This window comes from Metopolophium dirhodum, chromosome 1 (assembly GCF_019925205.1).
Source record: "Metopolophium dirhodum isolate CAU chromosome 1, ASM1992520v1, whole genome shotgun sequence".
NCBI classification, from domain to species: domain Eukaryota; kingdom Metazoa; phylum Arthropoda; class Insecta; order Hemiptera; family Aphididae; genus Metopolophium; species Metopolophium dirhodum.
Window position 1 is genome coordinate 65862245 of NC_083560.1, and position 68093 is coordinate 65930337.

Here is a 68093-nt window from a genome sequence, read left to right on the forward strand (position 1 = left end):
TGTGGTGAAATTGAAATAAATTATAATATTATCTTATTAAAAATTAAAATTATCTACATTAGAATAGATACCTACTGCAGTGTGGCTTACGACCTTCGCGATCAACGTTTATACGATGCACATAATAATGTACACATCGTTATAATAGAAATGTATGAGTATAGTAGTATACCTTAGTAATTACTAATTAGTATCATCACTTAAGGAGAACGCCCGGGTTTTGCAATATACTGTCTATCCTTTGCAAAGATTAATAATTTAAGCCCCTCCCATATAGGCAAAATCGATGACACCGTTTCTCTTTTTTTGTAACACATTAAATATTTCTTCAAGTTAGATATAGAGATTAAACAATTTTTAGTTGTTTGAATAAAAATTTTGTTAAATAAAAACATATATAAGATACATTTTTAATCTGTGATAAAATTTAAAAACCCATCCTTCCTTTACGACTAAATTATTTTGTTGTTAATTGTACCTAATAACGCGTACCTACCTTCATCTTAAATTTTTCGACGACCTAAGAAATTTTAAAGCACCAAAAAAATATGTAATTTAAAAGAAAAAATATTTTGTATTTTATAGGAAAGAAGTAGAAGGTTGCGATTGTTTGCAAGGATTCCAAATGACCCATTCGCTGGGAGGCGGTACTGGTGCCGGAATGGGCACCCTTATGATAGCAAAAATCCGTGAAGAGTATCCGGACCGCATGATTTCCACGTACAGCATTGTCCCATCGCCGAAGGTATAATGTTATGTTTAACAGTCGATGAGTTAATATAAAATACCTATAGAGACAACGCCACAACGACTATAATTAAACGTATGGGCACAACAATTTGAAACCTTTTGAACGTGAACTATCATAATATTATTATGCTTACTTACAATCGTATATCTATATTAGTACTCGAAAGTAATTTTTTAATTAAAACTACGATTATACCTATGACCCACCTATGTTATATTTGTTTGTTAATAATAACCAACACTTTTTTTTTGGGAAGGGGGGGATTTAAAATACGAAGACATGAATAAGCCCCAAAATCTCAATTCCTATTTCATATCTAAAAAATTATCCAACTTATATGCTTCAGCTCGGCTTTACGCTTCAATAATAAAATGTTATTATAAGGAAACAACGAAACATGCTACATCAAGCAAAATTTTATAGTAGGTCAAATTAAGTGGTAGGTCACATATTAGACTTGTCCCCACTTTTGTAATACCTATGATAAATTATGATGAAAGTAGGTACTTATATACAAATTACCAATATTTTACTCGTTCAACGAATATAATCATTACCTAATCAAGCTCACGTAATGTTTTCTGATTGCACTTTTTCATACTGTTCAGCACTTTTTTATCATCTGGTAGAATAGTTCATATATGATCGCGTCTTCCAGTTATCAAAACTAATATAATAATATATTATTATATAATCCATTTACCATTTTTTTACTATTAACCTAACCTACTTCTTATCATTAAGTGCTAAGACGTGTAGGTAACAGTTTTAGTATAATACTGCATGACTGTCACATACTAATATAATAAATCATGCAGGCCCCAATTTTCATTAGTGACCAAAACCTGGGCTAACAAAATGTATTTTTTTAAAACATTTTTGTTGTACTAACATTTTTAACGTTCACAATGAACAACACATTTAAAATTTCTAGAATAGTATAATTCGTTTTGGTTCACAACAAAGAAATCACCTAAATTGATTTTTTTTCAAAAGAATATTATACTTAAATATAATATGACGTAACACATAACTACACAAGCAATAAACTGCTGATTTCTCGTTCTACTTTGTTATATATTTTCGAAAACTAAAACTAAATAATTCGGATGCGGCGCAGCGATGAATCATAGGGATGTAAATATGTATATTAAACCAATTTATTAAATTAGTGTAATATATTATGTTAGGAACATATCCGGCCCCGAACATCACTGGTACCTAGAATAGTGTCCGCGTGCTTGCCCTGTCTGCCTGCCCGCCTGCCCGCCATGCTGCGTACCTACATGCAGCCTGTACGTACCTAACACGACGCGAAACGGTCGTCATACACTGCCCGCGTTCATATTTATTAACAATTAGGGCTCAGAATTTGTAGGAGTTGCATACTTTTTTTTATATATATTCTTGATTTATAGTAGACCTTTCTATAAATACAGCTTTGTATAATATACAATGATGTGTTTGAAAACTGAAAATAAAACAATGTTTTCCAAGGTATTTAATGTTTACAACAAAAATAAAAGTTTTTATTTTATTGTTAGGTACTTGCGTATTTAAGTATACGACTTAAATATTAACTACCTACAAATATTTAAAATACATTTTTTCGAATACCGATAATATTTTTTCAGTTCAATAACTGTAACATTGCTAACCGGAAACCATTTCTATACACATTAGATTTTTCATTTAGTTCATAAAACAATTTTTAATTTAGTATATACCTAACATAGTAAATATTAGTAGCAATACAACAATGTCAATATAATATTATAATAGTTTATAAATTTATAGATTTTTTATGGGAATTTCGATATTTTTTTTTCATATTTTACAATATATTTGTTTCCATATTTTGTCAATTTTAGCTTTTATAAATTCTGAGCCCTAATATGAAATAATATAACATAAATAACAAGAGATTTACAAGGCTATATTTTATCGGCACGTTGTATAGGTGTCCGACACCGTCGTGGAACCGTACAACACGACGCTGTCCGTGCACCAGCTGATGGAGAACACCGACCAAACGTACTGCATCGACAACGAGGCACTTTACGACATCTGCTTCCGGACACTGAAGCTGAACACACCCACGTACGGTGATCTGAACCACCTGGTGTCGGCGGTTATGTGTGGGGTGACCACGTGCTTCCGTTTCCCCGGGCAACTCAACACCGACCTCCGGAAGCTGTCCGTCAACATGGTACCGTTCCCGCGACTGCACTTCTTCATCACCGGGTTCGCGCCGCTCACAGCCCGCGGCGACCAGCAGTACCGGGCACTGTCCGTCTCGCAACTGGTGCAGCAAATGTTCGACTCCAAGAACATGATGGCCGCGTGTGACCCCCAGAACGGCCGGTACCTGACCGCCGCCAGCATATTCCGCGGCCGCATGTCCATGAAGGAGGTGGACGAGCAGATGCTCAACGTACAGACGAAAAATTCCAGCCACTTCGTCGAGTGGATACCGAACAACACCAAGACGGCTGTATGCGACATACCACCCAGGGGTCTCAAGATGTCGGCCACATTTATCGGCAACACGACCGCCATCCAGGAGATGTTCAAGCGGGTGTCCGTGCAGTTCACCACCATGTTCAAGCGCAAGGCATTCTTGCACTGGTACACGGGAGAGGGCATGGATGAGCTGGAGTTCAGCGAGGCCGAGTCCGACATGCACGATCTGGTGTCCGAGTACCAGATGTACCAGGAGGCCACCGTAGACGCTCCTGGAGACATAGACGAAGAATAAACGTGACGACATTGCCAGAATGTAACAAAATAAACCATGCTAAATTTTAACCATCGTTGTTCTTAATATTACCTATAAGTTATAACGTTAAATGACTGCTACCTCTCGTCAACTCTTACTGTACACTGACTAGGTGATGATAATTTGCACCAACAACAAATACATTTTTACACCCAAAGGTGGGCATTAACTAGTTAGTTAATTTTATGATTAACTTGGGAACATAGATATTTCAATTGACTGTTGAAATAACTTAGCTTTTTTAGTTGATTTGAAAATAATACATCAAATTAAAATATGAATGATATTTTTTAATTACAACAAAATAACTAGGTAGGTACCTAAAAAAGTAATTCTTCATTTATAAATATCTAATTACGTTCAAATTTTAACTTCAAAGTTCAAATGTCTATAAAAAGAATTGAGTTTATTATATTTTTCAGATTTTTTGGTAGGTATCTGTGAGAATCCTTGTATTCAATGTTCAATTCTTTTAGCTGTAAAAACTGAACATATACAAGTTTAATATACAAGGTTATTGCAATAGTACCCCCACTATGTCTTTTTATCACGTTAAGGAATTAAAATGGCAGCGTAAGGGGACGACATATACTGGCTATACTATGATATAGACCGTACCCTTACGCTGCCATTTTATTTTTGTTCGATAACAATATGGGCTAAGTGCTATAATCTTGTATATTTAAACCATGGTGTTTCCTAACTATTGAGAATTAAACTATCCCCCCTCCCCTAAGTATCAATTAGATTAACTACCAGAAAAGATGCTGTTGAAGAAAATCGAAGCATTTTTACTGTCAAAAAGTTGATACCTAATAGACGAAACACACACTATTGTAAAATCAATACATTCATCACTCTGAGCTCAGAATCTAAAATGATTTAGAAAATTATCTATAACCTATGAAAATGTTTAGCAAATTTTTTTCTTCAGATTCTGTGAGTAGGTAATATATATATATATCTAGAGGTGGTGAATTAATTTAAATAATTTATGAAATTCAAGTTTGAAATGGTTTAAATAAATAATATAATTAAGATAAAGTATACATTATACATCAACTCTAAAAACAAGATTACAAATAATTAATTCATATGTATTATACGAGTTATTTTGTATTTTGACTTATTTCTTAATCAAAAAAATTATATTCTGTCCATCAAAAAACTGTGAAACTGAATAAAATCTTCATTCAACCAATACACTTCATCGTTTATAAAAACCATTGCAGTTTCAGGTAAGTTAGTTAATATGTTGGGTTCGGACTCCACATTTTTTATTTCTCCATTGAGATTAATAGCGAATTCATCAAATAATTGGTCCGATTGCGCAAAAGTGGTAGAAAGTTCCTGCTGTACTTGTTGACTATAATTTCCAGATGTGATACCAACACTCAATTGAAGTTTGCTAGTCGCATGTTCAATATATTGCTTTTTTAATAATCGTTCTTTTGCTTTTGTTGTCCAGGATAAATACTCATATAGACAAACACCACTATAAATAGCACCAGCTGCTATCACCGAACTCCATCCAATTGTTTTAAATATCTAAAAAATAGAAAATTCCAAGAAAAATCCAATTCAATATCATTAATTTATAAGGTAATACTTACAAATCCTGCTAAAACTATTCCTCCTAAGACTGAACCTTGAGTTCCTGCATCCCTAGATGAAACACGAGATATCGAAGGTAAATTTGGTTCCACAGCCAAGGAATCAAAGCTACTGAATGAATAATCAGCAGCAGTGATTGGTGAATTTTGATTTGTTATATTTTCAAATTGTTCTTCAGTAACATTACATTTATCTTGAATTTCATTTATCTGACTCATGCTGAAATGTGTTTGTTCTTGAATTCTGATGTTAATTATATCCATAATTGTATTCATTTCTCTAGAAGTAATACAAGAATTTTAAGTACTGAAATAATAATACCTAGTTGATAAAAATCTTACGAAAGTAAATATTTCCCATGCATTGAATAGTTAAAAAACTTTAACAGTGCCGATCTTGAGATACAATCCTCTAATTGCCTTTCAAAATCTAGAAACTCCAAATATCTCTTACTAAATGGTTTGATAATTGGCTGTAGTCCTCTGCGTACTTTTACACGGAATTCTAAGACTTCCTTAGCTGAAATTAAAAACGTTTGAGAATATGGCTCATGAGGTGTATATTCTTTCAATTTCTTCTCCAGCAAATCTATATTTTTCTTCATTTTTTGTTTACGTTCCTAATAAAAACAATGTATACGTTAATTATATACATTTAAACATTTTAAAGAAACAACATAAAATAATTATTATCAAACTTTTAATTTAAAATTATAATATGCAAATTACATATCTTTATCTATTATCTTGTTCAAATAATGCACATTTTAATTTAATTTTTTAGAAACCTGGAAAATGTTGACTGAGACAAATTTATATTTACCTGTTATTCACTATTAAACTGGACAGAAAGATAGTAACATAAAATAGAATTTATTGGTATTTAATAGTAATAATAATAAAATATTATGATTATAAATTATACCTGGTCAAATAACTCGGATTCATCCGGGCAGTTAATCAATATAAATATATTTGTGTTTGGTAATTTTTTTGAAACTTTATGAAGAAAATTCATCTCCTGAAAATATAATTAAACTGAAATAATACAATTTTGGCATTAAAGGCAAATGACAGACTCTAATGTATTATTATTAGGTTTAGCGACTTAAAGGATAATACATCTAAAACCATCAAAATAACCGCTTAAAAGACACTTACAAACTTCATTATAAGCACTCAAAAGAGCAAAAACACCAATCTCAACAATTCACCACTCCCTCATAAAACTAACAAAAAAACAAGGCTCCCCTACAAATAAAATATATTATTTTACAATATAAAACACATGTAAGTCCTCCTAAATACCATATACATAACAAACAGCTTTATACTTGTGTGGGATTGAGGTCACATTGATGTTAGAAATCTTACTACCTCTAAAATTTCAATGGATTTCCGCCTATTACTGTTGTTTTCCTTATAGCCTGCTGATCTGTGCTAATTACTTATTTGTTACAACGATTCAACTTTATTGTGTTTTAATAATATACATAAGTACAGTATAAATATGTGAGATGTAAATAGTTGACAATAAAGTGCTACAAAATACTTTGTGTTACTATTCATAAAAGAAAAAACTAATAAGTAATGCACAGCAATTGGTGACGAGGAAAATAATAAAAAATGTTAAAAAAATTGATTTATTTTTCATTACCTAAATCATAGTCGCTATATTTTTAGAATTTTCATATACTTATAAACTACTTATTTTATTAATACAAATTTGATTATCATAGATCCATAATTCTTTGAGAGACTAAATAACTACATAAAATCCAATAGTTACTGAAAGTCCTTAATTGCACTTATTTCAATTGCTTATTATTTTTAATGCAACGTTATTTATTAAAATTTAACTTATTATTATTGTGAGTTAATTTTATTTTCAAAAGTTTTATTAATTCACAGTGAACATAAAAATATTTTGGTAAACAAATTTACAACCATTTTATAAATTTACCACCCCCTAATATTTGTCGACTGGAATAGTTGTACTCATTTCCCCTCCCCTTAAATACAACCCTAATTGTTACAAGGCCTACAATGTACGCAAAAATAAATATAAATTATGAAATAAATATATACAATATACTTACAGTATCCATTAATGTGGATTCAGCATTAACAACTAGCACAAAAGCATCAGCATTAATGCAATGACCATCAATCCACTCATCCAAACATGGTGTAGTATCTATTCCTGGAGAGTCAACTAATGCTACATCATCTTTTAATAATCTACAGTTTTCTTTTGGCCAATACACATGTACCAATTTTTTTTTATTTGGTTTAATAATGTTTTTCAATACGTGTGCCAAATAAGTAGCAGACTAAAAAAAATGTATTATTGATTATTTTAAAATTAAAACATTAGCTAAACATACAAATAATACAATTTACGATGACTTACTTCTACATTATATTGTATAGGTAATATACCTTCAGTACTTAAATATGCATAACCAGTAGGAGATCCTTCAACTTGCAGAAAACCATTAGTTGTATGACCAATACCACTTGGGAGGACATTTTCTCTCAACATTGCATTTACAACTGTACTCTTTCCACTGCTTGTTCTAAATATTGTATTAATTAATTAAATATCTTATTAAAAAAATTAATATTTAATATGTTAAGGTATCCTTATAAAGATTTTATACTCCATACAAATAAATTCAATGAAGTTCATTATGTCTGTGAATACAATTTAAGAAATATATTTAAAGGTAGATACATGATTCAACAGTTGAAATTTCAATACATAAAAAAAAATTATAAAAACACTAAAATAATTTTTTATTTTATGTAATTTTTTAGTTTTTCAAAAACCAATAGTAGATACCTATTATAGTTGTTAGTTTCACACTAAACACAAGCAAACCAAAAAAACAAAAAACAAACCTGCCAAAAACAGCAACTTTCATATGAGCATGTGTGAACACTTCATAAATTGCTTCGACTTGAGATTCATAATCCAATAAAAGGTTTAATTCATTTCCATCGATCACATACGGACATATCCTACTCAAACCTGAAAAATATATTCATAAGTAATTATAATTATAAGATTAATAAACAATAAAATATAGAATTCTATTAATATTAAGGATATTACACTGATAACATAAAACATTGGAAGAATGAAATACCTATAGTTTTACACTGTTTAAAACTTTAAAATGTGGTCAAATTGTATAATACATTATTTCATTATTTTGGTGATTTTTTTTTTTTAAATACTTCAATATAATTTATTTGAATGTTATTATAGTTAACCACCTTGAGTAGGTACTAATAACCAAATAACCACAGTCAAGAACAGTAAAAATAATAATGTTTAACAAAAATTGTACTGTTCATAATGATTCACAGGTGTGGACTGGCTGGGATGCCACAGAATCCTTTGTCCTAAAGTATATTTGCCCCTATGTGCTTTAATTAAAAACCTAAAATTGATGTGAATTTTGAAAACGAAAATTACAATTTTGTTAACGTTGTAGGTAGGTGTTTATAAAATACCTATAACTATTATAATAAAATATTTCAAGTAGCCAGAAAGTTAATAGATTAATTAGATTAATTAATTTATTATTAATTATTATTAATTTAAACACAATGTTTATGCTATAATTAATTCTGAGACCCACACAAATAGTTTTATAAACTGCTTAATAATGACCAAAATAATTTATCTCTGTAATTTAATAATTAAACAATTACTTTGCTACGTCCAATATGCTATAACTAAAATTAATATTACTGTTATTGTACTTAAGGTGAACATTAGTGAATATTTCGATTCATGTCGAGCTATTTATAAGCATATGATATTTTTGATCTTTATTAGTTTTTTTTTTCCACAAAATTGTTGTTTGGTCTAAAAACTTATAAATCAATTTAATCAATTTAATAAACCTTTTTAATACAAGGTTCCACATACATCAAAACCAATAATGATTAATACCTGTTAATACCAGACACTGATAGGATCAAATCAATAAAGGAATTAGGGAGATCACTAAATAAGAAAAAATTGCAATCTTCTCTGGGCATGATTTCTCTTAGAGCATTCATACCCAATTTATTAGAAATAATTACACCTCTCACGGAATTACTTAAAAATTATGTAATATGGAATTGGAGTAAATAATGTGAAACACTGCTTAATAACTTAGAAGAAATACCCTGCAAGATCTCAATTCTAAAAAAACTATGAGAGTAAGCAGGAATTATTAGAGATACAGTGTGGCCTATCAGAGAAGGTGTTGGGTTGTTGTATATTACAAAATAAATGTTCAATAAACAATGCAAAATATTTAAGTGATGTAGAAATATCATTCGCAAAAAAAAAAAATGAATGTTGGCAATTTCCTTTTCATGTTACAAATTGCACTCTTTAATTTATGGGAGGAAAATAAGGTATATAGTAAATTATCATTTTCCTGTCATTAAAAAAAAATTACATAAAATTCCTAATAATCGCCTAAACAGATTAAGATTTAAATCCATATTATATGGTATAGGTTGATCTTGAGTATTTACCAAGTAAGTAAATATTGTATATTGCTGATTTACTCAGTAGGAATTTCATAAAAAGAAGTGACAGACAAAAGATAATATGAGTAATGTTATACATATAATAGGTGAATTTCAGAACCTTTAAAAATGGCAGTTTTTTTTGAAAAAATTGAGTTTGCTGAAAAAACTAAAAGTGATGAAGTATTGACTAAGGTACTAACATTGCGTAAAGAAGAATGGCCTAAAGTATATAAAAATGACAGTGAATTAAAGTACTATTAGAATTTAAGTAACGAGATTGTGATTAATAATGGTTTACTATACTATGAGACAAGAATAATAGTCCCTAAATGTCTAAGGAAATATGAAATTAATAAACTGCATGAAACATATTTAATAATTATAAAAACAAGGACAAGAGCCAAACAATTATTTAATTTCTCTGGAATAAATAATCATATTGAAAATTATATACTGTCTTGTCCTATTTGCTTAAAATTTGCTCTACATTTTATAATCTTTTTTTCCATACTCTCTATAAATTAGTTTTACTTCAATAATAATGATGATATACAATAATAATAATTACCGTTTAGATGTTCAGCTGCTCTGGCCCCGTAGTTTAGTATACCAAGAAATATATCATTTAATTTTTGTTTAGCTAGGCCAAAGTCCTGGTAGGTTGACATTTTTTTCAAATTGCTTAGTACCTATAAAATATAAACAAAATGTATAAAATAAGTGTTTATCCCATTTTACAACAATACTAACAAGTGACAACAATATTCGATGACAATTTAGAACAGCAAAATTAATAAACTGCAATAATATGTCATCTCACACGTTAACTGAAATCACGAATAGAATATCGGAATATAGATAATGAAAAATGAGTCACTGAGAAAGAACTATGCATTAATAGAACTACAGAAGTGCAGCTGCAGCCATTTCACGATTATAAACTATAATATGAACGTGATTAAGATCGTGAGCCATGAGTAATCCACGATTAAATTAATTATAGACGTTATTCCAATATTGATATTATGATAACAGCGTTGATGAACACTTAATTACTGCGTCTACGGTGACGTTAAGACGTTCTTAAATCCATAGATACTCGCTTTCTTACTGATAGTTTGAGTTATTTTATCTAAGAGTAACAAATTTATTATCCGTTGATTTAAAACCGTTTTAACTTCGCCATGTAAACGTAGTACCTAATAGGCAGTATAAAAACATGGTGTAAGATTTAAAGTATATAAAACCACGGTTAAGACGCGTATAATATAATAACATACTACCATTATTGTTCTATGATACAACCATAGACTTATAGAAATAGACGGCACATTAGGTATGATAACGCGTGCAATGGTGGAGCTTGTTACGAGAATCGGGCGCTATTAATAAAGCTATGTATTGGCTGTCCTCGGAACAGTGCCATTTCTCTCACTCTTATGATAAAACTCATAATTTCTCTCTTAATCCGTTTGGCACGACCACGCCTCCCAGTTCTCGGGACAAATGTTCCGTCTATTTCTATAAGTCTTTGGATACAACGTACATAATACTCATTGACACGGCTGGACACAAATACAAAGGAGGAGGTAGATTTTTAGTTTAAAATTATAATATATTATCTATGGTGGTCAGTGGTACCAAGGCGGATTTGATCTTGTCAAAGAACCCTAACCAGAGGTACCCAGTTATTAGTTATTAGTTATTATTAGTTATTCTTTTCTATGGAGGTACCTACTATATAGTATCTATAGCCGTGGTTACAGCTTATCACTTCCAATCGCCAATAAACTAATGGACATTGCATTCCACTCTGCCCTGCCGAAAATGCTAGGCTATCATATTATAACCATATAACTGAGAGAGAAAGAACATAAAGTATTGAAGGAGCCCGCATAAATAACTGTATACATTTTACTACTTTGTTTCTTTTCTCGCTCACTCTATAGTCTATAGTACGATACCCCAAATTTCTCTCTCTAAGCGCTGTCCTTTAGTTTATAGGTCTATATGGTACCATCCCTAGATCTATGAACTTATAGACATCGCATTCCACTCCGCCCTGCCATCAATGCCAATTTGATCAGATAACCATATAACTGAGAGAGAAAGAACATAAAGTAGTGAAGGAGCCCGCCTAAATCCCACATAAAGAACTGTATAATATGTTACGCCAAATTTATGAAATCAGCAACGCTGTTGCCGACGACATGGAATCGACAACTTGAAGTTCAAAATACTGCCGATTGCGTGAAATCGGTAAGACCATTCTTAAAAAAATTATAATACATAATTTAATATAAATGAATGTATTATATTTATGATTTTACATAAAACACTGGAGATATAATAAAATCTAATTGTAATAAATAATAATAAACTATGTGTACAAAAAGTTAAAAAAATCGAAAGTTATGAAATTATATTATTTTTTTTTAGTTATATATTTATATTTATACCTACATTTTGGCAACTACGGCCGGGGTTACACATCGTGTCATTTTTCCTGCATGTGCACTTTTTTGATGTGCAATTCGTACGGCAGATACTAGCTACTATTTGTAATTATGTCATAATAATGTGTTATCAGACTCATGCATTCGGTAAAAAAAAATCTGCCAGTGCATGATTAGCAATCAAAATTTGCTGATTTGGTGAATCTGGTAGCCAAGTTGCCGATTTAACGTTGTCGGCAACAGCGTTGCTGATTTCATGAAATCGGCAATTTTTCTGCCAATTCATGTAATCGGCCATTTCATAAATTCGGCGTAACATATACATTTTACTACTTTGTTACTTTTCTATATCGTAACCCTGACTTCTCTTTTTATTATGTGAAATATAAATTTATTAAAATACTATTATAATGATTAATCTATGTTATGACTCACATTCACAAATTTGTATATTAACAGTAAGTAATTAAATGTATTATATTTAAACCTATTATATTTTATTTGTTACATTATGACTGTCCCTCCTGACAACAAGGTCAGACACCAATATTTTTTTATAAGCGTTTGAGTATATAATTTTTACGATATTGTATTTTTAGTATTAATTTATCGAATTCAACAAGACCTTAAACCACTAAACAGTCACCCACCTACTCACCAATCACCTCCAAAGTTATGACGTATTCACTCCAGTAGTGTTCGGCGCCACTGAGCTAGGCCCTAGGATAACGCACCGTCTCCGCTCAGAATCGTTTTTCGTATAATCGTATCCAATGATTTATCATTGAATTCAAACATAACACATCCATTACAATGACATACTCGACAACTACTGTACATCAGAGCAATACCCACTTGTTCACCTATTTATTATTACAAATTACATACAATTATAGAAATTATTTAATATAATAAAATGATAACATGATATTATACCAATATACCCTAATTATTTATAAAAATATATACATATTTTTTTTATTATTATTATATTATTTTATCTTATTAAAATTTTTTATCGTCTGACTGCTTACATCACACCAGTTGTCTGAAATTGAATTACTTGCAGGATATTATTTTTTTACTGATATTTATTGCCGTTGATTTTGGTTGGAGTAAATTGTTTTCAATTTTTTCTAAAATGTTATTGACTAATGTTGATTTATACTTAACCTTTACATTTTAAGTAACACCCATATCTAAAGACTGAACTAGTGACGTCGTATTAGGAGGTAAAAATTCAAGCTTAATGTTTTTCAAAGATGCATTAGTATGGGCAGTACAGTTGTCTAAGTCGAGGCATACAGCCATTGGTTTTTATTTTGTCCAACTCCCTATGCCAACGTTGCAACCATTCGATAAAAATGGCCGAAGTCATCCATGCATTTGGTGGCTTTAAATTCGTCGTTACCAAGTTTACTTACAAGGTCTTCGGATTTAGCTTTTAATATTGGACCTGACACTTGAACGCCCCGGTCAGTAGCCAGTGTAAACCATTGAGTCTGTGCCTCGTCTACATCTGAATCTTTACCCTCTCGTCTCCTTTTCCGGGTTGTCACTTGACTAAGAGCTTGTTAACGTAACAACTATTCTTGAAGTTGAATTCACGTGATTGTTGATTTCTGATTCGATGATCGTGATTGTTGATGTGGTACTGGATAACTATCTCCAAGCGCCATCAGCCTTTTCCACTAAATGTAAAGTGCTTGACCATGAACTGCTTGATGTTCGACAAATTCCTAGCTCTACCATAATTTTGAACTCACTTTTAGGTATTGCCAATTAATCAGGTGGTATACGTCGTTGTTTTGAATTACAAGATGTTCTAGTTGTTGTGATGTAGTGAACAACATCATGTTTAATAGGCAATAGCTATTGACTTGGAAAATTGTTTAGTGATTGATGGAAATTCTGATAATATAGGTAGTTATATATGGATGAACTGCTTGCACCGTTTTAATTGTAATATTTTAGCATTCAATTGTTGAACATTGTCTTACTAATTTTGTTAAATTTTCAATAATAGTGTCTTATTGTTTAAATCTACAAGTAAACCAACATTTTTCAATAAGTCTGCTCCTATAATTTGCCTTACTACACCTGCGATGAAAAATGACCAGCTGCAGTATGGCCGACGTAAACCAAAGTTTAATGATAAAGTTTGTGTACCATAAATATTAATGGTTGTACCATTTGCTGCGTACTGTTTTAAGATATTAGGTTTTTATTCCTTATCTGTGTGTAGCAAGCCTGCTTACTACGTAGTAGCTAATAGAACTAATATTAATAATAATAGTAATTATCATGAAGGTTGGCCTTGGATCCACATTACAAACAAAGTATGCATATAATATAAAATATCAACTGAACAGGTTAAGAGATCAGGTTAAGGACCTCGAAACAGACGAGTAGTGAATAAACAGGCTTACAAATAAGTATTAGTTAGATTAATACAATTTATAAAAAAGAGGCGAAGTACAGCTACAAACACTCAAACCGTCATGTTTTATTAAACACAACGCAGTATATTAAAAACTACTCACATTTTTTATACATTTTAACCTATCGATAAAACTGCATCATATATTATATAATCACATAATTATATGTATTATATATATATATGACACATAATTCAAAGGCAGTATATGACCTTATATATGTGTTAAATAAAATAATTGAGTTATGAATAGATTTTTGTATAGGCAAAGAATAAGTCCTTACGTGTTGATTAAATAAATGTTGTAAGAGAATTTATGAAAATAAAAATAAACCAGACAGGTTGCACTTCGGGAGTGCCGGCTGAAGTGAAAACTTGAATATTTACGTCATGCATTTTTGATATTTTGGAATGGTTAGGGAATAATTTTGCACGAATTGTTTTGTAGGAAATAGATTTTCGATATTTTGTAAAGTTTTTATAGTACAGTTGCAAATTAATTTACTTAATTTCTCAAAATTAATTTGTACTTTAAAGGTTCAACGAGTTAAAAAAATGAAAAAGTTTTTCCTACAAAACATAGAAAAGGATAAAACAATTATAATGAGAAAAATTTTAAATTTAAAAATTAATTTGAATTTATTGATAGAATAGTAGTATAAGTTTAAATAAGTAAAAGTAATAAAGGTGTTGAATATTGTTATATATAATTTTAAGAGATTTTTAAATATTCAATCGCGTAATAATTGATACAGCCTCCGCTGTCAACGAGGTACTTTAGCTTGTTTTTGATATCAGTTACAAATAAGTGGCTAGTTGTGTCTGCATAACTATTCCCGCTTCGACCTGTTTGCTTTTTAGTTTTCCGCATTGCGGTGGCTCGAGTGCATTTTGCTCCAAGAGCCTTTACATATCCTTGAATTTGGCATGAAAATAAGTAATAACATAGTCCATCTCTCATTTCGTTTCTGTCATTATAGACTTGCACTTTGTTTTTTTATTATTTGGTATTACTTATGTCTTAGCTACGACCACGGTGACTTCAATTAATTTGATTGGTGAAATAGTTTTTAGTTCATATGCTGAATGAGAATTATTGTTTTGGCAGTTGTGTTGCTTCTCGGTGGTTACCAGCCATCTTCGACAAATTATATAAAGAATCTGTGCTGATCGTTTATACTTGTAGGCACTGCAACCATAAATTCTTTAACAAATCATCTCTTAGATGGTCATCTGCCATTGCTGTATGTCACGGAGTAAATATGATGGTTTAATATTGCCCAGTTCTAAATTCCACACAAAAAATGGACGTGGTCAAATTGAACCAAAACGTACTATTTCCTTTGTTAAAATCAATATGAAACTCATAAATAACACAAACCGCACTATTTCCAAATGCAAAGTTTGTCTAAATGCACTATTTCCAAAATTATTTCATATCGTAGTATTTCCGATGTTAAATAGTTTGTTCATTTGACAAATGGACGCAAAACGTACCAATTCCTCAAACTGTACAAAACGTATTATTTCCAAAGTAGGCCATATTGTACTATTTCCCATAGTATGAAGATAGGGAATATAATTGAATTAAATACATAACGTACTATTTCCACTGGTAATAGAAAATAAAAAATCGTGATTTCTCAAAAAAGAGTAAAATGGAAATAGTACGTTTTGAAATGTCATCCCTCAATTGTGACGGTAATAATAAGGGAACTCTTGGATTTTCATATCATTGATGGCAGTATTTGGGCCTAGCGAAAAACTTTTGAAAGTAGTGGAAAAGAAAGAGGCAAATAAATCGACAACTTGCGATAACGATCTTGTACGATCATTAAAGAAAACTTTGTTTGGAATGGAGGGGGTAGTACGTTTTCTGTTTATGAAAGACCAGAATTCACGTGGCTTGGTATAGTAGTTCGAGCTTGAGAATGGGTTGTATGTGCTTAAAGGCACATTTTTATCTTCATTTTTCATTGAGAACGTAAACAAGAAAAAACATTATAATCTTGAATAGAGCATGTTATTTTATATTTTTTATGAGCATTTTTTTCTTATACTGTAGATATTTAATCTTCAGTGAGACCCAAACGGGAAAGGAAAGTCTGTGGAAGGTTTTAGACGACACGATAAATAGTGATGTTAAGAACGTTCTGTAGGAGATAGCAGAATTTTCAGCTAATTGATAGTTAAAAGTGGATATCCAGTCTTTATTAGACAATGATAAAGCTAACGAATTATAATCTGCATTCATGAAATCGCGAAAGTGTTGTTTGTCTTCAATCATTGTAATAAGAGCAAAAAACTTAACGAACCAGCTTTTCTAAGTGATTTTTTCCGTGATTCGGCCAAGTTTGAATAATTTGGGTTCTGATGGCGTAGACAGTGATAGAAGATGTAAGGTAGCATCAAGAAGTTTTATGTCATCAACAATCCTATCAGTTGCCTAAGTGGCGGCAGATTCGGGGGTCCTTGAGTGATCGCAATTAAAGATTACCTATCTCGTTAAAATAATTATTGTAAAAGCCACGGAATTTAGTTGGAATGAGGAGACGGAGTTCAGTTATGATTTCTTTCAAGGGAAAGAACTCGTTCCTTTAAAGCAGCGATTTCCTGACGTAAGGTAGTTGGGATAATAATGTATCTAAGCTACATTTCAGATCTTTACATTAAAATTCTTTAGAAAGACGCATTCCTTACATGCTCCAATGTTTTCTCTTGAGTCTTTTATATGTTCGAGATTGTGCCGAAAATTCCTCAGCCGAGAGAGGAGAAGCTACGATTGATAACTTTGCAGTTATTCCCGATGCAGAAGTCCCAGATCTGGTTGTAATTTATTAGCTGGTAGGCATTAGGAGAAAACGGTACTAAAAAATGAAAAAAAAAATTTGATCCATAGTATTAATTCTAATCAGCCAAATGCTGAAAGTCATAGTTCATTGTAAATATTTGTAATTTTAAGAACATTTTTTCAACTATAATATTATGTATCTAAACATCATTTGAATTTTAATTTAAATAACTTATAATTTGACTTGATCTTCATCAGTAAATGTTTTTTGTAAGCATTTTTTTCTTTCATATTTTTGTACGGAGAAGTAATTAAAAATAATTAAATAAGTAAGATTGACATGTGATTCGATCAAGTGTTCCAAATGTGTAACAAATTATATGTTCTTAAGTATTTTATATTGTATTTACTAATTAATAATAAACTATTTATTTCATAGGTGTCTTAATTCTTAAGTCTAAATTACATTAATAAAATTAATTAATTTAACAGTTACAAAAAAACATATAACTTGAAAACATTGAATATTGATAATTTTATAATGTTATCACAAACATAGTACATATACAAACATAGTCAATGAGAGCTCTCAATTTCCCATGGGTCTCTAGCAATGTATGGTATGCTTATATGCGCACTGCTCTACACCCCTATATTTAGTTGATATATTTGCAAATGGCTTGTAATAACCATAAATTGAAATCAATAATTATATTATATTATATTATAATATTTATCCAGTATGATTCACCCATTCTGCTTAGACCAATTTTTTTTTTTTTAATAATGTATTAATTCTGATTATTTGATTTTTTAAATATACTTAAGAACCATATTTTAAATTATTATTTAGAATAATAAGTAAAAAATCAGCTTAATTTATAGTAAAAAGATTGGTTCTCATTAAAAAAAGACACTCCTTAAGATAAGGTAATCTATGTATTTGTTAAATTTGAGAAACAGTCTTGCAGTTCTTAGCCAATAGTGAAGAATACATTTTTCGTGACTTATTATCCAAATCAAATTTATATATTGTTGAGTGGGAGGAGGGGGGGGGGGTCAAGTTCCTTTATCATTCACCTAGTTTCACATATTGTTGTAATAAGTACTGACAACTTACCTACTGGCTCAACATAACCGTATATTGAATATTGATCTCTCACCACAACCATAATTAAGAACTTTCCTTCATATAAAGAATATTATATTTATACACACATATGTCTATACAGTATTATAGTCTGTTATATTTTACAATGAGTTATAGAGTTTTACTGCTAAATATAATAATAGTTTTTGTAATTCCAGAATTAATATTATTCACGAAATCGCAGTCACAAGATTAAAAATAAACTTTCATAAAACAGTCACAAGTCATAAAGTTAAAATTAATTTCATAAATTTTCCATTCATAAGGATCACAATAAGTTAATATTTCAATAAATTATACAATAAATTACAAAATTATTAAAAAAAAATCTTTTAATTGGGTCTCAACATTGTCTTCTATTGCAAAAATTGTCTACAAAATATGTTCTAAGTCTATAGTATAATTGTGAAAATTGTCACGGGGTGTTAATAATTAACCAAGTTAGTTGAGTTGTAAGAATAAGAATAAGATTTAAAGAAAGATAATAAAAAAGACTGATCTAATGGTTTTAGATATTTGGCATAATTGATACAAATTTCACAAACCCGTTTCTCCAAATTTATTAAATATTAATAATAATAATGCTTATTAAATATCCACATACGTATGTGAAACAGTGAAAGCATTTTTTCTAGTATATTTAAATGCCTATAATCTACTGTACAACAATTTAATACAATTTAAAAAGATTTTGGTGATGACGACTTATTACATTAAAAATATTAATAGAGGTTAGTCAATCATTTTACATAAAGTTTGATCAAGGTCTCTAAACAATTTGCTCCAATGTTGAAAATAATCTAGGTAAAATAATTATTGAGTTTTTACATTAAGACCAATATTTCAAACAAAACAATTAATAAAGAAAACTATTAAATTTTTAACTTCTGAAAATAATGTTCAATGCTGGCCTACCTCCGCTACTATAATTTTATCAATTTCTATAAATAATAGAAACTCTATTACGCTTAATTAAATAATTTTTTTTTTACTCATATTACTTATGTTAATAATATTATTATAACTAATTTTTTGATGACCCTATGGTTGAGAACAGTTGTATCTACTGAACTTCTCTTCACCAATATTGTTTTTCAAACTTCTTTATTTGAGCTGAGAGTATTGGCAAGGTTTTTTTTTCCAATTAACGATTCTGTGGAGATATCTGGCAGATAAAGAATTTGAAGTTTGAGCATCTGAAGAAACGGTTTCAATTGACACTTCACGACTCTGAATAAATAATTCTAAAAGAAGTAAGGAAATTTTAACAATAGGTAAGTCATAATAATTACATAATTGAATTAATTATTCAATAATTTTACTTACCAAGTGTTGAATATTGAGAATTAGACAAATGCGCCAAATTCTCAGTTTAAATAGAAAATTATTTTGAAACAATGTCAGAATTGCATTTGGCAAGTCTATTTTGTTTTGGATTTTTTGTAATCCATTTTGTGAAATGTTTAGAACATGATTTATTGCTTTTAATCAGAGTTTCTTTATCTGATGTCATCCAATGTTCAGAATTACTTCCAAATATCACATCTAAAATGTAAGTTAATTATTAATATTATGTAAAATAGTACTTAAAATGCAGTTAAATGTTTCTTACTATGCAGAATCTTTTGGAAAACTGAAAAAACTTGGTTTATCAACATTCATAGAAGAACAACTAGAGCAGTATAGTAAGCAACATCTAATGCCTCCTGTTGATTCATAGATATAATAATAAATTAATAATTGTACAAGTAAAAATGTGCCAAAGGGCGAGTTTTAAAGCAATTCAAATTGTTGTTACATATTATTTATTTATTATCAGAATTATTTTCCACAAATTGTATAAAATATAAAGTCGTAAACTTAACACATTTTTCTCATTATACAAAATGTACATAATACAAACATTCAAATTTCAAAATTTGTATTATATACTATATAGCAGTGTTCCTCAACCTGGGGGTTGCCAACTTATTATTTAGGGTCGTGTACTAGTGTATGAATTAAAACTTAACGTTTAATACATTTTTTTAATTAAAAATAATAATAATATTATATGTATTTTATGTTGCAATGTACAGTACTTTTACTATTGATTATTAATACAAATCTATATTCTATGCGAGTATATACAAAATTTATGTTGAGGAGGTTGCTAAAAAATTTAAATTCAAAAAGGGGGTCACAACAGAGGCCAAAGTGGCCTAGAGGCCAGTGTGTAATGCACACTCAGTAGTTTTGGCTCTGAACAAAAGACAAGGACCAACTAAAAAGGTTAGATATGAATAGTGTCATCTGTTAACATATTATAAAGTAGCATACAAGCTACAAAGTATATAGTAGGCATACCTATAAGAAATGAAATTCAGATTTCCAAAATATTGTTGTTCTAATATTTACCTAGATAATAGATATTATAATCATTATAACTTGCAATATACCATAATATTGCATTATGAGCTACAGGCTACTCACAATTGTCTGTATAATACAATACAAGGACGTCTCTCCGATTTCGTACGATATAATATATTCTATAGGTACTATAATATAATGAGTAGAGACAAATCTTCAAACATAAAGACCAGAGTGATGTAAAATAATCGTACGGTTTCTTTTTTGTTTATAGTATATTATTTATTTTTAAGCGTCACACTTACAACAGCTATAAAAGATGAGTACATAGTATTATTCGACATTATTTTTTTACGTAACGCGGACTTTGGTTGATGAAAAGTCCTACTTTTCTATGGTTGCAATACTGCAGTCGCACCGTAGTTGTAGTCGCACCGGTTATTATCAATGTTATATTAATCTATGCTACGATAATTGCCGGTACGTTCGAGACGATGCCGTTTCATTGGACGAGCCTCTTATCAACAACACCACAACGTGTGATACCAGTATCGGTCATGTGCAAGTTACTTACAACATTTCAAATGGTTACAGTATAAGTCGATTTCGTATAACATTTTCATTCGGCCTTTTCGAATTTTTTGAACCATTTATTATTGCCTCAAACGCCCGTTGATCACGTCTTCGACGTACACGAAGTCAACGTCTGCGACCATACTTGGTCAACGTATTTATTTTTCTTTGTATTAATTTCTATTTCACTACTATGTCCGAATCAGCTCTCTCGGTGGATACAATATCCACTGTCATTTGATATTAACCGTAAGAGATGGATCAAAAAAATCCACGACCAAGCTGTTGTATCTCTTCTGCGTTTCCTACACCGACGGCAGTCACCTGTCAAGTACAAACAACTCAAATGGCGTCTACAATAATTTCCCCACCGACCAATAGCTATGTGCTGACGTCCAGTAACCTGAGACCTGTTACCAACTATACCCTCGTTGCTAGTTCACAGGTACCCGTCACCCAACAGTATGTAGTCCAGTCAAATACTCGAACAACTATACCTCAGTATGTGAACACGAACAACGTTAAGCATATTGTGTCGCCCAGCACTCAACAGTCAAATGTTACTTACATGTTGCCATCTGGTGCTCATATTGTCAGGATGAACAATGTTGTAACCACCACTGTAGCCGGAGAACAAAAACCTAATACACAATACATTTTAACATCAAGTACTCAAAAAACCAATTCTAATATTAAATCGCCTTTAGGAACACAATCTTCTATAACAGGCGTTTCAATTGACACCAAAAACAATTGTGAGTAAAAATATTTCATAAAATCAAGAAGATTTTGTGCACAGAATATGCTTGGTTTTATCTAACATTGCAACTTTAATAAACTTTTCATATCTACTAACTTAATTCATTGCAATATTCACTATCGTTAATAGTGTATAGTGTTTATAGTTAAAGTACTTACCTAATACCTACAGATATTTTTTTTAAATTGTTAGCTATAATATATTTATGTATTAATTTAGCTGGGTCAAGTGTTACGATGACTAGAGCAGTTAGTGTAACCACAAGTACATCTCCAGTATTTCAAAGGACTGGTATAAATTTTCCTAGATTGAATGCTACATACTACAGCCCAATAAAAGGAAATGACACGACAAAGATTTCTTTTCGACCTAGTAAGTATCTAAATACAATTAATAAGTCAACTAATCAATTAATTTGTGTAATAATAATTTTAGAGCTGAATGAACAAAAACCCGGCACAAGTTATATACTAACATCAAATGATTGGTCCCGCACTAAAAATGTCCCCATATCAAGTTTACAAAAAATTAATACAAATTATATGCAAATACCATTAATTCAAAAGCCTGGGACTGTATTATCTACTAACACTTTAAGATCTAATGTTGATACTCAGCAACAAAAATCTCAGCATCAATCAATTCGTTCAGTAATTTTGCCATCAAATTACCGAACAACTGTTTCTCCACAGCAAGGCTCTGATTGTAAATTAGTTCTAAACTCAATTAATGCAACCCAAGTAAGACAAAGTTATAGAAGCATATAAAATAATTAATTAATTTTGTAAATAAAATTGTTTGAGGATTTTTATTCATGCAGAATATTTTATTATTAGTCTAATAACACTTATTTACTTTTACAGTAAAAAGTATTATAAGCAATTTATATAAATCCTGTTTTAGTTGTATAAAACACTTAATGATTATAAAAGTAATAATTTGTTTTTAATATTTAAATGCAGAATAAAATATTTAAACACTTGAAATAATTTGATAATGTATTATTTCATTAAAACAATTAATTATTTGGTTTTTAAATACTTATAATAGATTTTACATAGAAAGTTGTCTTTTTTAATTTAATTAATATCATTAATAATTAGAATTAATTATTAATATTTTTGGATACCTAATTAAAATTTTTTTTGAAAACAAAATTATACTATTTTTTTAGACTTATTATTATTATTAGGTAGGTATTCCTATTTATTAAATAAAGCTCTATGCATGCCATATTAATTATGTTTTCACAACTTGAACAAACAATTTACAAAAAGTACAGTCTTACTATATGTATGCAACATAATATATATTACGTTTTAAATATAATTTAGTGTATTTTAATAGAGGTACATGAATAATTTATTTATTATGTGTTGTGTATAATAATGTTCTGTCAAAACATGGTATTATTTAATTATTGTTTAAGGATACAATTTTCATGATAATATTTTTTTTTTTTTTTAATTTAATTTTTTTTTGTTTTTAAGGGAATTAATTCAACTGATAGTAAACCTAGCACATCAAGTACTCCAGTTTCAAATATTCAACAGCACAATACAAATTATATGCAAATTCCAATATCTCAAAAACCTGGAACTATACTTACTCGTAATAATTCGCAACCGAATATTGAGAATAATATACGAATTGGACAACATCAAACTATTCGATCAGTTATTTTACCATCAAACTATCGAGCAGCTATGGTATCATCCCCTCAAAGAGGTGTTGATTATAGATTAATATTAAAACCTGTAAATATTCAATCACAAGTAAGTTAGAGATGATTAAATTTAAAATATGTATTATTATTGATTGATTAATTTATTTTATGTTCACAGGTAATAAGAAATGTGCCACCTCCTCGACTTCCAGGCCCACGAAATAATTCACCACGAAATGCTTCCCCACGACAAACTACACAACGACAAACATCACCACGACAAAGTTCCCCACGGCAAAGTTCCCCGCGACAAAGTTTACCAAGACAAACTTTACCTCGACAAACACCACCTCCTGTACGTCCAACTTCATTCCCGACCCGTATTCCTTTTACTCGTCCATCTGTATCTAGAATTCAAAGTGAAATAATTGCCAATTCAAAAATTTTTCCAATTCCACTAAGTAAAAGAAATAGCCATTTAGTTATTACAGAAAGATCCATACAAATTTGTATGGATGAAATCAATAGTAAATATAATAAAGATAATCCAAATCCAGACTTAACTGATGAAGCAATGATAACTGTGCAAGCTGAAGTTACTTATAGGTTATTTTATTTGTTAAGGGTAAGAAAAATATGATTTTTAGTGATACTTTTTGTTTAAATTAACTTAATCTATAATATAGTTTGAGAATTGCTATTAGTTGTTTTGTACAAATTCATGTAATTTGTTGGCTTAGCATGAAAAGTCACTAATGGTAAAAAGTTCAAATGTTGTGGATTAAGATTTTTTTATTCTCAACTTCCTACTGATTTAATAATTGACATATTTTTTAATTATCTGTTTTTTTTTTTTTATTAATAATTAGTAATAATTGTGTAATGACACTGATAAAAATAATATTAAGTAATTATTTAATCATAATCAATAATGGGCATGATGTCTTGAAGATACCCATAAGTTAGTTTTCCCAGTTGTTGTATGTATTTAGATTGATTGATTTTAATTTTTAGTAAAACTTTCTAATGGAACTTTTTAAAAATAGTGAATTATTAATTATTTTTACATCTCTATCTTGAATTGAACAATTGTAATATTGTATCAATATTAACATTTAACTAAAATACATTATACATACACATTTATTTATATCATCTAGTGTACAATATTTTCAAACTTATTTACATATCTCTTTTTATAATTATAAGTATCAGTACTTTTTTCTAATTAAATTTCCTACAAATTAAAAGTAATAATTATAGGTTAAAAATAAAATTTAATTACTTTGAACAAAATCAGTTTTATTAGTTTTCTTTATCATTATCTCTTTACAGATAATAAAAATACTTATGTTTTAATTTGTATAAGATAAACTAGTTCAAGTTTTAATGTAACACATTCTGTTATTTTTTTAACACAGAAATGTATTAGATCTCTTGCTGTTTTAAAATCGGTTAACCAATAATATACAGTAAATTATGGGACATAAGGCTCTGCTTTTTCTGTGCTTTGAATCCATTTCCATCATGGATTGACAACTCTATGAATTTATATTCAATTTTAATTATTTTTGTTACATTTTAGTTTAAAAAATCTTTTATTTTATAATTTGTTATCATTACTGATAATTACCTACTTACTACAGTGTATTGATTTTGTTGAACTAATGATAATTTTTTTTCCTACTTTAAGTCTCTGTGTGAAATCCATCAGAAAAAATACTGACACTTATAAGTATTATAAAAAATATTACTGTACACTATAATACGGATTAAATTAATCAATCTTTTTTAGTTAAATATTAATATTGTTATAAAATTATAATTATTTGGTTCAAAAAAGAGATGTTCTTATAAATAATAAATTACTATCTTCAAACATGTCACTAGTGACATTTACTTATATCAATCTATCAGCCTAAATATGTTCCAAAACTGTTATTGGAAGAACTAGTTAATGGTAATTTTTGTGACTATCGTACATTTACATCTATTATTTTTATAAATAATAAATTTCCTATTAATATTATTTTTAAGTTCTATTAGCTCAATACTCAAAAAATAAATTATTAAACCAAAAGGAAGATAGGAAAGATAATTTTATTAAATGAACAACCTTAAATATTTTTTCCCAACAATTAACTTTTTGTCATTAGTGACTTTTTGTTCTTATCCGACCAGAGTCTTTTGTATACTATATTAAATGTTCTATATTTTGTACAATTTATTATTGTAGGTATTCATTAGTATTATACTAAAATAAGTGTTGTTACTTGTTCATATATTAATTTTGTGGGTACGTTTTATTATTGTATAGGTTTCAAACAACTGATTCATAAATCATTAGATATATTGATAATTCAAGAATAAATTAATACTTTTTTTGTAGTTGCACATTATATTGAAAAATATTTTATTTAAATATATTTTAATAAGTAAATATGTGTTGCAGGAATGTAAAAAATTTCTTATAAGAAGTCGTTCAAATGTTTTAACTGAAGAAGCTGTAAGACAAGTATGTGCTGAATATTTCGGTACATTTTTTGGTAACAAATTATGGCCATTATTCTGTTTAAAACGGACTGAAGATGGTTTATATTCTGATAATGAAGAAAATAGAGTTTGGATGAGAAAACATAATAATGTTAATCTTATTGGATGGTTAAAACATCCAAAATTTCGTAATCCAAGTTACGTTCAAAAACGTAAGACCATTTATTTATTATTATTATTATTTATTTATTTTTCGTGTATACAATAGAAACTGGTTTATAGTGGCATCTTTAGCCTCAACATAAATCAAGTACCAACAATGACATGTCAACATTTGTGCACATTTTACAATTATTTAAATTTTGCATAAACTATGATAGGGATTAGGCAGTAATAAGAGTTATAAAATTAGATTATTGAAAAACAAAATTATGTTTCTATGATCAGTGAGGCCTGAACACTATTGGAAGTACAAGAGCAGGTTTTTCAATCAGATTTTTATTACTGTACAGCCATTTAACTACTTGGAAAAAACTACCTTTTTTTTATTGATCCTTCGATGATGTTATAAACATTAAATGGTTTCTTATGTTTATAAATTGTATTTCTTGATAAAAATATGTTCACTTATATTATGTTCTATTATGCGCTATACAATATGAATGATATTAATTTATATAAGATATTTAAAATGTTATTGAGGTAATCATTCAAAACAGTTTTAAGATATTATTTGTGTAAGAATATTTTATCTATAATTTTGATTTAAATATAAATTTGTTTTGTAGTTATTAAACTATCACGTGATATACTATTTTGTAAAATGTAAACATACGCATTAAAATATTTATATTATGTTTACAGGTCCTTTTGTGAATTTGGAAAGCACAAATCCGTTATTACCTAAAGTAGAAAATATTTCTGAATATCTATTTGAACATGGGTTACATAATCAAACAAATCAAGAATCTACACCTCGGACATTTTTTCGATCTTCATCTAAAGGTCAAATAACAATAAACAAAATAATTTCAAAAACACATGAAGATGCATTTAGCCCATCATCGCATAAGTTTATGGACATTCCAATAGAAAATCAATTGCTTTCTACAAGTAAACAAATATCATCAACAATATTTCATTCGCGACAAACAGAGTAATACAGAATATAATTGTGTATCAAAATGTTTTAATTTTAATACATATAAAAAATTAACTATTGTAATTTTAGACTCTGATTTATGATAAATAGGTTTAAGTATATGTGTTTTGACATTTGAGTCATTACTAGTGAGTTCTACAACTATTAAGAAGCGTATATTATTTGATTGTATCAATAAAAACCTAATTAATTATTACATACAGACAGATATCATAAATGTTTTAAGTCTAATAATCATTTAAATGTTTAAAATATCTACCTAGTTAAATAGAACACAAATATCCAATATTATTGATATCTAAAAATATTTTCACACAAACTTACTTCATTAATGTAAACAATAATAATTTTGGTCTAGGTATGATGTTAGAAATTGTTGATCATTGTATTGTATTGTTCAAAACTTCAAAGAATAATCGCTTCTATCTTTTAGTTAAACCCTAGATTTAAATAGCTTATAAATACATTATTTCATATAAACAATAATATAAATTAACAAAAACCTATTTTTATATATTCAAACAAATACTTTTTTTTATCAGTTAACTTAAACTAGATTTTTTAATGTCTAATGAAATTAGAGTTTATACAATGCAATTTCATAATATTGAATATTCTATTGCAATACTTAAGTGAAAAAAAAAATTGTTGAATTATTTGAAAAAATATATATAATATATTCTGTGATTTATTTTGTGTGGAAATAATATCTAAAAATCAATGGTGTGCATATCATATGTTATTGATTTAAGATAAAATAACTTAAACATATGTGTAGAGTAAGTATTGGAATTCGTGTTTTATTAACTTATTTTTAAAATATTAACTAGCTGAAGATTAATTCAAATAATGTTCTTTGATTCTTTATATAGATATACAATTTTACTTTTACATTCTGTTGACAATCAATATGATGTTCCATTAAGAAATATAGGCAATATTATTTGTATTATTTATTTATATAATATTTATTATTAATATTCAAAAATAAGTCTCAACTTATAACTTATAAATAATTGAAGGATATAATTTGAAAAATTAACAGTATATTTCTATTTTAATTATTGATTACTTTGACTATGGATTAAATTTCTTATTAAACATTTATTTTATTGTTTTATGAAAAAATTAATTTTTTTTTTATTGAATATCTAATTGTCTATGTTAATAGTTCATTTATGAATTAATTAGTTCCATAAATTTGTTTTATGTGATAAAGTTATGTTTAGTGTAACAACATTACATTTAACTACTTAAAACATAATAATGGTATCACTGTTTTCACTACTTAACATTAATAATATTTTGTCATTTGTTTTTTACTCTTGTCATTCACAAAAATACAATTAATATTTTGATTGATAATGTACAATGCGAAAAGTCATTGCCTTAAATTAATTTATAGTACAATAATTGTGACTCATTATTATTAATTAATATTTATTGAATTGTTGTTATTATTTTTTTATATAAAACTTACAATATCAGTCGCAATAGATGTTAATACATTTTTATGTTTAAGATTTATTGTAATTTAAGTATTTAAGAATTTCATGATCTCCTTGTTCGTTCATGTAATATCATAATCATTGCCAATTTATTTTATTTACTTGGTTGTTGTAATTATTTTTTATTTTTTTTAACTGTGTGATAATATTATTATAGTGTACCTACTACAATTTAATGATAATTTATAAATGTATTTGTTTAAAATTGTGATTACTGATTTATGTATGATTAAGAATGTTAATTATTAATAATAAACTATTGTGATTACTGATTTATAAATTATAATTTGTATGAATTTAATGTGTACTTTTTATATAAATTTTATGAGCCTAGACAATTACATACAGTGGCATAACTAGGATTTGAGGAGCCCATGGCATAACATTTCCTAAGGCGCCTATTTTATTTTGAATAAACAAAAGATAATTCTATACTATTTTATGTTGAAATAATATACAATAATTATAATGTAAAATAAATGAATTTAAGTTGAAAAAATTAAGTATCAAAATGTGTCAAGAAGCATTAACATAATATTTATAAAAAAAAAAGTATAACAATAATAAAGTATTAAGTAATTTGAAAATGAATATGGGGATGATAAAATTAAATCGAAATCCACCTACAAAATTAAAATATTTGAAATAGATTAAATTGTGCAAGCAGATCAATTAATTCATCAAACTTTATTTTTTTACAACCATCTTTTTCAATCGATATTAAAGCTATAAGCCTCGAAGACGGTCTTGGTATTTGTTCAAGAGATCTTAATTATATTCAATTTGGAAAACAATTTGATTGAAAATTTATTCATTTTATTTTTTAGAGTTGTTAGTTTTTTTTTTGTCTAACTCAAAAACTAATAACCGTAAAAACTTGAAATGTTCACCAAATATTTATAATATTAGAATTTTCCATACACCGTAATATTTTCGAAATATTGACTCTTTTTGAGCTATTTATAGCTTTGAGAAGTTTTTGGAATCTAGTATTTACACCACTGATTACATACCTATATAGATTATTATTAAATCTTAAATGTGATGGATATTCCAAACAGAAGCAAAGATAGGTACCAAATACAAAATAAAAACTGTCAAATAAATTAGTGGATAAACTACTTAATTTATCAATATGGCAGGTTACTGCCTGTACGCCAGAAAAACTATACATCCTTCCGTAAATGTATAAAAAAAAAAGGTGGACAAGTGTCCTCCGCTGTACAGTAGGTTACAAGTGGAAAACTGTAATGGATGGTGTTAAATATGAATTCAATGATATAATATCATTGTATACTCTATTTCGATAAGTATGGAAAAAATCCCGACGGAAATGTGTCGTTGTTTGCGCATTTGCAGTCTCATTGGCTGCGATCGGCATGGCCGACTACTGCAACCAATCACAGCGGTTCTAACGTTCAGAGGCTGCGCGGTTTTTCCAAACTTATTAGGAATAGTTTCTATATAAAAAAAAAAACGATTCTGAGTGAAGACGGTTAGTCAGCCTATGGTATTAATAAGAATATTTGATGATATTATTGTGATTAGAGTAATTTATATAATATATAAATATATATATATATAGGTATATTATAACCTATTTACGTGGAACATTGTTTTAAGTTTCAATCCTTAGCTATTAAAATTGAACATTTTATATATTTTTAACTACAAAATAATTATTAAATATTAAATTTGATAAATCTTGTCAAAATTTGAACTTAAAATGCTTTTTAAAAAAATTTCGCCTATGTATTTTTAATATTTTTCAACTGCTATTGTAACAATATATCAGGAGTCTTGAATTAATTTTTCACGCTTTTTGGCCCAACAAATACAATTATATTGATATTTAAAGAAAAAAATTTAAAAAATTTAAAATTGAAATTGTCCCTATACAGCTCAAAACGAGTCAATTTATTTTCAAAATGTTATGGTGTATAGAAAATGAGAATATAAACTTGATATAAATCTCAAGATTCTAATACGGTTATTCGTTTTTGAATTACAATTACAATTAAAATCGCTACATGCGAGAAATCCAGTAAATATCCAATGTTATAAAAATTTGAATTTCAAACGCTTATAAAAATTTAATTTGACTTTCCAATAGACATTTTTTTTTTTTGATAAAGATAGACACACTTATGTGGAATATTTTATTACATTTCAAAATCTTAGATTTAAAAAGAAAAATTTTTATGAATTTCTAACTCAAAATAATTTGCACATTTTCGTGATTGTAAAAATCACGCGGATAAGCCTTTTGTCAAAATTAGAACTTTAAATGCTTATAAAAAAAAATTATGACTATGTATTTTTAATATTTTTCAACAGTCGTTGTAACAATATATTAAGAGCCTTTTATTAAACTTTCAAGCTTTTTTACCCAACACATAAAAAATTGTAAACTGAAAATGTCCGTTAACCGTTCAAAACAAATCAAAATATTTTTAAATTTTTATCGTGTATAGAAAATGCTAATATAAACAACCAGTGAAATTGCCATGTATCTACGGTCTATTGTTTCAGTGTTTTACCAAAAACCAAAATTTTATCTAAAACCAATTTAGCGTAAAAATTTCCGCTATTCCTTAATTTTTTTTTGTTTTTCTTGGTGCTTTTTAAAAATACTGGGAATTTTAAATTTTGACTTCCTGAATGCATCAACTAGGTTCACTTTACCATCGAACAAGATACTGATGAAGAAAATCAAAGCAGTTTTACTGCTCCAAACAATGGTGACAGACACAAAAATAAAAATAAAAAAACACACATCATTGTAAAATCAATGCATTCATCGCTCCGCTCTGAATCTAAAAACAGAAGTCGTTCTTTATAAGTGTTTTTTATTTTTTGTATATGTATATATAATAATATTTTAATAAAAAAAAAAACAATTTTGGTCGGGTAATTTGGTTAATTTTAGCCGTCGGTAGATACCTATCTACGCGAAAAGACGTGATTGGCCATCGTCCAGGAGTCGTTAACTGCTATTTCATCGTAGCACATAATTATTACTGGCGACGATCTATTTCGATATCGATAGTCCTGGTGACACTCACGGCTTTATATACAGCGCACAAAACTGACACTTTGCCATTTCGCGTGACGATTTATTACTCGGGACGAATCGACAAGTAATTTCAGTACATTTTCATACCGCTAATAGGTACTACCTATATCTACATACCTATACCTGCTACGAGAATTCAGAGTGTGATCACGTTTTACATATAAATAGTAATATAATATTATAATATTATAATAAATCAAAATAATATAATGTATATTGTTATTTAAGTGTAGGTGCCAACCTTCTAATTGAATACAGCTGCAGTGGAGATTTTTATTTTTATACACTTGATGAAGTCCGTTTGATACTAAAAAAATCGTGCGGTGACACAAGACGCCATCGTAATCTGACGACCCAGAAAATAGGTAGGTACGAGTTTTTTTTCAGAAGGTAGGTATATATTATCATCCATATTAAAGGTGGGCATTATGAACTACCTAGTCAAAAAGTTAATTTCTAGTTCTAATTTCATAGAGAACTATTTGAATTGAATGTTCAAATAACTTAGTTTTTGAAATTGTCAGTTTTAATATTGTTTTATACACATAATAATTATTACAGTACACGTGGTTTTAAATAAAAAATAATTTAATACTATAAAATTCATTATGTTTCTCGATAAAAAAATAAATAAATAACTAATATAATATTATAAATAGGCCCAAAATACTTTTTGTGTGAATGTGTGATACCTACCTACTAATTAAAAAAGTAGGTAGATTATTATTTTTAAGCTGAATTAATACCTATGTCTTTCCGTATTAACGTTAAGCTAAGCAAGTTAAATGTATTGTATATTATATGCTAACTGCGAAATCCTACTTTCTAGATCATGAGTTCACTTAACTTAAGTTCAGTAAATTATGTTCATTAATTTGTCCACATTTTCCTATGGAAGAAATCCTACTGGATATCGTAATAGACTGTAACTTGTAAGGCACTGATCAGTCTACCGGAACGCATAATATAATTTGCGCCGAACACGAAAGTGGATCGAATAAGTACAATGTACAGTCGGTAGGTACTCAGCCAATCGGAATCTTTAAGTAAATTTATGCGTCATGATAATGATATAAATTAAATTGCATCAATGGCAAATGTGTGCATTAACAAATTAAACTTAATAAAACCAAGTTAAAAAGTCTGTTTTTTTCATTTTCAAACTAAGCTAGTTAGTTAGTTTTGAATTTTTAAATTAAAATAAACAATTACATAATTCTTGAAAAAGCTATTTTAAACTAAATGTGCTACTAACCTGTGATTTCTTTAACCATGGTACCATAACTAGTGTCTAGTGTGCAATTAGAAAGAATGGAAGTATTTATTTTTTATAAAATATATTAGGTATTTAAAAAATTGAAAGTTGCACAGCAATCACTATTTATATATGATATTAATAGAAATAAAAAAATAATCAACCCCTTTGAACTATAAGTTAAGTCAATATTGCTCACCTTTGATTAGGTTATTTGACTATTTAATAACAATTTTTTTTTTTAGATTTGTAAAATACGAACACGATTATTCTAATAATTCTATTCCACTTGGACGGTATAATAGATAATAATATTATGGAAATGAACGCTATCAACGATTGCGTGAAGAACTACTTGTCTCACGGCGGTGGTGGCATCAAAGGCTATGGTGGGTGGACGATCAGCACTGGGTCTGAAACAGTGGCCGGTCGTGGCGTCGTGGCCACCCGAGACTACAACGTGGGTGATGTGATATTCATGGACGTCCCACTGATCGTTTCGCCGAGAGCGATGGGCACGGACGGAACCGGAAGCCAGCCGGTGTGTGCAGTGTGCTACGCTGTAATGACGACGCCAACCGGATGTCCGGGTGGTTGTCGGTTGCCGGTGTGTGGACGCCAGTGTGCCGATCGTCCCGAACACCGGGAAGAGTGTCGGTACGTCCGGCAGTTACGCCCGAAAACCAAAAGCGATGGCCAGACGTGGTCGGTGGGCATTTACAATGCGATCACGGCCGTCCGGGGCCTATCAATCAGGGATGGCAAGTACAGGTACTTCCTCGACGTGTTGCAAAAGAAATCGACGGACAAACTCATGTTTGAGGTATTTCTTTTTGTTATACCTACTATATTTACTAAAAATATATGTGATAAAAGAAAGTAAAAAAATTAAAAATGCCCACAAGCCGGGTTCTTATATATGTATATATTATATTATTATGGCTGGGTAGTGTGGTGTGTTAAAAAAATATTGTCCTGTTACCTACTTGCATACGTGATGATGGATAAATGTAGTTATTGTCTTAAACACAATACGTTGTGTGAGTACGACAAGGGCTAGAAGTTAGCTTTTTCAGTCTGTTGGAACGTTTGTGACTTCAAGGAAAGGCTGCCTTCCCGCAAAACCCTACGTACCTTTTATTTTTTGTCACGCCTCTGCTGCCTCTGAAAACGCATGTATCAATATTACGGTGTTTTATAATTAACTGTTCTCACTTCTCATTGATCTCAGAGCCAAATTTAGGGTTTTCATATAGAGCCACTATAATATTTAATATATTAGACAAAAATTATTGATACGTGCATGTTTACTAATCTTTCTGAACTTTTTGCCAGCGGAAAAAAAGTATTTACAGTCCGCTGGTTCGAAAATAGTCACTTATTAACCAACATTGAAAATTAAAATTTAGTTGCAGACCAGACAAAAAATATATTATTCATATCATATAAACGTAGACATTAGACTTTCATGGCTGGAGGATGGAGGCCTAAATATTACTAGAGAAGTGAAAACACGCCTGGCTTCTCTTTCACCTATAGAACAACTTTTTTTTATTTTAGATTTTATTGATTGTACGTACCTACTTATGACAATCAAAAAACTTATAAACAGATTATTGCCCTGCAAGGTTCTATCACCTATGATTGAAGTAATTATAAAAATATTTGAATAATTAAACCAAATACCAATACTACTCCCATCTTATAGTCTGACATGATATTTGATTTTCTTAAATATAAACTACTCACTGGCACGACAATTAAAACTAATAGTATAGAGGTAAATTTTTATAGTTTATAAATATACACTTTTTGTCAGGAATTTTTTTTAAACAAAAAGATTAAATTATTAAACTCACAAACTATAAATATAGGTACATACGTGTAGATATTGCGTGTAGAACATTTTTGTGTGTGAGGCCCAATGCATTTTTATTTTTACTGCTACCACCACCACTACTTTTATAAGTACAAACTGTACAATTTACAAGTCCCCTATCTTTCCAAAGGTTTGTTTTTTTTTAACATTTAATTCTCTATTATGATAAGTCAATCCCATATTATTTTCATGACCTCACATCAGCACAACCCACCACCCGCCCATTTATGTTGAGGCACAATTATTATCTTCACCACGCCACTGAGTACATAAATACCATATTACCTAATAGCAATCAGCAACAAAAAATCTTAAGGGGCAACATTTAGGCAATTTCTAATCTAGCCATAGCCGCCCGGGATCTATGTGTTAGTTGTAAATGATTAGTGTGAGAGAAATTAAATGCTCGTACACGCATTCACATGTCAATAACTCGATAACCATATAAATTTGACTACACGAATTTTACAAAAACATACATTTGTTTTGACAAAATTGAAGTTAGTTAACGTTGTCTGATTTTGATTCTGAAAAAATATTTGAATTCAGCAGAAAAATGTCTATAGATCATAAGAAACATTTTCAGTTTTTAATATTAGTTTGAATTTGAATTATGATTCGAAAAAGTTCATATTTTCAAGTTTTCAATTAGGTATAGTTCACAGTAATATAAAATTTAGTTTTTACAAAGTGCTTCGTAGGATCTATAGACAATTTTTCAGAAATCAAAATCGGACAACGTTAACTAACTTTAATTTTGTCAATAATTTAGGTCTTTTTAGCTAAAATTGACGGCAGTAGCGAGGCCCCTTAACTTGTATCACGACAAATAATAAAAGTTTATACTACGGTCAGATTCTTGTTCAATTGGAGTATAGGACATAAGTACTTATTGCCATTAAATATTAATCCATCTTGACAATTTGGTTTCATAGTTTCTGAGTTTATGAATTTTGTCGGAACCGGGGATCCGAAACCATCCGTTTTTCAGGAGTTCATTATAGGCAATTTTCTAAGCATGTACGTAAAGACTGCGTTAGGTTGCGTATAAAAGACGCGTACATAGTAAGACCACGTAATCATTTTAGTTTGTATGATTGTGTTATGAAATAGTTGTGCATGCACGTCCATGATGTCAATAATAACTAATAGGTAAGTAATAACGCGCTAAACGAATTTTAATTTTTTAGTTTTTTTCAATCTTTTGCAAATTATATTGACAAACTTATGTATTCGATTAAATTTCTGAAAACATATTTGGATTTTTCATGAAGTTTACTTGCAATCAACTTTCTTATATTTCAAAATTTATTTATTTTAGTTCAATATTTTAAGCATTTAAAAATTATTAATAGGTATTCAAAAGTTAAAAATTTAATTTTAATGTTAAAAACCCCAAAAGGTAATTTTTAAGAGTTCGATTTCAAAGAAGAGGAATTGTCGTTTTCAAGTGACCTTTATCACAAATTAAAATATGTTTTAAAAAGTTATAAGATTGTCAGTATCTATAATAAATTGGCATAAGATAGGTATATGTTCTATTTTGGTAGAAAACACAATCGGATTTGAATCTATTTTATTTTAAGAATGTCCTTTCATACGAGCAACTTGCAACTGGAATGGTATTAGAAACATATATTTTTAAAGCTTTATATTTATGTTAGTATATACCTCTTTGCTAGAATTGGTTACTATATTATGGCGTATAATGTAAACTGTATACACTAAAGTACTAAACTGACTAAACCGTACGTCTGTTAATAAATGTGTGATATATCCTACCGATTTTATGTATCCTACTCTTACCATCCCTTTCACCAATAAACATGCCTATTATGCATATTATAGTTTTCCCTAAATATGTTAAATCATACGAACAAAAATAAAATTTGTCCGTATAAATGCATACAATATTAGCAAATCATCAAGATTCAATTCTATAATTTTTTTTATGTAAACACAAATGTTCTGAAAGCATTTAAATCAAAGTTTTTTTCTAGTTTTTTCTATACATGTTGATAAAAAATTGTTGATTCAAAAAGCTTGAAAATGTAATAGAAGTTTCCTTTTAAATAGTTTATTCTGAAACTAAAATATAAAAATATATATATTATGCACAATTTTTTCATAGACATTTTAAAATTTGAACAAAATTAGATATTTACTATAATTTATTCACATATAATGACATCAAATGTAATGTTTACGGCAACAATTATTTCAATCTACTGTATATTAGGTACTATTTACTACCTCTAAAAGTAGAATAAATGACTTTCATAGCAATATAAATATATCATAATAATATATCCTTGGTCAGTGTTGAATCCAGGTATACTCCAGAGGGGGCGAATCCTCTCCCTGGAATTTAATTTACCACTCTCACCATATGACGAATCAACTCTCAATAAAATATATTTATTAAATATTTAAATGTATCATAGGTACTCGTTACGATTGTATTATTTGTATTGTTATATTATTATATCAATTAATAACATTTACCTATACCTAACGTTCACACATTTTACATCGAAATACCTACCTAGAACTTTTTTAATCGCGTTCAATAAAATATAAATATAATTTCTACCAACTTTTCAATTACGTATACCTAACTATAGGTAGATATATAGGTATAGTTTTATATTTAATATTTAATATTATAAATAGGTAGAAGAACTAAAAAGAAACATAAGTATGGAATTAGACACGAACGATGAACAAATAATGGTAACTACTTGTAAAATAATGGATGCTAATTGTTTTGAAACAATAGTAAATCGTTCCAATAAATTAATAAGTTTGAAAGGTCTGTACCCTGTAGCAGCATTTATGAATCATTGTTGTGTTCCAAACACAATGCATAACTTTAATGAAAAACTTCAAATGATCGCAAAAGCTTCCTTACCGATATATAAAGGACAGGAAATTACTACTAGTTACACGTATTCAATTTGGCCTACTTCACTACGACAGAATCACTTGTTGACGTCAAAACAATTTATTTGCACCTGTAGTAGATGTTGTGACACAGAAGTTAGTAATCATAATATTATGATTATATTTACAGTTTTTACGTTATAACTATATCCTAATTTTAATTAATTTTATTTTTACGATAGGAATTTGGAACTAAATTAGCAGCACTAAATTGTATAGTTAAAAATTGCGACGGTCGAATTTTACCAATCAATCCATTAGATAAGAAGTCGATTTGGCAATGCAAAATGTGCACAAAATTAGTATCGAGTACAGAAATGATATGTTTCTATAAAGATGTCGAGACTTTAATGAAAAGCATAAGTGTATTCTGTCCAAAAAGCTTTGAAGCAATTTTAAAGTCATTTAATATTCATAAAGACAGCCCATTTGTAATTGATTTAAGATTGAAATTTATTTGGAAGTCGAAAAACCACAGTAACGTTGGATTTTAAGAAGTGTAACATAGTTACTTAATAAATTTAATCAAATAAAATTTGTTTTAATATAGGTTTGAATCTTGAGCAATTGCTTTATAAAGAAAAATTGTGTATGGAAATGTTGGATTTAGTACAAAAACTAAGATTAGGTCAATGTCGATTAGTAGGTAAATATAAAATTGCATATTATAATAATAATACCTTATGTATTTATGTACGAATGTCGAATACAATCACAATAGTTTATCATCTAATTAAAAAAAATACAGATATTAACCAACTTCTTATTAGTATAAATCAGTTTTAATTTTGATTTCTTGTACGTCTTAATAATAAATATTAATATTTTTCCTGTTTTTTTTTTTTTTTTTTATCAGCATTAGTGTTAAATACAATTATAAATACTAACCTTTTTTTATTTAATATCAATTAAATTATTATTACATATTAATTATTATTATACCTATACGATTATATTTTAAAAGGTTTAATATCTCTAGAACTTCTGAAGGTGATCAGAGAAAAAGCTTATCGTTTCCGGCAGAATTGGAACACAAAAACATTGAATGTACGTACACAATATTTTTATGGTTTTATTAGGTGAATTTATTTTATTTATGCATTTAAATTGAAGATTTTACACCCACAAGGCCGGTATCCAGGTTCCATCTTAAAAACACGTACCTACAACATTGAAAATTTTTAGTTTGACAAGACCAAATTTGCGTTATTACATATTAGCTTATATTATAAGAATGAAATGAACTATTATAGAACATGTAAATTTAAAACAATACAGGGTCGGGTTTCATCACACAATTGTGTGGGGGGAGGGGGGGAATTCTTCCTTTAATTTTTTGAAGACGATTCGGCATCGACATTTTATTTATATTTTGACCTAACAGGTTCCAGTGACTGTCCTTAATGTTCCCTTTTACCCACCTCTATTAATCTGTTTATTCGTTGATTTCTACAATATTAGTTAGTTTTATACTAAACATAAATAAAATGTTTATGTATAATATATATACGCTGAATGAAAGGGGCAGAGAAGGGACATCTACCCCCAGGCTTAAGTTTTTAAAAACGCGTAGAATTTTACAGTTTATACTTAAATATGTTTACCTAATACCTATGTAAATAAATTATCATTTATATTTTAAATTCCTGTCACGGTGTCACAACATGTCTGAATCTGGCCTTGATTATAAGAAATTAATTTTTTTAGGTCTTCGAAGGACAAATAAGTAAACTGAAACAAATATATACTAGTGTTTTGGACGAAGATGCAAACTTGGACAACAATAATATTCAATAATTTTACTATTTGAATATAGTTATTGGCAATATTGAATCTAAAACGTCTTGAGTAGATTTTTATGTTATAATAATAATACATACATTGTTATACATCTTTAATTAATAATTAACATTGTTTTAAATTTGTAATACAGTTTCCTTAGGTAGGTACCTCTATCTATATTTTGTTTAAACTTTCATCTGTCAAGTGTCAGCCATAAAATATAATATTTTGCAGCCTGCAGGCCTCATCCATAATATATGATACATTTATAATTTATGTACCAACCTATACCTAGGTACACTAGGTACAGTCTTGTAAAAGATACTTTTAAAATTGTATTTGAAATACAGATACAAATACATCCATTCAGAAAGTATTTCAAATACATTTCAAATACTTTTAAGAAAAAGTATTTAAGAACAAAATATAAATACTTGCCATGTATTTAAATACTTTTCAAATAATTTTTTTATTTACTTTTCCACTAGTTAGTTTGCTAAATTAATTTTGTAATTACTAATTTAAAATTGTCATGATACATTCATCTAGGTATTACTAGAACTTTTTGTACCACTTTAAATTGTATACTGAAAAATGAAAATAAACAAAACTTGTTATATTATAAAAATTTTTTAATAATAGGTACCTAATTAAACAGTTCTTAATGAAATATAAATGATGTGGATATACAGAGCTAGGGGACAGGAGTTCTCAACAATTATGAAAGAAAAATATTTTTATAATTTATAAATAAAATAGTATAATAATTTTCAAAAAAAAAAAAAAAGTGACGACCGACGAATAATTTCTTCGAATTTTCAAAAGTATTTGATTTTCAAATACAAATACGTCTAAGACAGTATTTAAAATACTTTCCAAATACTTAAACCAAAAAGTATTTAAAAAGTATTCTAAATAATATAAAAGTATTTAAATACATGTACTCAAATACTTTTACTCAAATACTTTACAAGACTGCCTAGGTATTATGCTAGCCATAATGCTATGCAGGTTAACATAATATACTGTTAAAGGTAAGTAGGTAACTACCTACCAATGTATTATTTATAGTCATATGACATATGCATGTACGATATACAGCCAAACAGATTACTTACCGCAATTTCCGGGTGGCGGGCAGGGTGACGCCTTGCTTAAAGGACACTATGAGATTAATTTTGGGCAGTGTTTGGAAGGAACGGATTCCTGGAACGAATTTATTTTTAAAAAACGGAACGTTGAACAAATTCTTTTTTATACAAATGAACGAGTTCTTTTTTTCAAGTAAAAATAACAATATATTTTCCGTTCCTTTCTAGTTCCAATAATTTACATAGATATCAGATATGTAAATAATTGAAATTAAGATCTATATTTTTCAATGTGTATAATGTATATTTCCAATTAGTGATCGTTATCGAGTATCGACGTTAATCGTTACTCATTAGTCATTAATCACTTTATTAATATTTCTCATATGTTATAATTCATATAGAAATGAGTAGGTACCCATATAAAATATAATTATTTTTAACAATAAACGATAAGACAGTCGACATACGTCAGCCAACAATTTAATTTTGAAGAAAATCTCAAAATAGAATTATAAGATATATATACTTACTTGTAGGTATATTTTATAATTAAAAATTAAAGAACTATATGCATATGAAAAAAAAACATTAATGATTAAATACGAATTTTTATTTTATTTGGAACTAAAAAAGGAACTCGTTCGTTTACCAAAGGAACGAAGTCTTTTTTTTTAATGAAAATGAATGGAACGAATTCCTTTTTTCAGGAACTTGCCAAACACTAATTTTGGGGCACAATTTCTAGCACTTTAAATGAAGTAAAATAGTCCTAAAAATCTAAAAAAAAACCACAACAATTATTGTATACTAGACGCATATTAATTTTGTTTTATTACTTATTATTTAATATATGAGAATATAAATATACGTATAACATGTTACAGTCAGTTTAATAAACCATAGAAATATTAATATAATATATGATCTAAATTCTAATTAAATAAAAAAATTTAATATAAATAAAACATATTTATGAAAAAAATGTGATATCAATTTAAAAAGGTGGGTAAGTGGATGTAGCTCTGCTGTACAATAGTTTATAAGTGGGTCACTGTAATGGATGGTGTTAAATTTGAATTCAATGATATAATATCATTGTATAAGAAAAACGATTCTGAGCGAAAACGGTCAGTCAGCCTATGATATTACTGATATGTTTGATGATATTATTGTGAATAAAGTAATTTATATGTATATAATATATATATATAACGTAGAATTTACGTGGAACCTTGTTTTAAATTTTAAATTTGATACATTTTGTCAAAATTTGAACTTTAAATCCTTATAAAAAAAATTGTGACTATGTATTTTTAATATTTTTCAACTGCTATTGTAAAAATATATCAGGAACCTGGCATTAAATTTTCACGCTTTTTTACCCAACAAATACAATTAGAAAAAAACTAAAAAAATTGAAAATAGACAATGTCCATAAGCAGCTCAAAAAAAGTCAAAATATTTTTATAATTTTATGGTGTATAGCAAATGCTAATATAAACATTCAGTAAAATTTTCATGTATCTATAGTTATTCGTTTTTGAATAACAATAAAATAACAAAACCACTACATGAGAAATCGAGTGAATATCCAATATTGTAAAAATATGAACTTCAAACTCTCGTAAAAATTTAATTTGTCTTTCTTATAGAAATTTTTTTTTGATAAAGGTAGATAATCTTATAAGGAATCTTGTATTACATTTTAAAATCTTAGATTTAAAAAGAAAATTTTTATGAATATTCTTAACTCAAAATAATTTGATTATTTTCATGATTTTTCCATATTTTGTCAATTTTTAAACTTAAAATGCTTATCAAAAAAAAAAACTGTGACTAAGGATTTTTAATATTTTTTCCAATGTCATTGTAACAATATAGTAAGAGCCTTGTATTAAATTTTCGAACTTTTTTACCCAACAAATAAATTTTTATTGACATCCTTAGAAAAAAAGACTAATAAAATTGGAAACTGAAAATGTTCCTAATTAGTTCAAAACAAATCAAAATATTTTGAAAATTTTATCGTGTATAGAAAATACTAATATAAATCAATGAAAATTTCATGTGTATACGTTCATTTGTTTTAGAGTTACACCAAAAACCAAAATCGATTTTGTAGAAAACCTATTTTGCGTAAAAATTCCATTTTTTCCTTAATTTTTATGTTGTTTTTCCCGGTGCTTTTGAAAACTATTGGAAATTTTAAATTTTGACCTCCCCAATGCACCAACGATATTGACTTCCCCATCAAACAAGATACTGAAGTTGAAAATCCAATCATTATTTCGACTACTTATCGTGTACACAGACACAAAAAAAAAACACACATAATTGTAAAATCAATACATTCATTGTTCCACTCAGAATCTAAAATTCGATGATAACTGCTAGTTGACGACTTACGAATTTAATATTAATCTAATAGGCTAAAAGATACAATATTTATACTTTATATTGTTGTATTATTATATTTATATATTATATGAGTTAAAATCAACCTCATTCTTCAGATGCTCAAACATCCACCACAGGACGACCAATAAAAGAAGGGTGGCCGGTGGTTTCGGCGCCACTGATTCTGTGACAATACTTCCAATTTCCATACAAAATATATATATCTATAGTCCATACATTCATATTTCATACCACAATAAATAATCCATCTAGTCATGTAGGTTATGACTTATGTTTAAATAATGTGAAATAAAAACATTTATGTAACCTACCACCTACGCCAGTATGACTATATTCTGAGTAACAACTAACAAAGGAATTTAGAAGGTCCGATCTTGGAAGTCGAAGTGCACTTCAAATTTTAATGCTCAATAGGAATCCTTAATTTAATAATGAATACTACAAAGTAAAAATTTTAAACCCGAGAAGTCCTTAGTTAAAACAAAATACAGTGTTCAAATGTGATTATTAAGATGTTCTACCAAAATCATTACCTAATTGACTAGATATTATAATTTATAGGGCTTTATAAAAAATATTTGTTTAAAAACCCATTTAAAAAAAAATGTGTTTTAAACATGTGAAAAAAACCATCTTTAAAAAACTTTTAAGACGTTTGTTTTGTTTTTTTCCAACCCTGGTTTCGAGTTAACATGTCAAATTCTGTCTCTTAACAAAATAACAAAAATACAAATTGCGGCCTATTCGTGATTTAGCACTATTTATTTTTGAAAATAATTTGTTCTGTGGATATTCAGAAGTTTTATAATTTTGTATTATTATTTTGACTTAGCCAGTCACAGTCCACAATTATTGCTACTGCCGAGTGCCTATAGATCATTCTCTAAACTGAAAATAATTAAAACTTATTTAAGGAACTCAATGGGAGAGAATCGACTATCAAATATTGCAGTTTTAAACATTGAACAACATCGTATTAAAGAGTTATCTTTAGATAAAATTATAACGGACTTTTAAAATTTAAAGGCAAAGAGGATGAAGTTTTAAAGTAAAGATTTATACTTTGGTTGTTGAAAAGAATACTGTTAATAGTTACGTTTTATATTTCTTTTTGTTTACTGAACACTGTCGTAAACAAATTTAAGAAATTATTCTACGGTACATCACGATTAGAGTATAATTTATTGTGATAGGTACGGTTAAAAGCAATTTATTACAGGAGTGAGGTAATATTATGATGTATGGACAATTGGGGCATAAAAACACTTAGTTGCGGCACTGTATGCGGCTATTAATTATAAGACGCCTACGTCTATACCTACTTGTAAGTTGTTCCTAGGTATAAGCATAATTTGTTATTGTACTATTAATAGCAACTGTAATAATTAATGATATTATATAATACGTGTAAGGTTAGGTAAACATCTAAAAGCTTATTGGGCGAAACGGTTAGATATTGTATAAAAAAAAAATATATTATATGTTAATATTATAGGACGAAACGAAGTGTATTTTTTTTATCTTATTTGCAGGAAATTATTACAGTTGTTATACATTTTATAGGAAGGGCGTACACATATAATCTATATTATCTGCCTATATTTACTGTTTTACACAACCAAAACTGTAAACTCGTTGAAATTAAAACTGGCCAATTTATGAATTATAACAACAGAAAATACGAAACTGTAATTATTAATAGATTGAGAATTATAAATTGTGCTACTTACTAATGAAATGTATGATGGCATAAATTAAAAGTGAACCTCACTATGGTTCTATAGGTACGATGCACCTATTGACTATTGAGTTATGTCTACGAGTCTACCCGTATAACAGAGTAACAGACTATCAGATATTGCACACATCACTTACCATAGTAGAATAGGTACTACATAAATCCGTCCCTTTGAAAAAAGTTCACTTTCTACAGCCTTAACAGTTAACACAGGGACGTACCTAAACATTAAGAACAACGAGAAGAGCAAGAAAACAATATATTTTATTGCACTACATCTATAAAATATAAATATTAATTTTGGTAATCTGTGCCGTGCCAGTATGACAGAAAACGAAATGTCGTAATGGCATAGGTATTATGATGATGTAATCTGCGCAACACCTTCAATGTCAACTATAGGAATTTACCTGATAAATTAACCGAGCTTACATCAGTTATAACTGTAGGGCCCGGATTTTTATGCAAATGCATATTCTTCTACAATTTTACTAGAATAATTTCGATTAAAAATTTAGTTTGTCGACGTTTCATAATGCATAATCTATATACAATTTTTTAATTTGCATATTTTTGCACATTTAAGTGCAAATTTATAAGTAAAAATGACAATAAATTACATATTTCTTTATCTTTGCATAAAAGTTGCAATATTTTATAAAAAGTAAATCAGACATTTTTTTTTAAAGCTATTTTGAGCATTAATTCTGGAAGTTTTTTAAATAGTTTTTAACCTAACCTTCTCATTTTGAAAATCTTAAATTACATTTTGTAGTTTCGTGTCGGTTTTCGTTCTAAAGCTATATATTGCGTTTTCTGTCGTTAATATTACATGTATAATGTATATAGTTATATCAAATATATAATAATTAAAGGTAAATAGGTAATAGTCTGTTGGTATTTTAATTGTATTTTTTATTTCCATAATTAATTTTTAATCATTATACATTTTATAATCGTTAATATGTTTGGTGTTTTTTAATGAGCAATAAAGAGTTTTATTTTACATATTTTTGAATTTTTATGTGCATATTTAACAATATTTGTTGCATACAAATCCAGGCCCTAGTTATAACTTACCTACATATAACACATAAAACGTGAATAAATATAACATGGACTATTAACAACACGAACAATAATTGGACAATGAATTATAATATTCATGGTTTTGATTTTAATCATATTTTATTATTAATAATAATAGCATATACTTATATTTTTTATTTTACTTCATGGTTTATGTATAGGTACATTTTAATATTTTTCTTGAAATGTACCTATCTATTAAAATCAACTCAAATCAAATAATATGAATATGAATAAGTTTAAATACAAATTATTACTAACTATAAGGCAGGTGTACTTATTTAAAAGTTTCATAAAGTATAATTTGCGTAGGTACAAGATTGCGCAGATTAGATAATTCTCTATATTATCTATTTTTAAGTGGCGTAAATTACAACCTCAAAGTGTATTTTGCTAAACAATGAACCGATAAAGTGTGTTGCATTGTGGCTCTAGTCTATCAACATTTTTTGAGTCGATAAAAAATTGCAGTGCAACACCCCTTAGGTATATAGCCGTTTATTCATCTTTTTGTGCTGTACTGTTTTTATGCAACTTATGATGAACCGTGATTTATATTTTTTAGCTTTTTGATTTAAAATAATTGTATCAACCTTCATCAAAGTATCAAACAAAAAACCTAAAAAAAGTCTACGATTTCAAACATCAATAAATATTTTGAAAAGTAACTATAGGTACCTACATGTTTTGAAAATGATATCATATTGTGTAGAAAATACTTAAATACCAACCAACATGAATATTATGGTATCGGTAGGTATGTAAAATATTGAAGACTTTCTATACGGTTATTCATTTTTTAAACGAAATAGATTTTGTCAAAAACTTGTTTTGCGTGAATATTCCTATTTTACGTATTTCTTCTAAGTTCTTACTTCTTTCCGATTATTTTTAAAATTAAGTATTTACTTACTTGGAATTTATTACCTTCGAGTTTCGACTACTCAAGGTCCAAACTAGAACCAATTTTCTACACCAGAAATTAAAGCATTTTTTCATCATTGTAAAATTATCATACATCATTCACTGTTCCGCTATCAAAAACTAAAACGGATTTGAATGAATTAATCTGGACATTTAGGACCAGGTATTTTGAAAAAAAAAAACTCATTTAGGTACCTTACGCAGCTGTAGGTACCTATTCATAATTTATGACTGATATATACTAACTAATAAAGTAACAGCCAATAGATAACTAATATATGCGTAATAACTAATGATTTCTGTAATTGAAACTAAACCGTTCCGTATGATAAAATTATATTTGCCGCGCCGCCCAATAGGTTGGACAGTATTATCTATTGTACCTCCATATATCTAACGATACCTATCTGTAACCTCTTTGGCTATTTAACAGCAGCCATGTTCTGCCGTAAAGAGAAACAACGAATAATATTGGTCTGATAAAAATGTATGTTTCAGGATTCTGTGGCGATAAGATAGATGAATACTAATAATATGGCAGATGGAAGCGGTGAATCGTAAACTTGGCCAATTTACCTACTTACCGTCAACTGAATAATTTATGTCCGTTTAATTCAATTACGTGTACTATATTCGTATTCGCCGTCGAAGTTTCCAGTCTTGTAAAAGGTTTTAAATTTCACTTGTCGTTGCCTTTCAGTTACCTACCGCCCATAAATAGGTAATTTTTGTGAAATGTTAAAGGATGTACACCATTATTATACTTACCTACCCATTGTTTAGGCACCTACCTAAAGATGGAAGTCTGCACCAGTGAGAATGGAAACTGTGCGGTTGCAAGTGAAGATTTGTCGTGGGCATTGCAAATTGGCGATCTTGACACGGTCAAAGAACAGTTGCAGAGACTCGCTAAAGAAAACGGGGTAATTGTTTTCAGATCTTGGTTTAATATTTCCTGACAAACATTAATCTAATGATTTTGTATTCATGTATAAACAGTAGGTACATCATAATTGAAGATATTCCTGTAGCACATTAAAGACATACCTAATAGGTAGGCTAGGTTTTTTAACTCTTATAATTCGAGAGCTATTTACATTTTGTTTAAAGCTTTTACTAAGTGGGGACATTGTTTCTACAACTTCAATTAGGAATATATTATTATATTTTCTATAAATATCGTCTTAACTCCAAAGTGAATAAATTGATTGATGCAATAAAACAAATTATATTATATTAGTACCTATATTTGTTTTTATTTTATATATTATGTGAATTCAATTATACTATTATATTTACTGAATAAAGTAAATATGAATTGATCTGAACCTATGTTGAATGTCATCAATAGGTAATAGTTAACATTTTAGAATAATATGGAAAACATACCTTAAATGCAAACTGTAATGTTCTTACTAGAAATTAACATACTTTAATAATTTTCATAAAATAATATTTTCAATCCAACGATCACTATAGTAAAAACATTTTTAAAAATTAAAAACCATTATATTATAATACAATTCAAATCTGTTAGTGTTTTATCCTGATTCATTATTTAATTTAGTATTCTGATATATTTTGTCACAAAATATTACAAATTTAAAAGTAATTAATTATTTCTTAAAATCTATTATTCAAATAAAATATTTATTAATGTAGATTATAGATACAAAATATCTGTATGAAATATTTATTAGACGACATAATTATATATTTGCAGTGCTCAACTTAGCAAAATTAAAGTAGGAGGGCTCTGTTTATTTTTAAAAAAAATAGGGTCCCCATCACTTGTTCCTAGTATTCCTACATGTAGTATCTCCACAACCCCTACTATCCCTTTTTAAATAATATAAAATATATTTATAATTAATTAATTTAAAAAATAACAAAATACAAGTTAATATAATATTACATAGTTATTTTAATTCATAGTTCTGTGGTTATGAAATAATCCATTAGACAAATTATAATTGTATAACGCTCATTTTAATAAAAATGCAGAATCAATAAGCTTCCCTTAAAGTACATTCCCCAGTTCCCTTAAAAATAATAGTACTGGTATGCTAAAATTTCTGTGCGCTAAAAATTAGTTGGTATACTCTTTCCCCCTGCCTCCCTCTCAAGTCGAGCACTGTATGTTTGAATAGATAAATAAATAATTAATTATACAGTTAAATCATGTTTTTAAAACATTCTTAATTTTAAATTTTAAATTTTATTTTATAATAATATAAATGTAATCAGAATATGTACCAAGTCAGAGATCTTCATCTTTTTTTACAGCAGGCAAAATATGTTTGAGAATTATTTTGCCATGGTAGGCAAATGTTTTACGTATTTCATTTTTGAAAAAGTCTGCTTCTGTATATCGGTAAATCGATATATTATTGAAATAATCCCATGGGTAAGTTTGTTCTTAATTTGGAATAGACTCCTCGTGTTACAGGGTGTAAAATTGTTGTAGTCTGGTCTCCGTGAAACAATCTGACCTGGTTATTTAATGTAAAATTGATAACTTTAAGGTGAAGCTCTACTAGTAATATTTTTTTTTATGGAACATTTTCAAAGATTCTAATGTGTTACAAGGTTTTTGGGCATTGTGCGATTGAATTCCTGACAATACTTACAATTCCTTGTATACTTATTTATTTTATTAATTACGCCCAAGATGAGCAAAAGTCACAGAATATATTTTCTATTTACATTAATTAGTTGTTAAAGAATAAAATAAACATGGTAAATCATAATAATAATCAAAATTTGTAAAGTTATTACAATAAGGGTGAGTAAAAAAATTTCTTTGGAACAAATCTCTTAAACAGTCTTCAAAATACATTCCTTAATAATTTAACCGTCAGTAAAAGTTTCTCCAGCTACGGTCAGAGTTTAAAACTTCAAATATATCAGATCATAGATTACCAGTCAGCCAGTTATATATAAACGCATGCTTAGTTCCAAAATGTCTATGAATTCATTCAAAAATGCAACCTATTCAATCTTTCATTACAGATAATGTGCGGAATCATGATTCCACATTTCATTAAAAATACGGCACTCTTTAGTCATTAATCACTTTAAATTTTTCATATTTTATTTAAGTTAATATTTAAACATTGAAAAAAACACTTGATGAAAAATAATATTGAGGTGAAATTTTTTTTTCTTGACTATGATAGTGACGCTGCGTGCCAATCTTTAAGATTACAATAATATTTATTACTGATGTTGTAACACATGTAAACGTTATTAATGACTAAAGACTCAAATTAAGTTTAAAAATCTACATAATTATATGGGTACTGGATTATTATATACCCGCCCGTGCGTATGAAAACCTTATAGCCCCGCCACTCAGATTTTTTTATCTCTCCGTCATCAATCATAATAAATATATTTGAAATAACGTACCAAACAAATAATAACAAATAGTATATATTTCATAATAATTATCAGTCAGCACTTATGTTGGTGGGCCTGTTCCAAAAGCTTAGTTGTAGGTTAAAGACCACTATGTTTCAGACCCTTACACTTGATTAACATATCTATTACAAATATGAATTATTATATAATTTTAATTACACAATTTAACAATATTTTTTATTTGGATTTGTGTACTTTAGGATTGGGATATAAACAATGTTTCAAATGGAAGAACTATGTTACATAAGGCTTGTGATTATGGTCATTTGGATATTGTCGAATATTTAATTAAAAATGGTGCTGATATAAATGTAAGTAGTTGTTAATTTTGAGAAATCTGACCATAATGTTACTATTTTTAATATAAAACCTATGATTTTTCACCCATTTTATTAAAAAGTAAAAATGTTATGTACATAACTCTTAACTATATAATTTATTTGTCAGTATTATTATTGATTTTATAATATATTATCAAATGTGAAATTTGAAATGAAAGGTAATATTGCTTATATAATAATGTAGTCTTTATTTGTCACAATATTTAAAGATTGTATACATCGAATGTGAAATGATAAATGATTATATCTAAATGTATAAAACAATTTGTCCTGACTGACTGATTCATCATCGCCTGATTGGAATCTCCCCAAACTATGAGTATTAAATTTAGTCACTAGATTTGTTTTATGATGTAGAGACCCACAAAGAAAGGATTTTCCAAAATTCTCATTTTAAAGAAGTCTTTAAACAAGGATTTTGAAATACTAAAAAACTCATAAGGTACTCATCCTAAATTCGATTTTTATTCTTCAAAATCCTTTAAAAAATATTCTGCTTTAGAATAGGAAATTAAAACTATATGTTGTCAATCAAAAAAAATAAAAATAAATTTAAAAATCTTGAGAGTAAAAATATTAAAAAATGTATTTATTTTAAAATGTTGTTTTTTAACGACTGAAAACCATGTAAAAGTTTTCAAAAACATTTATACTTTTTGAAGTAACGGGTATTCAATTATTAAGGAATTACCCAGTATATAATAAATATCTAATATATATATATGATAAAATGAATTAACAACAATGGTTGATTTATCCTCTTAAGTACTTTAAGTAGGTGTTGAAAAAAAGTTTTAAACACACTCCAAGTCTCAAGGAATCTATTGATATAACTTTTATTGAAACTGGTCCAGTATGTTATGCGTATATTAATTACAGACAGACCAACATCCATATATATATATAAATGAGCATTTAAAGATACCATTGATTATAAATACTGATCAATATTTAAATGAAAATCTGACAAATATAAAATGTATTACATACATTAAACACGTTATAAATTGTATTTATTTTTTAGAAGAAGGACAATTTTGGTATTACTCCATTGCTGTGTGCTCTGTGGGAAAATCATTTCAAGGTTGCCAAGTATTTAATTGATAAAGTAAGTTAATATAATAAATTGTTTGAATAGTTTAATTTTTTATGATTAAAATTTTTTTTAGGGAGCAGTTACAAATTTATTAACACCACAAGGATTGAAGTACTATGAATGCATTGAAGATTCTGAGATGATAAACTTATTAAAGCGACTAGAAACTCAATAGTTAATTGGATCCCCTTAATTCAATAACTGAATAATCCATCAAAGTCTATATGTACCTCTAATGTTATTTACATGTTATTTGGGATAATTACACAATATAATAAGTAATAACTAATTACATTCAAAAATTCCTTATATTTAAAATAACATTTTTAAAGGATAGTTATCATTGTTATTATTTATTAGTTATATGATATAACATTTCACATTTATTTATCAACTCATTTTAAAATATTCTAGATTCATGAAAGAAACAATTATAAAATAATGACTGGAATTATAATATTTATAAACACTTGTTCCTATAGTAAATTGTTGGTGGGATAATTTGACAATAAGTGATTAAGTTTTCATTGTTATTATTATAATTATTAATGTGTATCAATAAAGTAATGAATGATCAATTAAAATAAACACAATAAATGTGAAATTTGAGACACTTTTATAAGTAAATTTATATTAAAATTCAATTTTTAGCATGCTTAGACATGTTTACATACTCTTTTATATTAACAACTATGTTAATCATTTTAAAGTAATAAAATATTATAATCAAATTATTATTGTTATAATTAATTACTATTTATTTTATTTATGTTTAAATATAAATCAAATGCTACTTTTTTCCAGCAGTTTGTTTGTTTTGATATAGGTAATTTATATTTGATTATCTATATAAGATATTATGCTTGTTTACAGAAATTATTTATTCTTTGCATGTTTAAGTTTTGATGATATATTAATACATTTATAAATACAAACAGAAAAGTTATAAACATAATTTTAAATACATATACCTTTAATATGAATATGATTTGTGATTGATACTTGATAGTTAACGAATTAAAAATTATTGTTGGAATTGTATATTTCTGTATTATTAATTATTATAAACATTATTATTATTATTATTATTATTATTATTATTACAATCCAGATGAATATTGTTTAATATTAGTCTTTAGAAGCACTTATATAATACATTTATCCTACTGTATTTTTTTTTATTATTATTATCATTACTTCATATTACACTATTTAATTTTTTTAATATATCTTTATCTATTTATTTTTTGAGTTTTTATATTTGCTTTAATGTCTGAGCGTATGTTATTATTTTTGCTGTTACACATTTGTTTAAATTATTGCTTATATTCATTTAATCATACTGTAGCAATATAGCTCATTTTCAATAACTGATTTTGAGTTAATTGTTTTGAATCATCGGAGTATAAAAGCATTTCTATAGTATTTTAATTCACGCAATACTATTACAAATGCACTTAGCCGCTAGCATATTTTCAATATAACTATTCAAAAAATATGTATTTTCAGAAATTCACTTAATTTATATAACTGGATTTTTAATTATATTAATATGGTAACATTCACATGAATATTTGAAAAATTAATCAGTAAAAATAAAATAACATCTTAGAAGTAAGCATCTTTGTATCATTGTAAATTATGTTTTTGGATTTCCTGATATTCTCTGCGTTTACCTCTGGAGTACATATTTATTATTGTTATTTAATTATTTTATAATTCCTACTTTTTAATTGTTTTGAACAAAAAAAAACATTACGAACACGGACATCTATCTTACCAGTTAGAAAATTAAGCCATGTTAGTGCGTCTGCAATTAACCACCGTGCTCTCGGCCATGTGGACCTACTCCTGAGAAATAATAGTTAAGCTTATTGTTATTAAAGAATCTACTATTCTAAGTATAATCTAAATGTTTTATTAATCATTAGCATTGAGCATAGTGCGCATTATTTTAATGTAGAAATGTATATAGGAATGATAGACTAAATGTATAAACAGTAAATAATTTATATCTTAATATAAATTAAGTACCTAGGTTTTATTATTTTGAAAGTAATAATTAAATATCTTAAAATATTTCATCGTTTAATTCGGCAACTTTTCAATGTTACCCACACCCACAGAGCACAACATTTTAAGAAAACAATTTTAATAGGTACTTATTTGGATAATTAATTATTATGCTTCGTTAAATTGGACATTTACATTTTCCATCAAAGGTTACGAATGATTTTTTTAATAGGTTGTTTGTGCGGAAGCGCACAATTATTGTTAACTATGAAAGAAATTCAGAAATAACTAAGTCATTATATTTTACATTCACGACATTCATAACTATAACCAGATGACTATAACTATTTTGTTCTGTGCTATAAGTTATAACCATGAAGATTAGAATCATAGAGTAACTAATTCTATGACTAGAATAAGGAGACCAAACTACGCTTCTGATAACGTCCCGAAATGAGTCGCACGATTAAACATTAAACAGCCACAAGCTGCGATGCATACTCTAGGGTTGCTACTTTAGCCCGCATAGTATAGGGATTATTCATGTTTTTTGGAAAATATATGTATCATTTTGAACCATGTACCTCTTTAGATTTTATAGCTCGTACGATTATGCATTTATACATGTGCATAAGTGATAAGTGTTTATTTCACAAACATGTTATTCTTTTATTCACAAACAAATTTGAGCGTAACAATACATATATCGGTATACAATGATTGTTAAAGAAAACACATTTGTGTGGGGTATCGAATAGTATCGGGCTCAGACTTGCAGTGAACAAAGAAGTATAAAAGAGGTATAAAATAGTGTTAGGTATAGAATATATGGTTTTAATGGATTGAATATTTTAATTTATACACAAAAATAAAAATAAAATTTATGAAATAAACACATATTATTTGGACATGTTTAATGTGTAGGTATAATCGCACAAGCTATAACATCGAAAGAGGGTCATGGTTCAAATAATGCATATATTTTCCAAAAAACATGAATAATTCCAGTCTTGTAAAGTACTTGAATAAAAGTATTTGAGTAAAACTTATTAGGAAATACAATAATATATTCTACATTTCTATGTATAGATTATACCAACGATAATACCTCTAAATGTACTAGTTTAAATTAGAAAAAAAATGTTAATCGTCTTTTGATTGTAGCGAAAACCTTTTCGAGCACAAGCGCATAAAAATCAAAAAATGTATCAAAATAATAACGTACAATTTCCCCTCACGATAATTATAAAAAAATACGATTTGTTGTGAATTTGTGGAGATCGAACTGACAAAAAAATGTGGAACGCTTCACGATTTTGCGTGTCATCCTTGCGCAGGGGCCATGCTAATCTTCTCTGTATCGTTCCAATTTTAGTATATGTACAGCCGAAGCTAGTACATTGGAAACTGTGTCAAACGTTCCTTATATATAAAGCAATGTTGCTTGTAATGTCACAAAGGAGAATCGGTACCTTTTACTCGAAACATAACGATTGAACCGGTGACCAAAACTAAAACGCCAATAGATGGAGCTAGCTCTGTAGCCACTCGTTCGCATTCACTGTTCAGCGGTGGCGGTAAAATTCTTTTGTCTTGGCTGTGCCGGTAAAATTGTGTCCGGACTCATTTTGCCGTAACCGCTACCGCCACCGCCAACCGCAACCGCTGCAGTGTGTGGGGACCCTTACATTCACGGTCTTATCTTATCCCGAACTAAACACTTATACCTACTAAAATACGTATTCTAAATACATTTGAATACGCACAGTATTTGAATACTTTTTTGAAAGTATCTGTATTTAAAATACCTACTATTTTTAAATACTTTTTTCATTTTACTTTATAAAATTAGGGACGTAGGGACGTCAAATTTAAATGAAATAAATAAAATAATATAAATTTGAAATTGTACGACATTTTTATTTATAGCTGATCGTGCATCGCCATGTTTTGGTATATTGTAATATTTTTAGTTGTCTATACTATGGATATCCATTTTATCAGTCCGTCAATTTCCTAATAAAATTGTAAATACCTTTACTCGAATTATGTATAGGTAAACACTATGTCACTATACATAGGTATGTAAAACTTAACGATAATCGATAGTTAATAATATAATATTACATCATTACATTATACACGCAGCTCGCATTTGGTTATTCCTATTGGGTAATCCGTTCTTACATTATCGCAGAATATGGTTGAATAACATTGTACATTTGTAACCGTGTTAGTGTATGATTTAGACAGACTATGGAGTGTGTACTAGATAAAACTTATAACATCAAGTTATACGTCATTTGTATCGTGCTGGTTTTATTATATTTTTTAATATTTAAAACTAGATAGTGCTACAATAAAAAATTAATTCAGTTTACTAATGATTCAATTTATCTATAAGGTCATTAGGCCAAAGTAAAAAAAGGTGGACAAGTGGATGTCACTCTGCTATACAGTAGGTTACAAGTGGGTCACTGTAATGGATGATGTCAAATTTGAATTCAATGAATAATAATATCATTGTATAAGAAAAACGATTCTGAGCGAAATACTAAGTATATTTGATGATATTATTGTGAATAAAGTAATTTATATATAATATAACCTACCTACTTACGTGGAACCTTGTTTTAATTTTTCAATCCTTATAATATAACTATAAAAGTTGAACATTTTATACATTTTTAACTACCTACAAAATCATTTTAGATTCTGAACGGAGCGATGAATGTATTGGTTTTACAATGATGTGTTTTTTTTTATTTTTGTGTCTGTCATCACCTTTTAGGACAGTAAAAGTGCTTGGATTTTCTTCAATAGTAACTTTTCTGATAGGAAAGTGAATTTAGTTGGTACTTTGGGGGTCAAAAGTAAAAATTTCCCAGTAGTTTTCACAAGCGATGTGAAAAACAAAAGAAAAATTAAGGAAAAACGGGAATTTTTACGCAAAATCTGTTTTCGAGAAAATCGATTTTAGTTTTTGGTGTAACTCTAAAACAAATGACCGTAGGGACATAAAATTATGACAGAATGTTTATATTAGCATTTTCTATACACCATAAAATTTACAAAATATTTTGACTCTTTTTGAGCTGTTTACGGCCATTATCAGTTTTCAATTTTTTTAGTTTTTTTTTCTATAAATATCAATAAAATTTTATCTGTTGAGTAAAAAAGCTTGAAAATTTAATAGAAGGCTCCTAGGTTATTGTTTCAAAGGCAAATGAAAAAAATTAAAAATCCTTAGTCAGAGTTTTTATTTATAAGCATTTAAAGTTCAAATTTTGACAAAATACGAAAAAATCACGAAAAATAGCAAATTATTTTGAGTTGAGAATTCATAAAAATTTTTCTTTTTAAATCTAAGATTTGAAATGTAATATAAGATTACTCATAAGTTTATCTACCTTTATCAAAAAAAAAATGTCTAGAAGAAACTTTTTTAGAAACAAATTTTTATGAGCGTCTGAAATTTATATTTTTACAACATTTGATATTTACTCGATTTCTCATGTAACAATTTTCTTATTTTATTGTAATTAAAAAACGAATGACTGTAGATACTTGAAAATTTCACTGAATGTTTATATTAACATTTTCTATACACCATAAAATGTTGAAAATGTTTTGACTCTTTTTGAGCTGTTTACGGACATTGTCAGTTTTCAATTTTTTTAGTTTTTTTTTCTATAAATATCAATAAATTTTTATTTGTTGGGTAAAAAAGCGTGAAAATTTAATATAAGGCTCCTGATATATCGTTCTAATAGCAGTTGAAAAATATTAAAAATACATATGCACAATTTTTTTTTATAAGCATTTAAAGTTCAAATTTTGACAACATTTATCAAATTTATAATTTATTAATTATTTTGTGGTTAAAAATTTATAAATTTATAAATTTTTAACTTTTATGGCTAAGGATTGAAAATTTAAAACAAGGCTCCACGTAAATAGGTTATATATAAATTACTTTATTCACAATAATATCATCAAATATACTTGGTAAAATCATAGGCTGACTGACCGTTTTCGCTCAGAATCGTTTTTCTTATACAATGATATTATATCATTGAATTCAAATTCAACACCATCCATTACAGTGACCCACTTGTAACCTACTGTACAGCAGAGCGACATCCACTTATCCACCTTTTTATTTTTGTGTCTGTGTAAGTACTAAGTAATCAAATTGTCGAAACAATGGTTCGATTTTCAACTTCAGTATCTTGTTTGGTGGGAAAGTGAATATTATTGATGCATTGAGGAGGTCAAAATTTAAAATTCTCAATAATTTTCAAAAGCGCTGGGAAAAACAACATAACAATTTTCGAGAAAATTGATTATTGTTTTTGGTGTAACTCTAAAACGAATTTTCACTGGTTTTTTATAATCGCATTTTCTATACATGATTAAATTTTCAAAATATTTCAATTTGTTTTGAACTGTTTAGGAACATTTTCAGTTTCCAATTTCATTAGTCTTTTTTTCAATAAATGTCAATAAAACTTAATTTATTGAGTAAAAAAGCTTTAAATTTAATACAAGGCTCCTACTACATTGTTACAATGACATTAAAAAAATATTAAAAATCTTTAGGCACAGTTTTTTTTATAAGCATTTAAAGTTCAAATCTTGACAAAATACGGAAAAATCACGAAAATTAGCAAATTATTTTGAGTTGAGAATTTATTCATAAAAATTTTCATATACTGTTGTCAGTTTTCAATTTTTTTCAGTTTTTTTACTATAAATATCATTAAAATTTTAATTGTTGGGTAAAAAAGCATTAAAGTTTAATACAGGGCTCCTATAAGATTACAATAGCAGTTGAAAAATATTAAAAATACAAAGCCACAATTTTTTTTATAAGAATTTAAAATTTAAAGTTATAATTTTGACAGATGTATCAAATTTAAAATTTAATAATTATTTTGTAGTTAAAAATGTATAAAGTGTCCAAATTTTATATCTAAGGATTGAAAATTTAAAACAAAGCTCCACGTAAATAGGTTATATATAAATTACTTTATTCACAATAATATCATCAAATATACTTGGTAATATCATAGGCTGACTGACCGTTTTCGCTCAGAATCGTTTTTCTTATACAATGATATTATATCATTGAATTCAAATTTAACACCATGCATTACAGTGACCCACTTGTGACCTACAGCAGAGCGGCATCTACTTACCCACTTTTTTTTCTATGAATGTCAATTACCTTTTATTTGTTGGGTAAATAAGCTTGAAAATAAAGCTTTTGTTACAACAACAGTTAAAAAAAAAATATAAAAATACAGTCACAATTTTTTGATAAGCATTTAAAGTTCTAATATTAACAAAAGGCGTAAAAATCACGAAAATGTGCGAATTATTTTAAGTAAGAAATTCATAAAAATTTTCTTTTTAAACCTAAGATTTTAAATTGTAATATAAGATTCCTCATAAGTTTTTCTACCCTAATCAGAAATAAAATATCTACCAAAAAGTCAAATTAAATTTTTATAAAAGTGTTAAAATGTAATACAAGGCTCCTGATATATTTTTAGTCTTGTAGTTGAAAAATATTGAAAATATATTACCATAATTTTTTTTTACAAGCATTTAAATTTCAAATTTTCAACAAAATTAGTCAAATTTAAAATTCGAAAATTATTTATAGTTAAAAATGTATAAAATATTCAATATTTATAGCTAAGGATTGAAAATTTAAAACAAGATTCCACGTAAATACCTATCTTATAGATAAATTACTTTATTCACAATAATTTCATCAAATATACTTAGTAATATCATAGGATCGTTTTTCTTATGCAATGATTTTATATTATTGAATTCAAATTTAATACTATATCTATTACAGTGACCTGCTGCCAATGGTGGATCCAGTGTTTAATTTTGGGAGGAGGTTCTCTTAAAAAAATAACTTCTAAGCCATAAATACATTATACATTTTAAAATATTTCTAAAAGTTAAAATAGGAGTCTGTTGTCTGTTGAAGAGGTCGGGGGGGGGGGACGAGCTGTACAGCAGATCGATACCTACTTGCCCTCTTTTTTTCACTTGTTTTTCATTTTTTGTAGTGTGTTGTTTGGTGATGCTGTAATATTTACTTCACTATTGGTTGTTTAAAATGAAAACTAAAAGAAAGGGACGTAGTGCTGAGAAAATCAGAGAGAGAAAAAGGAAACTCTTAGAAAAATCAAGTTATAGAGCCGTTTAGAGATTGACCTATGTTTTTTATCCATTATGACTCAGTTATAGAGTAATAGAAAATAAGTAATACATTATTTGTACTCTGTACTTAAGATAAATAACTAAACACATTGCATATTAAGTTGTCTCCTGAAAAAATTGAAGATGAGTAGAGGATGCGACCCTCATTTGCTAAAACATTGGTACCATATTTATGTTTTTTCGTTTTGTGATGACGAAATGGCAAGGGTCTGTCAAAATATAGATTTCCTGGAACGAATACTTGCCCCAGTCCAATCCTGAACTTTTGTAATCATAGCTTGTGTAGAAGGTAGGGAGTTAACTAATTTCATAATATATTGAAAATTTACAAATTAATAATTTATGATTAGATATACATTTACAAACAATACAAATAAAATAAGATTAGGTCTAAAAATATTAATCCATATTTATCCACAATAATTATTAATCTAGGGGCATAAACAACCATTTTGTAACTGATATTTTGGCATTAGAATATTTACAGATAATGTTATTTTTTGTAATAATACTATAATAGGCATGGAATTAAAAATAAGTAAGAACGAATCTTTGACCAACTGATTTTTAAAAAAAATTACATTAAAATCATAAACTACGGGTTTTCTTTTGTGTACCTTTTCGTTTAAATTTACCAAGTTATTTAAATTATTTACCATCCATAAAATGGAAATTGTTTAAACAATAGATCATTAAATAATTTGAAATTTGTAATGGTTGAACCTTCCTATACGAACTACCTATTTGTTTCTGATGCATTAATAGTACATATCCACACAGCATAAATATATTTCCTAACTATGGTAAAAATATTTTCAGTAAATAATATGGTTGTCAAAATATTTTAAAAAGTTGCGTAAATAATTAGGAAATATTTTACTTATATTCTTTGGCCAAGAAGTTCATATTTTTGAAAATATTTTATAAAAAACATTTACAAAACATTTTAATCATTTATCTTCAAAAAACATTTTTACGGAAACTTTATAAAAATATGAAGTCAACATTTTTATGCAATCATATTATAGACGTATAGTACAATATTTTTTTGTTATGAGAAAACAATATTTATACAATATTTTAGTTAAATATTCATTATTCAAACACTTTGAAATGCTGTGTAGGGTGCTCGCAGCGCATTACTTAAGACACTTCCCCAAATTAACAGTCCGTATTATTGCTTGGTATAGCGCTAAATATACTGTACGAATTACCTACTTGCATTGGTAGAATCTTGCGTAACTTATAAAGGCTATTACTCAAAATACGAAGACACATTACTAAGTTATTCACATACAGATTCCATCTCATGTGTTTATCAATAGTATTAAACCCAAATAACGTATATTTGAAACAGTGAGATTCTAGATAAAGTTTTACATAATTTACCATTGCACAAATTATTACTGTCACTAAATCATCAAAATATTTTTGTTTATAATTTATCATGAAATTCATAAACATTGTTTTATTCTAATTTATTGGTAACTTCCTATAATTTATGAACTCTACAGTGGTGGCGCCAGATATTTTTTATTGGGAGGGTGATACCGGGCCAGATTTTTTTCTGGTGGGCATTTATGTATACCTACTCGATCACCCATTAATTTGTTTACACCATATTTTAAGGAAAGTATTGCTAAAAATGTTTTGGGTATAATATACTATATTTCTAAATAAATAATAAAAAAAAATTCCTTCTACCTACATATATTGTTAGCACAAATGTACTAAGTACAGCAAAACTTCAGATTTCCTTCATTTTCTTTTAATTGTATGTAACAATACATAACTTTTTATTTTTTAATGTATTGAGTATTTTTATTTCTAAATGTAAAAAAAAACATATCTAATTTGAATATAACAATCAAACTTAATATAATATAACTTAAGTCTAAAAACTGTTTGAAGTAATTAATATGTAATTATATGTAAATAATGATTCATCTAATCTAATCAATGATAACATAACAAACTAACTATTATATAAGTATTTACTATATGTAGACATGTAGTTAGTAAATAGTCATACTATATTTACTTTTTACCTACTCTCGAAGTTAAAAAAAGCGGGTAAGTGGATGTCGCTCTGCTGTACAGTACTACAGTAGGTTACAAGTGGTCACTGTAATGGATGAAGTTAAATTTGAGTTCAATGATAGAATATCATTGTATACGAAAAGTGATTCTGAGCGGAATCCGTTTGTCAGCCAAGGATATTTTATATTAAATTGATATTATTAATACGGTATCTGGTAAGTTGAATTAATATTATTTGCATATTATCATATTTCAATATTTGTATGTATTAATAAACTTGGGAAGTTTCAAGTACCCACGAATAATATTTTAATAAGATTACAACAAAGTAACTAAAATCGTTATTTTTGGTTATTTAAAATGTAATTTCACCCAAATTTGAACTTAAAATGACTAAGTATAAAAACAAACTGTGTTAATATATTTTTTTAGATTTGTTGGTTACAATATGAACTACTTATAATATCATAACATCATAAAATCTGCTTAGTAATATTATATGATATTACTAAGCAGATTTTATAGGCTGACAGACTGTCTTCACTAAGAATCGTTTTTCGTATACAATCATTTTATATAATAATAAGTTATATAGGACATAAAAGTAACAATTTTTGTTTTTTTCTTGTTATTCAAAAATTATTCGCGGGGACTTTTAAGTATAATATAATTGTATGCAAAGACGTTTTCAAAATATTTAGATTAATTTGAAGCTATTTACCATTATCTATGCCATTTAATATTTATACTGAATACTGAATAACACCTACTGTGTTACTTAAAGTAAAAAAAAATACTATAGATAATAGCATTGATTATACATAATATTATTTATAATCAATGGTAATAGCAATATAAATATTTCATAAAATGTACTTATAGTAGTTATTAGTTATAGTAATATTATACTAATATAGGCTGATAGATCATCTTTGCACATCTTAGATTTAACATAATATATAGATTGGTACATAATAATAACTGACACAATGACGAGGTACACCCGACATGGCGACACTATACTGACTATAGTTGTGCCTACAACAGAGCGCTTATCTAAATACATTAAAATTATATACTCTTAAATTGTATCTTCATTGACCGACTTAATAACTATCTAAAGCTAATGTAAAATCGTAATGTTTAATATTTTATGTAAGTAGGTTCTATACAAATGTTAATTAACTTTACTACATTTATTACAAACTATAGAAAGTCTTAAGCAAATTAATATGATTAATGATTATATGAACTTAAAATATTAAGAATACACTATAAAAGTATAAATAAATGTATACAAATATAATTTGACAAACTAAGGTTTGCTCAACTTTTTTTATAAAAACCCTAGGTTATTGTGATACAATATGATATTCTTTATTATTTTGAGAAATATTATATTTAAAATTTTTTACTAAACATAATTATTTAGGTATACCCATTATTTTAAGTATACCTACACTATTTACTGATTTTTACAAATGCAAAGGTTAAAAATAATTAAATAACTAATAACATCATCAATAAAATATTACAAAACACATTTAAAAATCAAACTAGTTTTTTAAATAGGTATAATATTGGAAAATGGGCCCGAATTAATCTCATTAAGCATGTAGGGGCAATACCTGAAACTGAGTCTATGCACGCCTATACTGTGGACGACTGTGATAGTAATATAGTACCTCGAAGATACCAGCATATATTAATTATAAATTAAACAATATATTATTGGTGGGCACTTTGTGCGAAGAAACATTATCAATTTTCTAGTTATTTAAAATTGAAGTACATTATGTTATTATGGAAATACTATTGCGAGCATAGAAAAATATTTTTTAAAAAATAAAAGTATCTAGGTATACCTACACAGATTTCGTTCATGTAGTAGTACATCATGAAAGTAAACTAGAAGCTTTTATAATTGTTTGCTAATAAAAAAAAAATAACAAAAAGATGTTCTATATTAAATGGGCAACGATGAATCTATAAAAATACTCAAGGCTAAATCACATTATTGTTGAATAAGCTTTCTTATTAAATATAAAAATCATAAGATAAATAATTTAAATTGTTCACTTTTATTGTGTTATATACTATTAGACATTGTAAATATAAGCTGTTAAATAAAAAATGTCTATGTCAAAAAATGTGTAGTTATGTTAAAATAATAATAATACATGTTGGATAAAATTCAGTATTTGGTAAGTAAGGTAAATTAGTATCTAAGTGGGCTGGAACTTGAACATTTTCCCGGGCCGAAATCTCTACCCAATCCGCCCGGCAGATGGAAGTGCTGATACCTACGTAGTTTGCAATATTCTGAACTCAGAGTGGTGCTTTGATAACTGTTTACATCTTTCTTTAAGTAACAATATTATAATACAATTTAAACTTACACTGAAAAACTTATATAGTTCACTATCTTCAACACTAATCAAAAAGGTGGGCAATAGCTATGGCGTAACCTACTCTTAAATTCGAATAACTAAATTCAATATTAATTTATTATTAACAAACTCATCAAGAAATGTAAAGTTATCAAACTATAAAAATCAAAAATAACATTTTGAAATTGTGTGAAAAAAACCCTTATATTTACGTAATTAGTTATAGGTACTCATAACTGTACGTCTGTACCCAGACTGTACTATACAATCTCAATTATACTTCAAGGATACGAAAATACAATTCAATAAGAGGTTCTGTTGATGAACGGTTTCTCCACTCACGTCCATCAAGCCAAAACCAATTAAAATCCACTGTTCTCACATTTACTTATTGTACCTGATTTTCATATAGATTGTAAATAATGTTTTAATTAACAAATAAAAAAAATAAAGTTATTCGTATGAGAGGTATGTATATAGTTTCAACCATTAAAAGAATATAAATATAAATATTTCTATATTTTTTTATTTAATTGTCGTTTTTATTATAGGTATAATATATTGGTAGTCATCGAGATCAATCAATTTTATTAGGTACCAACTTATATTCCTAGACTGATATTCTTGTTGTTCAGGTTTCGTACTTACAACCTACCTATCATTAAATATTAATTATTTAATACAATAATACCTATGTAAATACGTTTGAGTTATTACAATAATTATTTATAACTATTGAGTTGTTACATATTTTTTTAATGAGATCAGTAAGTTAGTTAACAAAATCGTGACCAGAATATGATATTCACAATTTTTTATTAGAATCGTTTGATAAGTAAAAATCAAATTCTAAAACTCATCAACTCGAAAGTTTAATTTTAACTAACAATACAATTACATTAGTAATTCAAGAGCACTTCCTTCAAACATTTATTATAATTCAATATTAAAATTAATAGAAATTTATAAAATGTAGGTAATTAGTTGAAATTGTAGTTTAATTTAAATTTTAGAAAATATTCTCTGTAAATTACATGTGTGTTGAATTATGTCAAAAATATATAAATATTGCATAATAATATAATACTTACACATTATATACATACATACAATACTATCATATTTTTCATAGAATAATTAAATAATATTATAGAGAAATCTATAAAAAAAAATTTGGTAAAAACTAAAAGGTGCCTACTTTTATTTTTTAATATCCGTCTATTCATTTACTCTTAGATTTTTTTTTTAATATTAATTCATAATAATATAATATACTATATAGGTAATTTTATTTTAAAGTTGACAAATTGAGAAATTATGTTTCAATTTTAAAAAATGTTGATGAATATTTGGCTACAACTAAAATTGTTCAACATCTTAAAGCTACTAAAAATATTGTCTTTCAAAATCGATTCTAAAAGGTTAATTTAAGTTGGAGAATTTAACTTATAGATTTTTACCGTAAATTTTGATTCGAAATTGGTGCTTATACAGGAATTTTAATAAATACTATAAATTATAATAACTAGGTGTTTATTATATAGCTAATACAGGTTGAAGAATATAATGCAAGTATAAAGTATAGGTAAGTAATATAGATCATACAGCAATTATCGATTACCTATGTAATTAATAGGCATGAACAAATTCTGAATAAAAAAAAATTATAGTAGGTACCTATTTATCATATCAGTTATAGTATAGTTATAAAATAATAGAGAAATCGTACTTAACTTAGGCATTGAAAAGTTGTATAATATTAGTCTAGACGACTAGACAAGCCGACCCATAAACTCAAGTGGAATTTTGACTGAAGTGTGCTTATGATAAGATTGTTAGTCAGTACCTATATTATGTTTAATATTTATAATTGGTACGTTAAATATATTTTTCATAACTAGAATACAAATGAATAAAAATGTAATAAACAAAAATTTGATTCTTTATTTATTGTTAAGGTTTATATTTTTTTATTTTTATTTTTTTTATAAATATACATACCTACCAAGATAATACAGGTAGGTCGTAGGTAGATACCGTACCTATAATAAAACCTTTATGTAACTCTGTAATAATCCAATTTTAAGAAGTACTTAATTCATTTTTTTTATAGTTTTTTAGTAAAAAAAAAAATAAAGATGAACAACTTATACCTAATATATAGGTATGTTTAAAATTAATACGATTTCATTATTAAGTATGTACGTATAAATGTGGAAGTGGGATGACTGATAAAAATATCTATAACAGTTTGACATCAAGTTCGTATACCTACTTAAATAAAATTATTTAAAGTAATCAAAATTACGAGTAATACGATACGTCTTTTAATCATCACATCATTCTACATCAACCGTATCACAGTAACCATCGTTCGCTAATCGTGAAAAAATTATAATATTTTGTGAACAATATTGGTTCAGTGCGACTGTGCGTATATAATACCTACCATACAGTCCGATGATAAAAAAAAAATAATAGTTACGATTTTTAACACAGATTAGAAGTTGGACAATAGCAATGTGCATCATGAGTAATGTTTGTGTGTGTAAAATATATTATAATATTATAAACACAATACAATTATTATAATTATATTTAATAAAATCTGTTATTAGCTTATACTATGGATCAATATAAATACTAAACTAATACAATTATGCCTCATATCTACCTACTAATTAGTACGAGTAGATATTTAGTAGTATCATTGCATTATAGTGGTATCATGAGATATTAAAGTGTGTTACATGCCTACTTACTTTTTACTTAAATTAGAGATATTTATGATAGTAATATATTATTTTAAAGGTACATAATTTTATTATAATTAATTAATTAAACAAATACAAAAATTGGTTACAAAAAATATGTTTTAGTGTATTATTAAGAAATACTTTAAAATCGGCGTTGTTTATATAATACAAAACATACTACGTAATGGGAGGCGGACTAAATTTCAGATAAGGTAATTTTTAAAACTGATGTCGAATATTTAATACAAATCAATTTATTATTGTCGAAAGTTATCCAAGCCAATTATAGATAGGACCACTGGAAATCTCTCGATATTACAGTGTGACAGGTCTGCACCCCTCAATACGTAGTACTATATACCGTATATTGTATAAACATTATAAAATATCACATATATTTTATTATATAACATTAAAGGTACAATATTACGTACACTGTACCTGGTACGTATACATTTTAGACAATGTGTGCGCAAATTTATAATTTTGAAAAATGTTCTCCATTCCAATGATTGAATCGATAATATTTCTTCTGTATGAAGACACTTTAGCAA

General features: G+C 27.6%; 5 protein-coding genes, 1 long non-coding RNA gene and 1 other non-coding gene across 11 annotated transcripts in view; 4 read left to right on the plus strand and 3 right to left on the minus strand.

Annotated features, from left to right (window-relative positions):
* The window catches only part of LOC132933797 (tubulin beta chain-like), a 4964-nt gene extending 1405 nt beyond the window's left edge, over positions 1 to 3559 (plus strand). The window contains exons 4-5 of the mRNA XM_061000075.1: positions 586 to 745; positions 2712 to 3559. Coding sequence (XP_060856058.1) covers positions 586 to 745; positions 2712 to 3509 — 958 coding nt within the window. The 3' untranslated portion in view covers positions 3510 to 3559. The remainder of the gene's footprint in view (positions 1 to 585; positions 746 to 2711) is intronic.
* A 1074-nt stretch (positions 3560 to 4633) lies between these two features.
* LOC132936180 (transmembrane GTPase Marf-like) lies at positions 4634 to 11006 on the minus strand. Its single transcript, XM_061002871.1, has 10 exons — positions 10966 to 11006; positions 10436 to 10884; positions 10254 to 10374; positions 8048 to 8177; positions 7557 to 7722; positions 7243 to 7476; positions 6069 to 6164; positions 5486 to 5763; positions 5144 to 5423; positions 4634 to 5078 (listed from the first exon to the last, which is right to left on the minus strand). The coding sequence occupies exons 3-10, from the start codon at positions 10351 to 10353 to the stop codon at positions 4677 to 4679; spliced, it is 1686 nt and encodes a 561-aa protein (XP_060858854.1). The 5' UTR covers positions 10354 to 10374; positions 10436 to 10884; positions 10966 to 11006; the 3' UTR covers positions 4634 to 4676.
* A 7008-nt stretch (positions 11007 to 18014) lies between these two features.
* Positions 18015 to 21303, minus strand: LOC132935159 (uncharacterized). Its single transcript, XR_009663175.1, has 4 exons — positions 21180 to 21303; positions 20135 to 20228; positions 19849 to 20067; positions 18015 to 19766 (listed from the first exon to the last, which is right to left on the minus strand). It is a non-coding gene; the product is annotated as an uncharacterized LOC132935159 (long non-coding RNA).
* A 142-nt stretch (positions 21304 to 21445) lies between these two features.
* On the plus strand, positions 21446 to 28444 carry LOC132934577 (mucin-2-like). Its single transcript, XM_061000898.1, has 7 exons — positions 21446 to 22202; positions 22427 to 22579; positions 22643 to 22947; positions 23698 to 23982; positions 24052 to 24498; positions 26326 to 26578; positions 27231 to 28444. The coding sequence occupies exons 1-7, from the start codon at positions 21704 to 21706 to the stop codon at positions 27524 to 27526; spliced, it is 2238 nt and encodes a 745-aa protein (XP_060856881.1). The 5' UTR covers positions 21446 to 21703; the 3' UTR covers positions 27527 to 28444.
* Positions 28445 to 32141: 3697 nt separating this feature from the next.
* Positions 32142 to 47869, plus strand: LOC132936137 (SET domain-containing protein SmydA-8-like). Of its 5 annotated transcripts, none has more exons than XM_061002824.1 (8): positions 32142 to 32279; positions 32346 to 32477; positions 33613 to 34190; positions 37920 to 38285; positions 38372 to 38666; positions 38740 to 38835; positions 39154 to 39236; positions 47733 to 47869. In XM_061002824.1, exons 3-8 carry the CDS (start codon positions 33684 to 33686, stop codon positions 47751 to 47753), a joined length of 1368 nt encoding a protein of 455 aa, XP_060858807.1. In that variant the 5' UTR covers positions 32142 to 32279; positions 32346 to 32477; positions 33613 to 33683; the 3' UTR covers positions 47754 to 47869. The 5 variants fall into 5 exon arrangements, with proteins under 5 accessions (XP_060858807.1, XP_060858809.1, XP_060858804.1 ...); XM_061002826.1 differs by having other exon boundaries at positions 39169 to 39236; XM_061002821.1 differs by lacking the exon at positions 47733 to 47869 and adding an exon at positions 39897 to 41870.
* On the plus strand, positions 47766 to 53708 carry LOC132936138 (myotrophin-like). Its single transcript, XM_061002827.1, has 5 exons — positions 47766 to 47955; positions 48018 to 48157; positions 50858 to 50968; positions 52023 to 52106; positions 52168 to 53708. The coding sequence occupies exons 2-5, from the start codon at positions 48032 to 48034 to the stop codon at positions 52267 to 52269; spliced, it is 423 nt and encodes a 140-aa protein (XP_060858810.1). The 5' UTR covers positions 47766 to 47955; positions 48018 to 48031; the 3' UTR covers positions 52270 to 53708.
* Positions 53709 to 55399: 1691 nt separating this feature from the next.
* On the minus strand, positions 55400 to 55506 carry LOC132937669 (U6 spliceosomal RNA). The gene has a single exon (XR_009663770.1). It is a non-coding gene; the product is annotated as a U6 spliceosomal RNA (small nuclear RNA).
* Between the last annotated feature and the right edge of the window lie 12587 nt (positions 55507 to 68093).

Bases quoted from the DNA above. Each gene is read 5' to 3' on its own strand.
- LOC132936180 (XM_061002871.1), bottom strand. From the start codon at position 10,353: ATGTCAACCTACCAGGACTTTGGCCTAGCTAAACAAAAATTAAATGAT. The intron at 8,178-10,253 runs GTAATTATTATT...TATATTTTTCAG, and splicing joins AGCAGCTGAACATCTAAACG to GTTTGAGTAGGATATGTCCG. The intron at 5,079-5,143 runs GTAAGTATTACC...TCTATTTTTTAG, and splicing joins GAATAGTTTTAGCAGGATTT to ATATTTAAAACAATTGGATG.
- LOC132934577 (XM_061000898.1), top strand. From the start codon at position 21,704: ATGGATCAAAAAAATCCACGACCAAGCTGTTGTATCTCTTCTGCGTTT. The intron at 22,203-22,426 runs GTGAGTAAAAAT...GTATTAATTTAG, and splicing joins AATTGACACCAAAAACAATT to CTGGGTCAAGTGTTACGATG. The intron at 24,499-26,325 runs GTAAGAAAAATA...TATGTGTTGCAG, and splicing joins GGTTATTTTATTTGTTAAGG to GAATGTAAAAAATTTCTTAT.
- LOC132936137 (XM_061002821.1), top strand. From the start codon at position 33,684: ATGGAAATGAACGCTATCAACGATTGCGTGAAGAACTACTTGTCTCAC. The intron at 38,667-38,739 runs GTAACGTTGGAT...GTTTTAATATAG, and splicing joins TTGGAAGTCGAAAAACCACA to GTTTGAATCTTGAGCAATTG. The intron at 39,237-39,896 runs GTACGTACACAA...TAATTTTTTTAG, and splicing joins GGAACACAAAAACATTGAAT to GTCTTCGAAGGACAAATAAG.
- LOC132936138 (XM_061002827.1), top strand. From the start codon at position 48,032: ATGGAAGTCTGCACCAGTGAGAATGGAAACTGTGCGGTTGCAAGTGAA. The intron at 48,158-50,857 runs GTAATTGTTTTC...TGTGTACTTTAG, and splicing joins GACTCGCTAAAGAAAACGGG to GATTGGGATATAAACAATGT. The intron at 52,107-52,167 runs GTAAGTTAATAT...AATTTTTTTTAG, and splicing joins CCAAGTATTTAATTGATAAA to GGAGCAGTTACAAATTTATT.